Genomic DNA, 71,446 nt, shown 5'->3' on the forward strand with positions numbered 1-71,446 from the left:
TCGTGAAGGAGGACATAAGAGTCTAAATAGGGGCCAATTGGTCTGTTATGGGTCACACTATCATTGTCCATCTTTGGCCACTTGAAGCTCGTCTCGAGGATATGCCGCTTCATTTTCTTTCCATTTGGATCCAAGCTCATGGCCTCCCTCTCAGCCAAATGACAAGATCTAATGCACATCTTCTCGGTGCTACCACTGGCAATGTTCTAGAGGTGGAAAACCCTAATGCTATCAACTGCTGGTTTAGGATCAATCTCAATACCAACCTTCCCCTTGTACTTGGAGCTTGGATTCATTGTGGTCAAAGACCCTTGGTTTGGGTGAAGTTCAGGTATGAAAGAATTTCTCTGTTGTGTTATAATTGTGGTCGCTTGGGTCGCAGTGGACGTTTCTGTTCCCATGATTGTCATCCTGGTGCAGAGAGATTGGGGGTTTGGATGCTGTCTCCAATGGCTTGACGCCCAAATTCTGGCAACTTTGACGGAAACGCTGTTGGGACCGCTTGCAAAGGTAGTGCTCTCAGAGATGTCAGAATTGATAGCAGTATTCGGGACCTCTGTCGGTGAACAGAGGCGCCATTATTATTTCCGAACCTTCTGAAGAGGTATCACCCCACCGTCAGTCGGAATATCATGCAACTACCCAGTCCCAATCTTCTTCGAAACCTCCGTCGGTGAACAAGGACAAAGACAATGCAGTGATCACTGATGACGATGATCTTATCATACGAGGCTGTGTCTGACAATATAATATTCAACTTTCGTCTATATCTTTTTCACAATTTTCAACTTTCCATCTCATTATTTGGACCCAACCCATTTGCCTTTTACGTCATGGATGCCATTAGCATGAGTGGGTTTACTGTTCTGAAAGTTTGCCGTGGTTTTTGCATCTTTGAAATACAATCATAGTCTTTCAACAGTGTAAATGCCAGTCCCTTATTTCTACTTTCTATTTCCTATGCTTCCAGTAGAGAGTAGACACGTCTTGGCAAAAGTTAAAAGTCAAAGCTTTAACCACGGAGAATTTGGTTTTCTCTTTCTTCACTATCTCTAAAACATAGATAGTTATAGAGAATCTGTTGGAGCAAAAGAGGCGAATTTTTCCATAATTAGAGAAAAATCAAAATATAAGGAAGTTGTTGGAGTTACTCAGAATTCAACCAAATACTGGGCCAACCATATTTCAACCAAAAAGATTGGAAATTTATGGCTGTGGGATCGAAACCCAATTACATAAACTTAAATATCAATGCTTTGTTAGTACTTAGTAGTACTTGTAGATGGCACCATCATCCCTTTTCACTCAAATATTAAGTTTCTTGAGCTAATTTGGATGGAGCTTTTGCTCTAGTGTTTGGTTGTCTTATGTCCAAGTATAATTACTGAGAATGATAAGTTGGAATGGTGAATATTAAGTCTACTTACTAGCATTTTGTTTGATTGGATAAGTGAACTTGATTGCTCGTCTTTGCAGGCAGCAGCAGCAATGTGTGTAGGAATAGACAGCTTCTCTGACCCTCCAGAGGCACAGGGGCTTGCACACTCTCTAGGTCTGTGTTATACGTGCGCATATGCTTAACCAAAGCGTGGTTAAATTTTTGATGTGCGGACTTAACTTATACATTGCATGTTGTGGGTGCAGAACACATGCTCTTTATGGGCAGTACAGAATTTCCAGATGAAAATGAGGTATGTTTTGCAATCGAGTATCTTCTTCTTGTTGGTTAACTTGGTTTTGATTAGCAAATCTTTGGGAATGCACTTGCTCCTTTGTGTTCTTTATCATAAATTGAGATTTACTGAGAGCTCATGGCAGTGGTTCAGCAGCATCATTTTTCTTTCTAATAGAGGTTACTACATGGAAAATCAAGAATTATATCTACTTGTCATTTACCTACATCCTCAACTTGCCTTTCTATCCATAAAAGAGGGGGACACCTTACTTGTTCTTTTTAATGCAAACCTGCTCGCCTATATGTCAGGCTGCATTTAACAACTAAGTAAATGTTGTGATTTCTTTAACTAACTATTAGTGTTTAGGAGATTAAAAGATGGGTTTTTGTGTTATTAATTCTCACTTGATTAGGAAATAACTGCTGTTTCGTTCAGTTTGTCATGCCCTGAGAAGATTTAATGATACTTAGGGGGGGCACAGGGTATGGTACTGTGAATTAAGAATCATCTTAGCTGTTTGACTTATACCTTACTGGATTGGATACTAATAGTTTATCTTGGTTAATGGTAAATAATTTTTGAATAAATCATGTTTACTTGATAAAACTTTCAAAGCTTGCATGCAAATTAATATCGAAAATTATGTGCTACACTGCTATAGTGCTATGTTATGATTATCACTTGTTCTGACTCGTTTCTTTGCTAGTGTGACAGTTACTTATCCAAGCACGGCGGGTGTTCAAATGCATACACGGAAGTAGAACATACTTGCTACCACTTTGAAGTGAAATGAGAGTTTCTCAAGGGTGTCTTGACGAGGTCAATGACCTCTTCAAGTGCTCAATTTGAGTAAGTCATTTCCTTGGTATTGAATATATATGTGATTGGTAAACTGAGGTTGTAAATTTTGGTGATGCTTTCTGCATCGATATTTAGTATTAGCTTTGTCTCACTCATTCATATGAAAATTTGAAAGGATATATAGCTGCTAGTCATACTTATGTTCCAAAACAAATGTGAATTGACAACAGGATCTGTGGTGTAAAAGTCTATGCAACTTTTCTTGTACTTCTTTTCTCTTTTATATTTATATGTTCCATATATTAAGGATATTACTTGTTAGACTACCTTATCAGAAATTTTGGGATGGACATGAGATTTAGGTTGCAAATCTAAGAACCAATTGTGTTCTTTGTGGTCCCGAAAGGTGAGAATTCCTCTCTGATTTAGTACAATATACAGATACTCGGTAAAAGACCAGCGCGTATCTTCCCCCTGAAACTTAGAAAGACATCGTATTTCCATTGACGACGAGAAGAGGTTGACGCCATCGATCTCCTAATCGAAATTGAATCACACTCGCCTGTTGTTCATGGAAATACTCTGTTTCTACTCAATGGCCGGACTTGATTCCACTCTCTAGCTAGAAGGGTCCTCACATTCTCCATTGAATATAATATTCAACTTTAGTCTGTATCTTTTTGACAATCTTCAATTATCTATCTCATTTGGAGCCAACCCATTTGCCTTTTGGGAGCCTTTTTACGTCATGGTCTTATGAATGGGTCGGCCATTAAGCTGTAACATTATTGGGTTTACTGTTCTGGATGCTTGTCATGGTTTTTGCGTCTTAATTTGAAGGAAAAATTTCCAGTTTACTACTCTATGGTTTGCACCAACATCATGTTAGTCCCTCCCCTTTCAATTTAATCAGCAACACCCTTGTGCTTTCAATTTCAATCACCCGTGTCCAAATTTTACTGTGCCCTTCTAATTTAAACGTTTACTTTGACAGAGGGGCCCACTTAAATGGATAAATTTGTCATTTCACACAATTTTCCTTAAAAAAAAAAAATCTAATCGAAAACCCCACCAATACCCAATCCCAACCCATCTCTGATTCCACTCTCTCAGATCTCCAAACCTTCTTCGATGCCAATGACCCCGACCCCATGGACCCCAAACCTTCATCTTTGAGCTTAGAATCGTTGTCAACTACTCTCACCGCCGGCACGCACTATTTGGCCTCTCGCTGCAAACCCAGCACCTCACCTCCCCAATCGACTCCAGCCCGCTCCTCTTCTTGCCCGCCGGTCTCCTCTCCAACTGCCCAATGATCATCATCCTCTTCACCGTCGTCAATTAGCAGCCCAAGCATGTTTCACCGTCGGCCAAGACCCAGTAATCACCACCCATCAATTCACCATCGGTCAAAACCCAGCAGCTGCACACTGCCGGCCATTTAATTCACCGGCATCAATCTCTCATCACATGGTAAGAAGCCATCAATCTCACCGAATTCGACCTCTTCCGCTCCTTCTCCCTGGCCCAATCTTCCTCCGATCTCTCACTCTCTGATTCTGAAATTTAGGGCTTCTTATCCCCACGATGATTATCGATTCTCTTCTTTATAATCCTTCAATTTCAATTCGGATAGAGGATCAGTCACACCAGCTGTAAGCGATTCTGGTATTCTTTCTCATTCTTCAGGTAATTAAATTAATTTTCATCTTTTGTTCCTTTTTGGTTTGCTGGTTATGAGATTCACTGGTCGGAATAGAGAGATGAAGGCGGGGTGGGTCGATGAGGACGAGCTCATCGTCGAGGTCCTGGGTGAGGATGGTCTAAACGAGTCAGTTTCGATTAGTTTTTTTTTTTTTTTTAGGAAAATTGTGTGAAATGACAAATTTACCCCTTTAAGTGGGCCCCTCCGTCAAAGTAAATGTCCAAATTAGACTGCACAGTAAAATTTGGACACAGCTGATCGAAATTTTTCCTAATTTGAAATACAATCATATATGTCTTTCAACAATGTAAATGCCAGTCCCTTATTTTTACTTTCTATTTCCTATGCTTCCAGTAGAGAGTACAGACTCGTCTTGGCTACACTTCTTCAACATTGCATTTGGTTTCTCATCTCAGAATCTCCTTCTATACTTTCAATAATTTTTTTTTTTTTAAAGGAGGAAAAAAAAAGCTGAAAGAGAGTACAATCACGAAAAAAAGTAAGCAATATATATCTTCAGGTATTACACGCATATGCTCTAATTAAAAGATTACAAAATAATGGTCTCACCTTATTACAAAACAGAGAGTATATATTACACTAGAGAAACTTGGAATGCAAACGAAACGCTAAGGCGCCCAATCAACAACTAACATGGAGAGAGAGAGAAAGAGAGCAATTACTGACAACTTATATAAATAGCGAAGCTATTGAAAGATAATATATAAATTTTTAAATAATATATTTAAATTTTGACTTTTTTATCCCTAACAATTAAATGGGTATATAAAGTTATTTAGTATTTTGAGGGTATAAAAGTAAAAAATTTCAATTTTGGCTAACAAAGTCTCTTCTCTCAATAATAGTATAGATGAGAATACATTATCATGTATTTAATTTAATTATGGACCACAAGTTCATATATATATATATATATATTTATTATGTCTCCTAGATTTGGCTATAGTTATTAATTTATATTTCAAACATATAATTATAAAAGTTTATATGTTTTATTTGACTTCAATTCTCCGTCTAATAAATAAAAAAAAGTAACAAAAAGATGAATAGAGTGTGAATGAAAGAGAAATGGAGCTCTCTTCCTTTTGGCATGGAGTGATGGGAGAGAGTGAAGTGTGTGAGTAATTATTCTATGGTATGAGATTATCACATGATATTGTCATGTGGTGATCCAAATTAACAATATAATTCCTTCTAAAAAAAAATTAATAGTATAACTCGAATTTAATGAGGACCATTACATGGGTAAAAAAAATAATTAAATTAAAGAGAATCGATCAATAATAAGTACAAACCTAATCCGTGTGTAGCCCTAACTACAGGGGGTAAAAAAAAAAAATATATTAAATCAAGGGAATCAATCAACAACAAGTACATGTCATATGAACTAATAACATTAACTCGAACTATGTAGGTGCGATGAAAATACCCAGTGGCTTGGCTCTGCTAGGGTTGTGAATCAATCATCGATGGAGTACTGTTCCGGTACCGTCTTCGGTGTCGGTTCTGTCGCGCATAACTAAACTCGTGCCCTGTATCAGGTCATGGTTCGCACCTTGGCCTGTGGTAACCTCTTCCTTTCAGATCCTTTTTTATCGTGGCTCCTCTGTTCAATAGGGACAAGAAGATGTAGCGCTCCCCTCCTGGATAGGGACGGCTCCAAGAGTCGGGTGACTCCGCCCAATCAGAGCGCGACTGAAGCTGAGTTTGATGGAGACTTCTGGCAAAGTTTAGATTCTAGAACGGGAGTAGGAGCCGAGGTCTGATTATGGTTTCTTCTCCCTAGATCAGATTAGAGGGAGGATGCGACAGCTTCAACGGCCGACGGCAGTGCAGCATGTCGTAGATGATGGCGGCGCGACACTTCTACTCAAGCGCGTAATGGAGGTGAGGCAGTCCGGTGCCGGCGTGGGGCTCCATGGTTGGAATGTCCTCGGATGGGGCTGTAAGACTGGTGCTGTGGGTGGTTGTGCTTGGAGTAGAGTGGACGGAACCAGGATGGGTTATTTCAGACAAGGGAAGGCGGAGCATTGGCTGAGGTCATGTTTAGGGCAGTTGTGGGTGCCTAGAGAGTCTTTGGGTGCCCAACTGTGGACCTGGGCCTTTTTTTGGTTAGACTATTCAAGATGGGCCTTTGCTTGGGCTTTATCTTCTGTTTGGCTCCAATTTTGTTGCAGCTGGTCAACAGTCTCTTTTCTTGCTCGGGCGTGCCAGCACCGTCGGGTGCGGTCGTCGGGGGTGTCCCTTGACCTGACTTCTGTCGAGCGATTGTAGACGAGGAGAGCACCAACCTCGTCGAGCGATTCTTTGTGCCCCGTGGCGAGGACTTTTGTTGAGCTTCTTGAAAATCACAATCGATACTCGATGTTGTAGATCGAGCAGAGCGAGAACCACCGGGAAGTATTGAGAACTTGCTAAAGCGTGACTTTAGCTTGGCTGGGTTGCTAGGGCGTTACCCTTGCTTGACTGGTTCTGAACCGTTGTGGTCGCGGCACTACCGTCGGCTCCCGAGGAGACTAGGAACGAAGTACGTTGGCAGAGGGTTTGGTGGCACTAAAGTCGGCTTCTGAGAAGACTAGGACTAGGAGTGTGATCACCGGTAAGAGAAAGAGAAGGAGATGAGTTGCTCTTAGAGAGGTTGCTCTAGAGAGAACTTAGATCATCTTAGAGATGTTTTGATGTTGTGAATGTGTGTTTGAGAATGAGAGGAGAATGTGTTTATATAGGGAAGAAAAAGAAGAGTGAAATGATGAGTGGAAGAAAAATAATGAAAGTGGAGTATGGAAGTGATTTGTAAAATATGGAAAAGATAGAGTAATGATGAAATGAAAGCAAAGCATAAAGGTGCAGAAACATGGAAGTGATGATGATCTATTAAAGAGATTGTAGTAGAAAAATATATCCAAGGAAAAAGAGAAAAGCATCTAGCTTTCTTCATGTGGGTAGGAAACATGAACATGATGAATGTTGAGCTGGTTTTAAGTCAGTTTCTGCCCCTTTATTCCTTCAATTATTTCTCTACCAAGACTTCAGAATGGGCCTTCGACTTCTTCATAAAAAATGTTCTACTATGAGTGTAGATCATCCTGGTAAAATTTCAGAGATTTTGGTACAGTGGTTGGGCCGAAAACGTTGCTGGACCTCTTACAGGTCTAGTTTTCCAGTTTTGCTTCTGCAGAAAATCGGACTGATTGTTTGAAGGTCTTCTACTCAAAAATAGCTCTGGCACTCTTCATAAGAAATGATCCTTGGGCTTTCTAAAATTAATCTGGAAAGTTTTAGCTCATTTAGATTTCATTTGATTAGTCTGCCGCCCCTCCTTCCTTGTTTAGCTCGGTTTCTCCTAGTCGAAGTAGGAAAATGTGCTAAAGTTGACTTTTCATTTCCATGTTTCCATCATTTCCTTTTCTTGCAGCTTGCATAATCTTCCATATTGTTGCAGGTAGGCTTTATTTAGCCTCTAAATAATATATCTCAAACTTGTCAACAATATATAGCTTGGGCCACTGATATTGACTCAATTTCTCCGAGACACGTCTTGTCAGGCCAAAATGCTCATTTTGGGTTCAAACATTTTATATTTGGCATCTAGGGGAATTTTTGTGGGCTCATTTTCCGGCTGCACTTTGGATTTGGAATTTTTGCTACTTAGGTAGAAGATTGCTCTCTATTCGGTGTATTATTTTACGTGGAGTAGGTAAGGTCAGTCACACTACCTCCAGTTACCTGATAGAAGGTTACCCTCTATTCGACGTGTGCATTTACGTAGAAGTATGGTTGACCATACTATTACATAGCTCGGGGTCTGCCCAGTACTTCATCAAATGCTTTATTGCATCCCTTAATATCCTTGTCAGGTTTTACTTTCGATGCCTTGTGGCATGTACTATTGTTTTTATTATCTTTCATTTTGATGTAGTTTCTACATTTACAAGTTGTAATCTTTCTTATTATTATTAATAAAATGAATTTAGAATTTTAATCTTCAGTAAAAAAAAAAAAAAAAACTTTAATTCATAGGATTAAACTTAAACGGTGTAAATAAATAAATAAAAAAACAGAGAATTTTGGTGTTGGCAACTCCAACACTCCACATTTTCGTTGTCGGAATACGGCGGCACCATCAATGGGTAAGTTGTCGGCCAGTTGTTGCACGGCCGCTGCTTGAGCCTTCATTTTTCAATTTTCAGGGCCTAAAATAAAAGATTAAGAAAAAAGAAGGGAAAAAAAAAAGGCAAGGTTATAGTTTCACGTGGCATCATTTCATTGGTATCATATTCCTTCGTTTAAAGTTTGGCATTCACGGCTACGCTGCTCCACATCACTAGACGATAGTCACCTGCTCTCTCTCTCTCTCTCTCACACACACACACACACACACACTCAGAGCTGCCCTGCTGCTTGAGAGTTGGGACTATCTCTCAGTAAGTCCTTTTCTTTATTGTCTGTTTGAATTAATGGGTTTAATCTCAATTCATGAAAAAGAACCATTTTTGTTTCTGGGTGTTCATCAATATGGAAAATGAAAGATTTGAAAATTTGTATCTATCTTTTTCTAAATAAGAACCCTTGTTGATGTGTGGTGTGTTGGGGGGGTTGGATTATGCTGTTAAAGTTATTACCATAATTAGTTCCATTTGAGAGGAAAGTAAATACATAGAGGTTCAAAATTCACAGATTTCTCCACCACCGACAATATTGGAGGTTTTACCAGTTATGGTTTTCTTAATGTTGATGGATGATTCTTCGTTGAACTTGGTTGTGGAGTAAATTAACTATTGGTGGGTGGGAGTTAGAATTGTGACCCTTCTCTTGTCCTCTATTTTGCAGGAGTACTAATCTATCAAACATGGACATAGGCAGTACAAGTTTAGCTTTCTTCACATTTGTACATAATTCCAGTTTATTCCTCCATTTCTGCAAAAAGTGTTTTACTTTTACCAACTTTCATGGCATGAACTTATGAATTCTCCATCTTTATTTCTTAAACTGCAAATCTGCTTAGTTTAGCATTGCTGAACATAATAACATAATCTCGATTTCTAGTCTTTCCAATTTCACCAAATTACTGTTGTAGTTAAGCATTTGTGAATTTTATTTTTATTTCTTTGATTGTCCGGATAGGTGTTGCCTTGACAAACAAGTGTTGTGGTTGTCGAGCAACAATTCTAGAAAATTGGATTGGAAAAACATCCACCCACCTCCATATACTGTGAACACTTGGAAATTAAAGTTGGGCTTTCAGAGGTTGATAAATTCTCAAGTGGTCACCAGGGAGCATTCCCTGAATCATGTCTTGTGGAGAAGATATTCAATTCCCACTAGAGTTGGAGGAATCGTCGTCAGTACCAGCAGAAGCTCATGGTAGCAATGATGAACTTAAAGATTCAGGGCAGGAGCTTCTTGCTCAACCTTTAAGAAGTAATGAGGTATAATCATGCACTAATATGTTGTACACTGTCGTAAATCTATCTTTTTCAAATGGTTTGATGAAATCTAGAAATTGGAATAAACTATGGTAATGGATCTTGGAAATCGTCAGAACAATCCTTGACAAAATTCAAATGCATGGGGTTCCTTTTTCCCTTTGTGTCTCATTCCTGGCTACCCTTTGGCTTATTAAGCATTCTCATATGGTGCTATTATATCTAGACACAGAAATGTTTTAAAGTTTGGTCTGAACTCTGAGTTGTTCACAATGTGGACTCAGACTCATAACAATTTTGATTGGTCTTGAAGAAACTGATGTGGCAGTTTGCAGCTTAGCTTAGTTTTTAAAGTTTGACATAATTTAGTCCTAATTCATTCTTCACTTATCAGTGTATTATTTTTTCTTTTTTAGGCTTGTTTTCCAGTAGAACTTTGTATTACCTTGATTGCGAGGATAGAGCTTGCTTACGACACAAAATATGTCCCAGTTTTGGTCAGATGCTGTTTTCATGGTTCAAACCTTCTGTCAAAGTATATGAAAACAAAGACCTTTTTTACTAAAGCAAAAATGGCTTATCATTTCCTTTTGTGGGTGTCAAGCAAGAGTTCTTCCTTTTTTCTCTCTCCCTCAAAAGAATTTATGTGAACTATTGAATAAATGATAAGTTCTCACTCCAGATAAATTCTCACTTCTTTTTCTTCATATTTTGCAAATGTTGTCTTAAGTTGAATTGTTTCAGTAGATGTGAGTGACCAGATGAAGGAATATTATAACTCTTGTAGGATATTAATGACCACTTAGCTGCAGCTCCAATACTAATGACAATCCCTGACATCGATTTCATTGGTTCCTAATATAACTCTGAAGTAACATATTAGTTCCTAATTTTTTTATCTGCATCATCCGATGCTACTGCATGTATTATATTTTATGTTGTTTATTATGTGGCCTTTGACTCTTAGCCTGCATTCTGATACTGATGATTATTGGTAACATCGATTTGATTAGTTTTGAACTTTTGATACTACACAATCTTTTTGACTAACATATTAGTTTTTAAGATCTCTAGAACTAACTCATGTTACACTTGTATATCAGTTGAAGTCCCTACTCGCTGATTCTGAAAGAACAAAGCTCATTAAAAAACTAAGTGAAGCCAATCAACAAAACCGATTCCTGAAAAGACAGGTTTGTATATACTATATAACAAATATGCAAGTGGATTTCTAGAGTTCTAGGAGTGCTAAAGTTAGCATTTATTCATTTTCCAAATAAAGAGAATATGCTTCAATAGGCACCATTTGACGCGTGTTATTTTTTGATTTCTTGTCTGTGCAGTTGCATATAAAGGAGGATGCATTAATTAACTTCAAAAGCGAACTTGCTGTCATGGAACTTTATTCAGGTTAGACATTTTACAATTGACCGCTGTCTGAAATAATTGCATGATTATAATGTTATCAGATGTGACTAATTGAAGTCCCAAGAGATCAATGCTTCTATGACATGTGACTAATCTATGTCCCAAGAAATCAGGATTCTTGCTTCAATGTTTGGTAGTTTTAACATGATAACAAATCCTATTTTTTAGCAATAATGGATCTAGTTCAAGGGCCATTTTGGAATGAGCAAATAATTATCATCTTGATTTTGATCTTGCTTTACTCATATCCCGTTGTGAGCACATTTACTTAGATGTCTGTAATTGCTTGGACTCAGCACTGGTCTTGGCTAAAGAATTCTTAAACTAGTAATATTTTTTTATTTTAACCTATCTATATCAAAACATAGGTTGCATATGTCGTGATATTTAACCAGTTAACTAATAGCACTCCATCATAGACCCATAGGGCAACAAGCTCAGGTAACTTTCTCCCACAGCCACTCTGCTTTGAGATGCCAGATATTCTTCAAAGTTGTGTAAAAGTATCTTATTAGATATGTCAGAATTAGAAGGTCTGGAGGTTCTAGGATTTTGTGGTACAGAAAAAGTCTTTTGAGATTTAAACTGGTATGGGAGAGAAGTGTAAGCTGCTGCCTAACTTGTTGCAGCAACGAACAGTAGACCAGAGATGCATCAACATGAGATGGAAATAAATAGGATCAAGATTGGTGGCCTGGTAGACAAATAATTTGGGTCAATCAGACCTATGAGAAACAAGCTAATTATTTTAAGATAACAAACTAGTATTTGGTCGTCTCGAAAGTCATGGGAAGATATATTTCTTAAAAAAGTGAGTAGGAAAATAAAAGTGCAGAAGACTACTTGTCATGGTTGTGTTTGGAAAGCAGGAAAAGGAATCCTGAAATATCTAAGTTTTGTTGTTTGCTTAGCTAGAAGGTGCAGGGAAGTGATTCACTATTATGTTTACTTTCATTGTTCTTCTAAGTTAATGGTTCTGGTCCAGAATTTCTGTCAAATAAGGAGGATGGGATTTCTAAGGAAGTTTAAAGTCTCTTGCCCTGTGGGGCATAACTATTTTGCTATGCAAACTTGCAAAAGAAAAAGAAAAAAGAAGCGTAGTTACTTTCCTTAGTTTTAGTTCCATCTTTTATTTTTTTTTCCTTGGGCCAACCAAACAGACCCATATGGACCAACTTACACTCATAAAATAATTTCATTGCAAAACATTGTGGAGGGCGTTGAAAAGGTTAAAGGAAGTCATGCACTTGAAATACATTGTAGATCAAATGGCTGAAGTTAAAGGTTATGTTTCATGCATCATGTTATGATGGCAGGCTTTGGTGAAATTGGCAGAAGAAAACGCAAAATCTGTCCTTCCAGTTGTTTCAAGAAAGATTAATGGAAAATACATTCAATCTCATCTTCTTTCCCGTTTAGAAGGTAACTTGCTCAAGCATGAATTCTTTATTTTTCATCATTAGTCGTTAGTTTCTCCTGCTACATTTTTTTCCTTAAGTTCATAAGTTAAGAAGATTTTATGAAAAAACATCTTAGGATGGGTTGTCTTACAGACAAAGATAAAAATGTAAAAGAAAAAAGTATATAGACAATATAAAGTGTAAAGCTAGCCATCTACAACATTAATTTTCTCGGTTTTGACTCAAAAATAGAATAGTATTCCTTCTTTTTTAAAGCGGCACTTCTGATGTCCCTTAAAGTGTATGGGTTATTCCTTCAATCGCATGTAGACAGCTGATTGGATGAGTCGTCTTTTCAGTTGTCTTCTTTGTAACTTGCATGAAATTTCTTTGAATTGTAAGGCTTCCATATTGTTGTTTCCATGGTTAATCTTTCATATTCTCTGACAAAGATACTGTTGCATGTGTCTGTCTGTGTGAAGCTGTACATGAGAAGTTGAAGGAACAAATTAAAGATGTTGATGCTGCACAATCAAAGGAGGTTTCCCTATTTTGGTGTGGTATGGCTGAGGTAAACATATAATCCATACTGTTTTAATCCCTTTGTTCTCATATTGGAGTTTGGTAACAGGCATTGACTTACTGAAAATTGATGAGATGGGTCACTTCATTACAAAAGAAAAGGGTTGAAGGATGATCAGGATTTTAAGAAGGTTGTTTATCATAATAACTCAGAAGGACTTTAAGAAGAATTGATAAGGAGATTTTTAAGTTAAACATAAATGATGGAGTTCTCTCCAGTCCATGTATTTTGAGTTACCTCAGAATACAAGTTTGGACCTATTCTTTAAAGGATAAAGTTATCAAATGAAAGAACTTTCAAAGATGATGATGGCAGACTCAAGGATAAAGTTGTCAAGTGCTAAACCTTTCAAACGTATATACTGCTATTCTTGTCACACAGATCAATATGCCATACTGGTTTCAATGTATTTATTAATATTAGCTAGTTTATGGTAAAAGGTCAAGTTTGTAAGACTTTGTTTCCGTAATTTACCCAAAAGAGTGCGTTGATCATCAAACAATGACCAATTCACCAAAAGGTTGACCTTTTTATCAAAAGTTGGTTCAGTATGGCATACTGAACCATGACAGAAAGGCTTTGCTAATTGTCTGTACATCATGTTAAAATGTAAAGGCAATTAGCATCGTGTAAGAGCTGCACAGAAAGTGCTTAATCTTAGTGGATTGCTCTCAGTATTTCAGATGACTTCGTATTTGTTTATTTAATTTTCTGTTATGAAGCCAGCCAGTGACGGAGCCACTTTATAGCATGCGACACCAGTGGCCTTTGCTTGTGTCTACGTCAAATTATCTCTACTTTGTCTTCCTTGAACCACCATAGCTGTCTTTAACTAGAATGCACAATTTCTTCAACTTTCAACTATCAATCAGTCACAAATATAAATTCACATGATGAAGCAAGCAAAACATTAGAATTCTGCTCTTAGATTCTCAATTGAACTCAATAAAGCAAAAGGCAATGAATTTTCAATCCTCAAAATTCAAAAAAGTAGTTAGTCTTATATGCTAAATAGCCTAAATATTAAGTTATCGATATCATTTTCAATTATATATTTTCTGTATTCAGATAATCTCAACCCACAATTGTGCACCATTTCAACTTTCTAAGTCCTCATGTCCATGTAAATCACTCAATGAATTGCACCATTACTTGAAAATGGTTTTCAAAGCACATAATCGGACTGTTTCAATTAATGGTAAAGCATCAAAATCAGTTAATGGTAAAGCATCAAAATTAGTAGGCTCTCGCCTTTTCTTCTCGCTAACGATCGGCACTCTTTTATTCCCCCTTCCGGAAATGATCAAAGAAGGTATGGCTGACCGGCCTCCTTGAACCCCCAACCCCCCCCCTTTTTAGGCCAGCTTGACAAGCTACCCTTCCTCTTGATCTGAGGTGCGAAGAGAAATACCACTCTTTCATATGACTTCCACTTATGGATCCAAAAAGTGACCGACCAGGGCCCTAGTTAAAAGCATCCGATTTTGACACTACATTTCCACCTCAAAGAGTAACAATGCAATATGTCCAAAGAACAATAGAAAAAGTGTGACCTAGAACTTCAGATTGCATCAACAACCAACATCCATTAACTTGAGATTCAAACAACCATCTCAAATGAGGCTCAATCCTCATCTGTGAACAGACTGTACATCCATAAAAAATTGCGTTTTTTCATTAATGAAAAATAAAAAACTAAACAGAGTTTCAGAAAAGAAAAATGCAAAATATAATTCATGTGAGCAGAATTGGTATATAACCAAAAAATAAGAAGGAAAGTCAGGGTAATAAGATCTGAGATCTCAAAATTCCGACCAAAAGCAAAGCTGAGAGCAGGAACAAAACTTTCTCTAGCAAGGACATTACCATTTCAGGTACTACTTTTCATGATATGGGGATTTAGTTGTTGCAAGGTCAGTGTTAATCCTTTCGATCTTAATCTCATGTACTACCTGTCAACTGTGGAAGGACAAATAATTCACCATTGTACTTTTCGGAGGAACATGCTTCCAGAGTTTGTTTTTATATATCGTAGAGTTTTGATGCACTTCTGCAGAAATAATCCATTCCATATCTCATTCTCTGCCGTATTCTTCTCTACAGTTTCGATGTGTTTTTATATATCTACAATTACTCTTGGTATTAATCTAACCATCTGTTAAGAAGTTACATTGGATAGGGTTTTTGTTATGTGGTATATAATCACTTGGAAGTTGGGGGATTCTAATCCTTACTGTTAACGTACTTGTGCATATATGCCTGCAAAACTGGCACTTATATCATGTTCTCGTGTTCTCAAATTTTGTAATTATTTTTGGATCCCTTGTGCAAACATCACATGTATCTGCAAAACTGAAAGTTACAAGCAACTCTTTTTTTTTTTTTTTTTTCCCTTCATTTTTAAATTTTTTATGGTTTTTTTTATGTTCTGATTTTTAGCACTGGTTTCCAATGATTTCCAAGTTTGGGTTTAGTAGTGGCAGGGCATCGAATCTTGAAGTCTTGCTTGGGAAGATAATTCAAGACTTGTATCCTCCGCTGCCTCTTATTGTTCTCAATTTCTTGATATCGATCATGAAACTTTCTGTTTGTGGCCTGAAGCTTTGCCTCAAATGCCGCTTCATCCAAACACAAACACGGTTACGAGAAAAGAAGTAAAAAAATAAGGTTATAGTTTTACACGGCATCATTTAATTCGCCTCATATATCTGCATTCATACAGCTTCTCAAAGAATTGAAAATTGAAAAGTAAAGAAGAGAAGTTCTTCATTCATTCATTCACACAGTTCATGAATAAAATAATTTTTTTTTTTTTTATCATATGTAGCATATACTGCTATCTATGTAGCATATATATAAATATATATATATATATATATATATATATATATCGGAACCGTTCGTATTCATTGTTGTAAATTACAGTTTTGAATGTCTTAATGATCATCAATTTGACTGAAATTTTACAGAGATAATCTATATATTAGGACCTAAAAACTGAACGGTTAAGATCTAATTGTGTGATCGGAAAGGGAGGAAAAATGAAAATCCGTACCTAATCCTTAGGTACGGATGTCCGCAACCAAGAACCCCTATGTATGTATGTATGGGTAACCATAAGGAACTCCCTCTAGGCTAAAGAGGTATCATTTCAAGAATGTAAATTGCCAGTCTTACAGCCTTGCTTGAAACAGTTTATTGAATCTCTTAATCCATTTGTATTTGTCGTTTTCCTCTGTTTCTATTTCTCATGCTTCTAGCACAGAGTCTCTATCTAAGCTGAGCATTTCTTTTAACATCAGATTTATTTTGTTTTTCTTTTACAATCTCTCTCGAATGCTTCAATATTATGTAGAACATAATTGAAAAAAGAACAAAACAAAACCAAAACGAAAAGTACGTACATCTCTTCAAAATACTACATTACACCCAAGCAGAACTTCATGCAAACTGGTGAGGAAGATGTTAAGCAATACCCGAATCATGTCCAGCCAAAAGATGTCAAAACATATATGCACAGACAGGACCATGTCGCAGGTAACTTCTATAAACTTCTAGCAGTTAATTCCACCTTTAAGCCAACTGTAGTTAAAACCAACATCAAACTATTTCCCCCCTTCTTGATGAATTCAAGTTTCATTAGTGAAAGCGTAAAGAGGAAAGTAAGCTGATCAAGTCCACATGAATTTGCACTACTCGAGGAAAGTTCAAGTAACCTTTGTACACCTGTACTGCCTCGATCCTCGCTATCTATATCAAATGGAATACCTTTAACCTGCAAAGAGCATGAAGAAAAGACTTATACAATCAACCTGGCATGTTAAAGTCCTTATGCCAAAAAGATCACTACAACATAATCCAGATTTACAGACGAAAATTTTTTGTGAGGAAAAATATATGAACCGGCAAAGGGGTGTCCTTTAGAATTTCTCACAGCAGTATCTTCATCATATACACTGAACATCAATTTTGTACTTAGAGCAACAATGCACGAGAGTTAATTAAGAAAGCAAGTACAGAAAAATTCTTTCTATTTTCCCTGAGCCTGCTATTTTAGATCAACCAGAGATTTTATTCAGAAAAATCTAATGCCATTGGTTTTTCAGATCCACGCAACAGGCAGTCGTTGCAATCAATGCATTCTTATGGACTATAGAATCGATGGCTAATGGCAACATAAGATGGCAAAACCCTGTACCAGCAAATTGCAAAAAATGTGTCCAATGGTACAAGGATGGACTTCCAAAGAAAATTTAGTATCCATACATTTTGTTGGTTTACTGTAATAAAAAGGCGTGCTCATCATTTTCAAGGGGAGCCACATAGTTTCATACAAATTGCTAAGAATGCAATGCAAGGTTACTTAAATTTCTCTGTAACAGCACACCATTCTACATGAATACATGGTATAGAAGTTAATATTAATGGTGCAAGCCTACAAGCGTACTGATAGCTTATAGACTAACTAGAGAGAGACAATTCAGTTTATTGTAAAACTACTTCAATAATATCGGTTATGCAAGTAAGATTATAGTGTCATTTGGAAATAATTTGGGGAGTCCACTAATATTAGGCAAAATATCAAAACTAGAGTATTCGAGACTCACCTAACTGTAAAAGATGAAGGCATGAGAGCTCCAGAAAGTAATTTCTGCAGAAATTCAAATGAGAGAAGAGGAGGCATTCTCCATTCATGATCTGCAACTCATTCCAAGCCATGGGATCAGAAAATCCTTAATTGTGGTCTTTCAGAGTGGCCAGTGGTGGATCCCCTATATTTCTGCCAGTCCTACAATTCTTCAAGTGTGCAAGTTCTGCTACCAGTCCCACCGGTTTCCCCTGCAATCAATATATCCTCATAAGGAGACACCCTACTGCTTGATTGACTGGTTGTTTGGTTCAACTCTTGCACATCTTGCTTATATATGAGACGGACTCCACACTCCTTCACCTTCAGACCCGGCCCTCTGGTTTTAAATAAGAACTCAAGCTGACTGCAACTGTTATGCCAACACTCTGTATCAAAGTATTTATCACGAGATACATAGAACATCCACAGGTGATCTGACTTAACCTGGCAAAATTCTTCACTAAAGCGAAATGCAGGCTGTTTGCCATATACTTACAATTTTCTTCCATCAAGCTTCAAGCAACATACAAGATGATGTGTTGCATTAAAAGTCTTGAATTCATCTCTAGGAAGCTTATCCACCAGATGGTACTTATGGAGTACAAAAACAGCACACAAAGAAAATCCCATTAGCCGACCGTTATTCCCATATGCAGGAAGATATACACTTACAGAACACCCATAACTCTGATGGCGGAACCACTCAGGAATATTACTTCCAGGAATTACAATTTGACAAGTTTCACTCTTATTAGAGATTCCCTGTGTAAGAAGAGATAGGTAGTTAGTTGATTAATGTCTATATGTATATGAGCAGACACGCACACACACACACACACACACACACTTTGAGAGGGAGTACCTGATACATGAATGTCTTCAGCATTTCAAATGCTATATTATTGCATCCTTGGTTGCCATTTAGATTGAAGCAATTGATGAAATTGAAATATGATTTGTCTAGTCTGTTAAAATTTGATGCATCAAACAAGTATTTCAGTGAAGTACAACCATCTGCCCTTAAATCTAGTATACTATTTGATGGAAGGTCTGACAAATCTTGAAGTCTCTTGCAATTCTCCAAGTTAAAGTTCTCAAGCTTAGAAAGCAATCCAATGCCTGAAGGAAGACAAACAAAATTGTTCCCACTTAGATTCAAGGTTACCAAAGAGGGAAGGTAACCAAATTCATTGGCAAATACTCCTTCACCAAGATTGCAATTACTCAGGTTCAGATATGTTAAATTACACAGACCAGATATAGGCAAGTGGAAACTCTTTGGCTCTGCATTCACGTTTTGTGATATAGGCAAGTGGAAACTCTTTGGCTCTGCATTCACGTTTTGTGATATAGACAAGTGGAAGCTCTTTGGCTCTGTATTCACTTTTTGCACCAATCCAGAAGGCAAGAACTTTTTGAAAGAGCGCCAAACTACTTTGCATCCTTGAAAGATTGGACCTCTCCCTTTTTTCTTGCGATCATGGGTAGACGACATTTCTATTGCAGACCCACTATTCACATCAGTTTCTTTCTTGCGATCATGGGTAGATGGCATTTCTATTGCAGACCCACTATTCACATCAGTTTCCTCAAAACAGTCCATCACCCCCACATTTACCTGAGGTTTGCCGAGGTTCAAGCATCCAGAAAGATTAAGATCTTCAATAGACTTCAATTTATTGATGGTGCTTGGAAGACAAACAAGATTTCTGCAGTTGCGTAGATTCAATGACACAAGGCCACTCAGCCGTTCAACTGAATCAGGCAGTTCCTCAATGGCAGTCTCATCAAGATAAAGCACCAACAAACATTCCATATTTCCAACAAACTCAGGAATCTTCTTAACTTTTGAACAGTTAGAAAGAATTAATGATTCAAGAGACTCCATTTCAATTCTACTTGGCAGACTCTCGAGACTTTTGCAGTCTTTAAGATTCAGCACAATAAGCTTTTTGAGAAATGCAAGGGATTGATGGATTCTTACCAAACGAGAACATCCTTCAAGATCTAAAGTCTCAAGATTCTGAACACCTGCGAGGTCTGGGGTCTCCACAATGTTTTGAGAATGGCAGAGCTTGATGAACTTCAACTTGTCAAAATTCTGCTCATAAAATCGAAACAGTGAGCCACCACACAGAACAGACAATTTGCTTCATAGAGATAAACAAGTAGACTATTAACTAATAGCCATACCTTTGTTCCCTTCCAAAGTTGTTCAATGTTGCTGTGGCACAAGTTAAGTTCAACAAGTTCATCGGCTTCAAAGTTTTGTGGGAGAGATCTTAAGGGACACCCAGTCCATTCAAGAAGTCTCAAGGAATTAGAAAGACAGGTGAGGCCTTTGGGAAGGTCCACATTACGAATATGGAGAAGACTAAGTTGAGACAAATTTGAAAAGGCTTCTGGCTTCCAATGAGCCACTTGTAATGTAGTCAACTCCATTACCATGCCTTGGATTGAATCTGTTCCCTGATAAAGAAAAACCAGAATAATAACTTGAGTGCAGAACACAAAGAATACCAAGACCTAGGCAGATTACAATCAAATCTGCCTTTTTTTTTTCTACACAATAATCGAAGTGCAGAACACATAAAAATACGCTCATCTTTTTTTCATTATCAAACTCTTACCGTATTTCTATTCAGCACGTTGTTGATGTCTTCATGAGACCATAATCTACTACGTTTGCCTGGCTCTTTCGGAGACTGTTCATGAACAATTTCCCAGCCCATTGCTTGTAGTAAATCATGCATCAACAGTTCGTTGTTGGAGATAGTTATGAGAGATCTATCAGCAAGAACATCTAAACCAATGACAGGGTCTAGCTGGCAATAGTCTAGTATTTGTGTCACACGATCCTTATCCATCCCCTTGTAAAAGCAAGCAATATGCAGGAATATTTCTCTGTCTTTTTCATCCAGTCCATCAAAACTAATCCGAAGCACCCCAATAATGCGTTTGTCTGGTGTGTTCTTTAGCCTATCTATTGCACTTGCCCATTTATCAGCGCTTCTACCAAATAGAAAAGAACCTAAAACCACGAGAGCCAACGGAAGCCCCTGAGCATACCCTAGAATATGGTAGCACAGATCCAAATAATCTTCTGGTGGGGGACATTTCTTAAAAGCCCTCAAACTCAAAAGTTGAAGTGCTTCATCACAGTTTAACGGGTTAGCCTTGTATGTAGCATCAACGTCACGTGCCTTTAACAACTGAACATCTGTGGTGGTTATGATGACTCTACTCCCTGGACCAAACCAGTTGCGACTTCCAGCCAATTTCTCTAGTTGTGTCAACTGATCCACATCATCAATAACAACAAGCACCTTTATTCTACACAACCGCCTTTGTATCATAGCAGCTCCTGTGTATTCATCCTCTATATTTTCAACTTTTGCCATCAGGATTTTGGAAAGAAGTTTTTCTTGTAGAGAAACAAGGCCATTGGTTTTAGACATTTCTCTAACATTGGAAAGAAAGCAGGTTCAGTCAAAATCCTGACAAATTTCATCATGGATAGCTCGAGCAAGTGTTGTCTTACCTATGCCCCGCATGCCATGGATCCCTAATAAACGAACCCCACCAAGCTGCGGATATATGTAATTGCTTAATAAATCATCAACGCGGGAATCCATTCCTATGAAGCCCTTGTCAACACTTGAAGATGTATACACGGACTTCTTTAGTATATGATTAACAATTTTTGTTCTCCACTCCTGAGAAAATTTAGATAAAATAGTGAGTTAGAAACTTAGCAGTGTAACATAACGGGCAAAAACAATATTAGCATTTGGCAAGATTAAGTAAATGCCACATATTAAAAAGAAGAGATTATGTTGCTCTCGAAGGAGACTTACCGATAATTCCCGCCATCCCAGCCAGAAAGATTGGCGACTTGTGTCAAAGCAGCTCTCCAGGCATTTAGTCTGTCCCCGTTCTTCGTATAGACTTCTTCATGTTCCCTTACTTTCACTTCTACTTGGGTTTCTCTTTTGAGCTCAAAACTTCCCCTTTGGTGCCGCACTTCAGAAGGATCCACCCCGTAGAAGACGGGGAGGACTTGTTGGCCCCCCCTTTTCATGCATTGAATAATCTTGACGAGTTCATCCAAGCACCATGACGACTCAGCATATCTGGGTGAGAGAATGACAATCGCACATCTGGACTGCTCAATTGCAGCAAAAAGTTCAGGCCCAATGGATTTTCCTTTTTCAAGCTCTGGGTCATCCCGAAAGGTGAGAATTCCTCTCTGATTTAGTGTAGAATACAGATGATCGGTAAAATTATTGCGGGTATCTTCCCCCCTGAAACTTAGAAACACATCGTATTTCCATGGACGACGAGAAGAGGTTGACGCCATCGACCTCCTTCCCAATTGAATCAGAGTCGCCTATTGTTCACGGAAATACTCTCTCTAGTCAATAGCCCGACTTGATTCAACTCTCCAGCTAAAAGGGCCCCTCACATTCTACTTTGAATATAATATTCAACTTTAGTCTATCTCTTTATCACAATGTTCAACTTTAGTCCATCTCATCCTACTCGAACAAACAAAACTTTCTATCTCATTTCATTTGCATTATTACGTCGTGGCCAACCCATTAGCATGTTCTGACAGCTTGCCGTGGTTTTGGCATCTCTCAAATACACTACAAGTATAGCCCGCGGGTTTGCTTCATGCAGCACTTCTAATTTAACATTAACATTTCTAGGCCAATATTTGTTGTCAAAATAATCTCACTTTTGAAGCATTCATTCAATTTAAACAGCTCCAAATTAGAGACTCCTAGTAACTATTATCGCAAATTAATGCTCAGCACACACTACCTTCTTTGCGGCAGATAGGAGAGGTCAGAGCCGTCTCAAACTTTTTTGAAGCCCTGTACGAAAGTTTAAAATGCGGCCCTCCAAGCTTCAGTCTTATATGAAATTTATACTGGAATAAACTCAAAAAAATAAAATCAAATAACGAACATGTATCATCAATATCATTAGATGAGCCTACAAAAAAGGCTAAATATTCAATACAAACATAAAGTTTGCAGCAAAAGATAATTACAAAAATATGCTTGATCTGGTACCCTCAAAATAACACATTCTAACAGTGTTGATTGATATTCATTTCAAAATCCATCTCCTTGCCTTCTTACCTGCAAACTGATTAATTAGCTTATCACAATTGATTTTTCCAAGATATTCGTTCTCAATCGAAATCAAAGCAAGTCCATTTAGCCTTTCTTGTGATATAGTTGATCGCAAATAAAACTTCAATAACTTTAACTTGGAAAAACTCGTCTAAGCTGAAGCAATAGTAACAGGCACAGTTAACAATATTCGCTATGCAAGTCTAACAACTGGGCAAGTATTCCTTTCCTGTAAGAAATTCAATATATCACTAGTTGTCTCTTAGCAAATCAAGGTGAAGGAGAGAACTTGATTCCCTGAACTCAAAGTATAGTCTGAGACTCTGAGTTTGTTCACTGCTCGACTTCTCCAATTTTCTCAATTCCAGAATCCCACAAAATTGCTAGACGGCCTACTGGCCTAGACCTTTGCAATATGGAAATCAAATCAAACCATTAGAAATAACACATCAAATAATCATTAGTAAATAACACAGTAAATATTGGTTCAATCATACCTGAGTGGTTGAGTAGAGAGGTACTGAGGTCAATGAGAATTGAGGAGAGGAGTCAAGGAAAGACAGAACGCAGAAAAAAGAGGAGGATAAGGTTTGGTTATGTAGCTCCTAATTTCATATGATCTTCAGTTTTTAATATTTATTTATATAAATATAAAACCATTACAAGGAAAAATGGGCCCTCTAAATTAAAGGACCTCTCAAAGTCAAAGTTTGTGGAGTTGTGAACGCAACAAAGTGGATTCGGGGGCCCTTTTTTATATTTTTTTACACTTTTTAATATATACATAAAACTCAAAAAAAAAAAATTGAGGCCCTCTTAAATGAGGGGCCTGTGCTGTCGCACTCATTGCACATGTTGAGAGCCGGCCCTGGAGAGGTTCTCATTCAAAATGTACTAACAAAGAAACAGAGATAGGACAAATACAGAATCACATAAATCAACATTCCAAAGGTAGGCCATCCTAAATTGGCATTCAAAGTAAGGCGGGACTGCACACAACTGTGCAACCACAACTTTTGGGTCGAATAAACATAATTTTTTTTTTTTTTTTGCATTCTAAAACACTCACTCTAGCCAACAATATAACAAACATAGTTCTGTTCAAATAATCTTTTGCTTGATTCATCAAGTCTGGTGCAATGTTAAACCTGAAAAGAAAAGAACAAATGGATTTAAAAAGATAAGTAAATGAAGTTTATATTGAACTTATGTCGAAATGACTGTTTTACACAATCCAAAGGGTCAAGAGGATCTTCATCTTTCTTTCTTTTTTCGAAATGTAGTAAAGAGCTTCAATTGGCATGACAAAAACGTCTAAAAGTGCCAAGTAAAGCAACCCAAACCATTCTTCAAACTCTATTCTTCTCTAGTATAGTAACTATAGAATTCATTCAAACTTGCGACCCTAAAAATTTGCGCACAAATATAACAGAATAGCATAAGTGGAATAAGAAATAGCTGATCAATAAAGTTTTTTGTTATCTAATTCCTGATACAATACTGACCCATGCACTCTCCCAGGTAAATAGTGAACCAAACTATAATAGAGATTCAAAATAATGTGGTTTTGAAATGAAAGCTTTAACCAAATGATCTTTTCCATCTTTCAATAGGTAAATAGATTTTGTTTACCTTGTTACAGGATCAGGGTAATGGCAATTCTGCTTGCATACAGAATTTGCATTTTGTTTACCAGCCATGGAGTATGCAAGATTTGAAGAATGCTTGAAGCTGCAATGTGTGACCTGTGAAAATGAATTGAATTAATTTCAAGAAAACATTGGCCTGCAATAATCAATTGGATTTTGTGAGGAACTTGTTGAGTATATCTTGTGAAGCAAATATTGAGTATACCTTGTGAAGCAAATATCTACTTCCCTTCACTTGAATTATGAGATCACCTGAAACTTAAAAAGAAATCGGCAGCGGAAAAAAAAAAAAAATTTTAAAAGAAAAAAAGAGTCATTTAGTAACAACCTTCTATTCATAATTCATTAATGATGCAGCATATCTTAAAAATGCTTTCATATTTAATCAGGTGTGCTTTTACCTTATAGCGTGAGAAGTTATCAGTAGTATCAAGTTTCATAAACTTCATGATTGATTCCTTACTTTAGAAGTTATCAGTGCAACCAAGGGAAATTTAGAAAACCTCTTCACAAAAAACGTACAAAATCAATAATTAGACTATGTCAAAACCAAATGAAACAATACCAAATCTAATATACCTCAAACACACTATCCAAAAGCCAAATCAACCAATCGCAGAATGATAAACAAACACTTAGGTAATTTATTTTTATACATCAGTGAGGCATATAACATAGTTTAAGCAAATATTCTACTGAAATGGAATAGAAAAGATCTCACTATTTAGTCTTGATTACAAAGCTAGAAGTGAAAGGAAGAGAAGGTCCTCACCCAATTTCTCACAGCAGGAACACATATATCATGACATATATGAATTGACAGCCATCTAAAGTAATAGGTTTCCTACTGCCTGCATATTGTCCATGATTTCATCAAATTAACTCAGGAACCCAAAGAGCAATTTATAGGTTGTCCAAAATAAACGCACAGCAACACGAATCAAATTAATTCAGCAACCCAAAGAGCAGTTGAAAGTAAAAGAATCAGTAGCATTTTGAAGTTTTGAGGCATTTGCTTTCACCTTGTCAGACGATCCATCGTCTTTGGGGTCAATGGAAGTTTTGATGGTGGCAGTGTAGTCTTTTGCCACGAATGCAATTTCTACATGGAAACCCAACGGTGGTACTCAAGTCTGTCTGAGTCCAAAATGTCAAATTCAGGTCTAGTTGTATCAGTCATCTACATAAACAAGAGGGAAGATATAAATTACGCAGTTATAAAGACATCCACGTGAATTATTTTCCAAAAAATATGAATTAGATTTCAAGACCAAGATTCGTAATGGTCACATTTTTTTCGATGCTATGTGAAAATACTTTATCACAGTAAGTGTGTGTATAATGCGCATGAATTTTCATTATCATGGCAAAGCGGATTGTATATGTTGCATTCTAAAAATAAGCATAACACATTTAAACATAGCATATATAAGAAATAAACTGCATGGCATGCTCAAATTTCATAAATATACAACAAATTATATACTACACATAATAATAGCAAGAATATATCATGCATAAAATAAAATGTAAACAATAACATAATACAATACATGCGTAGACATACTTTATATAAGCGTAAATAAAAGAAAAACATGCTCAAAATTTCATAATAAAAACATCATCAATAAAATATAAAGCATGATTAAACATAATTATATAAATAACAAGGCATGCTTAAAATGATCAAAATTATCTTAACTAAACATGCTTAATAACAAAATAAAAGCATAAACAATAAAGTATAAAACATGCTTAAAAATAGAAAACATAAATAGAATTCAATGCTTGGTAAAAATCATAAAATAAAATAAAGAAAACATACTTGATTTCGAGAAAATAAAACAATCCTAGCATACGCGCGTGTTGATGCAGTTGTGTGGAGCGATGTTTTTAGACTTGAGAGCTAGGCCGCTTCCTCTTTTTTTTCAGCAGTGGGCAAGGTCTCTTCTTTTTCTTTTATTTTTTTTTCTTGGGTCGCAGGGCCTGTTTGTTGTTTTTTTCTTTTCTTTTCTTTACTTTTCTTTTTTGGGCCCAGTCTTTTCTTTGGGCCGAGTGAACCCCTCTTTTTTTTCTTGTCCCTTTTTCTTCTTCTTCTTCTTCTTCTTTTATGGTTCGTTGTTCCTCTGGGCAGAGATGGTGCTATCGATCTGGAAGGGCAGTCGGGTGCTGGAGGCCGGTGGGCTAGGCTGGTCTATTGCACGTCGCCGTTGGGCAGGCTGCAAGGCGCGGGTGAGCAGGGCAGAGGTTGCGCGAGGTGTGCGAGGGCAGAGGCTGCGTTGGGGCAGTGGGGTGCGGCGCTGTAGATATCACGGTGGGCAGGCTGCTACAACTGCTGGGAGGGCTGTTGCAGGGATCAGTGTTGGGATGGGCTGCAGGGATAGGACATGAAGGTGATTAAGGCCGATCTGGTCGGGATTTGGTGGCCGGAAGCGCTGTGGCGTGGGGCGCTAGGCCAGGTCGAAGGCGTTGGTGCTTGGCCAGAGAAGAAAATATATATATATATATATATATATGTTTTTTTTTTTTTTGGGTTGCGGCAGAAAGAAAAGGAAGAGAGATTTTTTTTTTCTCTTCTAGGGTTTTTGGGTTTCTAGGATTTTTTTCTCTTGGCTTATTTGCTCTGAGCGTGCTGATAACGTGTTAAAGTAAAATGACAATTGGAATTGATCTACTCATTTCATTTCATAGTCCCTTTATATAGGGATAGAATTACAACGGAAATATCGCTTACATTAATGATACTAAATGCTGATTAATCCGTAATTGCGCTAATTGATGGTAACCACTGATTCCTTGATTCCCTCTCCGTTAGTTGCTTTGACGAAGACACACAATATGTTTTTCCTTTAACAAAATTTTAATTAATAACTATTAATAACAAATAACATTAATACAATATCATGAATTTAATCGCTGATCACAATAATTCACATTTCGAACATATAATTATAAAAATTTATATATTTTATTTGACATCAATTCTCCGTCTAATAGAAAAAAAAATGTTGCAAAAAGATGGATAAAGTGTGAAACTGTGAATGAAAGAGAAATGGAGCTCTCTTCCCTTGGCATGGAGTGATGGGAGAGAGTGAAGTGTGTGAGTAATTACTCTATGGTCCCAGATCATCATATGGTATTGTCATGGGATGGTCAAAGTTAATAATATAATTTGAATTTAATGGGGACTATTACCGGGGTAAAAAAAAATATTTAAATTACGGGAATCAATCAACAAGAAGTATATGAATCAATAGTATTAACCTGGGTCCAAGGATTAAAATATCTGTATCTATATATCTATCGGAACTTTGAAAAATGGAGATATCGGAAATATCAGGGATATTCGGGAAAATGTGTATTTTTTGAAAGAGTCAATTTATTGGAATTACATATAAATACATTTAAATGTTAATTTCATCTACATCCAAAAGAGACTCTAGGTGGTTGAAAATTTGCTCCCTAGTTTACGAAAGTACAATCAGACCAAGACATATATAGTACGAATTGTAGTGATGAACATGATAGTTATAGATCTCTTTAGAGCTATCGACTTTTTACACTTTTATCCGGATTATAACCCAACAGTCTGTTCTCTTTGTCTGAAACTTTAATATAATTGAGGCCAGTCCCATATAATTCAGAAAGATGAAGTGAATGAGTTATTTTTTGAAACATGGCTCCATCAAGTTTATTTTCTTTTTTTGAAATTGCTTCGTCATGAATTCTCCTCGCCCTGATTCGTCTTCAAGAAATTTCTTCTCACCTGGATTCCACTCCTCACTCTGATTTCCCTCGAAGGGTATTTCTCACCCAAATCAGCTTTGAGGAGATTTCTCCTCACCCATATTCGCCTTGAGGAGATCTTTCCTGGCACAGATTTGCATTTAGAGAAATTACTTCTCACCCATAATTGCCTTGAGGGTATTTCTCTTCGCCTAGAATGCCTTAAGGGTACGTATTTCTCCTCACCCAGATCCACCTTGAGAAGATCTCTCCACACACAGAACTGTATTTAGAAAATTACTTCTCAACCAGAATCGCCTTGAGGGGATTTCTCCTACCCAGACTCGCCTAGTGGGGATTTTGCTTCATCTAAATCTGCCTTCAGATGTTTCACTTTGAGTTATTTATCCCAAAAACGTTAATTTGCCTCTTTATTAGGCCATATCTTGACTAGAAACCGTTATTAAAATTTTACACCCTGATATAACCTCCATATTCCATAAGGTATGATTCTCTGTGAATGACTAAGTTTTTTTCTATTATTTATTTTTTTCTATCAGATTTTCTAGATATTTCTTCATTTTATCAGGAATATATCTCAAATGTCTAATATATCGGGGATATTTGACAATATCGGAGAAATTTAGCATAAATGGTAAAAGATAAAATATTTCCCCCCATTATATATCGGTTCCTACAAAAAGGGAGGTATCGGAAATACCGCAGATATTTCAATCCTTACCCGGACCACCACGAGTACCATAGTCTGAAATCATAAAATAATTTTTTGAAGTGTGAAAGTGGCTTCCTAAACCAAAGAAAAGAGGTTAAACTTTTATTTGAATGATAATACACAGATAAATTAAGATATTTAATCTTCAGCCAAAAAAATTAGAGCTTTAATCGGTGGGGTTAAAGGGTGTAAATAAAAAAAAAGAGTTGGGAATTTGGGTGTTCGCAACTCCAACACTCCACATTTTTGTTTCTCTAGGCTGAATATGATGGCACCACCATGGGTAAGTGGTCGGCCAACGGTTGCTTGTGGCTTTATTTTACATGGCTTAAAATAAAAGGTTACGAAAAAATAGTAAACAAATAAGGTTATAGTTTTACTCGACATCATTTAATTCGCCTCATATATCTTCATTCATTCATTCATTCATACAGTTCTCAAAGAATTGAAAATTGAAAAGTAAAGAAGAGAAGACGCAGCTCATATTTCTTCATTCATTCATTCACAGTTCATGAATAAAATAATTTTTTTTTTATAATTTTTTTTTTATCATATGTAGCATGTACTGCTATACATATATAGCCGGTAACCATAAGGAACTCCCTCTAGGCTAAAGAGGTATCATTTCAAGAATGTACATTGCCAGAATGCCAGTCTTACAGCCTTGCTTGAAACAATTGATGGAATTTCTTAATCCATTTGTATTTGTCATTTTCCTCTGTTTCTATTTCCCATGCTTCTATCACACTAGTAGGGCTGGGCATTTTAGCCCGAAAGCCTGAAAGCTCGATCGCGCCCGTACGGTCGGGGCCCAAATTTTTTTTGTGCGAAACGGTTCGGGCCCGGGCCGAGATATATAAAAAAGGTTCGGGCCCGGGCCTAGTAATTTCAGAAAACAAAAGCCCGTCAGGCCCGAATATATCACAAATGACATGTGTCTCTATTTAATTGGTTTAAAAATCAAGTCCATTATTATTCAGTGCACTCCACTGCATCCAATAATCCATTCCACAGCACCCAAGACTTCTACTCCTCCTCAGATTTCTATTCTTCTTCTAAAAAGAAAAACTTCCATTCTTCTTAATGGTTCTGACGGACCCAGACCATTTTTTTTCCCTTTCTTTCTTCCTCTTCCTCCTCTCTTTCTTCTGCAACCTATTTTTTCTCTTCTCTCTCTCCTTCAATCCTATCTTCAGACCCAATTTTGTTTTCCCTTTTCCTTCCTTTCTTCTGCAAACCTCATTCTCACCCAAACCTAGAAGAAAACCCATCCTTTGAATCCGCCTCTTATTGATCGTCTGGAACTACAAAGACTTCGACCTCTCCATCTCCTCCTAACCCAATTTCCCGCTAGCCCAGTTCGTTAGCCTTTCGGCTTTCGCAGCGAAGATGACATTTTTTCTCTAACCTGAGATTTATGTTGATTCAAAGACAAGGGCTTCTTCTCTAACCTTGAGAAATCTAGCCCCATATCATAGATCTGTGGATTTAAAATTTGGAATATGCTTTTGTTGACAGAGGGTTGTTCTCTTCGGGGAAGGGTATGAACAAGTTCAGGCGGCTGTGATTTCTCAGCAGTGTTTTTTTTTTTTTTTTTTTTTTAAGTCTGTTTGGGCCCGACAGACCGGAAACCCAACCCGAAAAATTTCGTTCCGGGCCCAGCCTAAGAATAACACGTTTTGGGCCCCGCTCGAAAGTTCCGGGTACGGGCCTGGGCCTAGCAAACTGATATATGGGCCCGGCCCTAATCACAGAGACTCCATCTAAGCTGAGCATTTCTTTTAACATCAGATTTATTTTTTTTTTCTTTTACAATCTCTCTCGAATACTTCAATATTATGTAGAACATAATTGAGAAAAGAACAAAACAAAACCAAAACGAAAAGTACGTACATCTCTTCAAAATACTACATTACACCCAAGCAGAACTTCATGCAAACTGGTGAGGAAGATGTTAAGCAATACCCGAATTATGTCCAGCCAAAAGATGTCAAAACATATATGCACAGACAGGACCATGTCGCAGGTAACTTCTATAAACTTCTAGCAGTTAATTCCACCTTTAAGCCAACTGTAGTTAAAACCAACATCAAACTATTTCCCCCCTTCTTGATGAATTCAAGTTTCATTAGTGAAAGCGTAAAGAGGAAAGTAAGCTGATCAAGTCCACATGAATTTGCACTACTCGAGGAAAGTTCAAGTAACCTTTGTACACCTGTACTGCCTCGATCCTCGCTATCTATATCAAATGGAATACCTTTAACCTGTAAAGAGCATGAAGAAAAGACTTATACAATCAACCTAGCATGTTAAAGTCCTTATGCCAGAAAGATCACTACAACATAATCCAGATTTACAGACGAAAATTTTTTGTGAGGAAAATATATGAACCGGCAAAGGGGTGTCCTTTAGAATTTCTCACAGCAGTATCTTCATCATATACACTGAACATCAATTTTGTACTTAGAGCAACAATGCACGAGAGTTAATTAAGAAAGCAAGTACAGGAAAATTCTTTCTTTTTTCCCTGAGCCTACTATTTTAGATCGACCAGTGATTTTATTCAGAAAAATCCAATGCCATTGGTTTTTCAGATCCACGCAACAGGCAGTCGTTGCAATCAATGCATTCTTATGGACTATAGAATCGATGGCTAATGGCAACATAAGATGGCAAAACTCTGTACCAGCAAGAACTTATTTAAAGATCGCCAAACTACTTTGCATCCATGAAAGATTGAAAATCTCACGTATTTTCTGTGATCATGCGTAGATGATATTTCTATTGCAGACCCACTATTCACATCAGTTTCCTCAAAACAGTCCATCTCCCCCACATTTACCTGATGTTTGCCGAGTTTCAAGCATCCAGAAAGATTAAGATTTTCAACAGACTTCAATTTATTGATGGTGCTTGGAAGACAAACAAGATTTCTGCAGTTGCATAGATTCAATGTCACAAGGCCAGGGAATGATGGATTCTTACCAAATGAGAACATCCTTCAAGATCTAAAGTCTCAAGATTCTGAACACCTGCAAGGTCTGGGGTCTCCACAATGTTTTGAGAATGGCAGAGTTTGATGAACTTCAGCTTGTCAAAATTCTGCTCATAAAATCGAACCAGTGAGCCACCACACAGAACAGACAATTTGCTTCATATAGATAAACAAGTAGTCTATTAACTAATAGCCATACCTTTGTTCCCTTCCAAAGTTGTTTAATGTTGCTGTAGCACAAGTTAAGTTCAATAAGTTCATCTGCTTTAAATTTTTTTGGGAGAGATCTTAAGGGACACCCAGTCCATTCGAGGAGTCTCAAGGAATTAGAAAGACAAGTGAGGCCTTTGGGAAGGTACACATTATGAATATGGAGAAGACTAAGTTGAGAAAACTTTGAAAAGGCTTCTGGCTTCCAATGAGATACTTTTAATTTTGTCAACTCCATTACCATGCCTTGGATTAAATCTGTTCCTTGATAATGAAAAACAAGAATAATAACATAAGTGCAGAACTGAAAGAATACCAAGACCTAAGCAGATTACAAGTAAATCTGCCTTAGTTCTCTTTTTACACAATAATTGAAGTGCAGAACACAAATAATAATACGCTTAGCTTCTTTTTTCATTATCAAACTCTGACCTTATTTCTCTCCAGCACCTTGTTGATGTCTTTATGAGACCATAATCTACTACGTTTGCCTGGCTCATCAGGAGACTCTTCACGAACAATTTCCCAGCCCATTTCTTGTAGCAAATCATGCATCGACAAATCATTGTTGGAGATAGTTATGAGAGATCTATCAGCAAGAACATCTAAACCAATGACAGGTTGTAGCTGGCAATAGTCTAGTATTTGTGTCACACGATCCTTATCCTTCCCCTTGTAAAAGCAAGCAATATGTAGGAATATTTCTTTCTCTTTTTTATGCAGGTCATCAAAACTAATCCGAAGCATGTCAATAATGCGTTTATCTGGTGTGCTCCTCAGCCTATCTATTGCACTTGCCCATTTATCAGCCCCTCTACCAGACAGAAAAGAACCTAAAACCACGAGAGCCAACGGAAGCCCCTGAGCATACTCTAAAATATCGTAGCACAGATGCAAATAATCTTCTGGAGGGGGACATTTCTTGAAAGCCTTCAAACTCAAAAGTTGAAGTGCTTCATCACAGTTTAACCCGTTAGCCTTGTATGTAGCATCAACATCATGTGCCTTTAACAACTGAACATCTGTGGTGGTTATGATAATTCTACTCCCTAGACCGAACCAGCTGTGACTTCCAGCCAATTTCTCTAATTGTGTCAACTGATCCACATCATCAATAACAACAAGCACCTTTTTTCTACACAACCGCCTTTGTATCATAGCAGCTCTTGTGTATTCATCCTCTATATTTTCAATATTTGCCAGCAGGATTCTGGAAAGAAGGTTTTCTTGTAGAGAAACCAGGCCATTGTTTTTAGACATTTCTCTAACATTGGAAAGAAAGCAGCTTTGGTCAAAATCCTGACAAATTTGATCATGGATAGCTCAAGCAAGTGTTGTCTTACCTATGCCCCGCATGCCATGGATCCCTATAAAACGCACCCCACAAAGCTGCGGACATATGTAATTGCTTAATAAATCATCAATGCGGGAATTCATTCCTATGAAGCCTTTGTCAACACTTGAAGATGTATACACGGACTTCTTTAGTATATGATTAACAATGTCCTCAATTATTCTTGTTTCAGAGCTGAGAAAATTTAGATAAAATTGTGAGTTAGAAACTTAGCAATGTAACATAAGCGGCAAAAACAATATTAGCGTTTGACAAGATTAAGTAAATGCAAAATGCTAATCCACAGAGTCTCAAATTTACTAGATGTTTATTACTCCCCATTCGTATCCATCCCTCAATCAGAAAAATCAAAACCAATTTAAATCATAAAGAATAGTTCATTTTAAAAAGAAGAGATTATCCTGCTCTCAAAAGGATGGGATTGAATATCCATATCTACTTTAGCAAGGAAACATATTAACGTATTAGTAGTATGGAGGAAGGAGACTTACGAATCACTCTTGAAATGCCTGTGTCAAAGCAGCTCTCCAAGCATTTAGTCTGTCCTCATGCTTCCCATAAACTTCTTCATGTTCCCTTACTTCCACATCTACCTGGTGTTCCTATTTGAGCTCAAACCTTCCCCTTTGGTGCTGCACCTCAGAAGGATTCACGCCGTTTAAGAAGACGGGGAGGACTTGTTGGCCCAATTCTTTCATGCATTGAATAATCTTGACGAGTTCATCCAAGCACCATGACGAAGAAGCATAGTTCTTTGAGAGAATGACAATCGCAGATCTAGAGTCCTCAATTGCAGCTAAAAGTTCAGGCCTAATGGATTTTCCTTTCTCAAGCTCTGCGTCATCCATAAAGGTGAGAATTCCTCTCTGAGTTAGTGAAGAATACAGAAGATCGGTACTAAAGTCGCCTGTTGTTTACTGAAATCTATTTCTAGTCAATGGCCCGACTTGGGCTATGTTTGGTAGGGCTGGGCTTTTCAGAAAAGCTGGCTTCTGCTTATTTCTGAGAATAAGTGGCTGAAAAGCAAAGCTGCTGAGTGTTTGGTAAACTGGCTTTTTATAAGAGTTGTCAGTGATAGAAGCAGTGGCAAAGTGTTTGGTAAATCAAACTGGCTTGTGCTTTTTGTTTGTGGAATGACCAAATTGGACATGAGACATTGTTTTGCCTTAATTGTATACAAAATAATGTTGTTTAAATGCTCTTATTATTATTTTTAATATTTATTATGTCCTTATTAATTTTTGTTAACTTTCAATTTTTATAAATCATGCAAACATCTATATGATTAATATTGGACAATTTTAAAAATAATTTATACAAATATATTAGTAACACTAATAACAATTGGTTTCTGGTTCGCATTAAGTAACCACAAAAAATATCATAACATATTCAAATGTTCATGTTATTACGCGCCTACGTATTCTTCAGCTATAATAGCAAATTTCTGAAGTTGTGGGATTTTAGAAAATCATTTAGCGGAAAAGAAATTACTATGGTGCAATCCTAGCCATCCATAATTCCACATATTCATCACAACTGTAAGATATTAAGTAGAAGAGGCCTATATAACTGCTGGACCACGTTAGAACGATCAGGAGACGCGAGAGAGAACCAGAGTTCTCTGACTCGAACTGCAACCCGCGACCCGATCACATGACCCGACCGAAAATCGCTACTCTGGCCACCTCTCCTCGGCGGACCACCGGAAATGGCCTCGTATCGCCGTCGCCTACGTCCCTGCTGTCTCGGATCGTACATGCATCAATGGTGAACGGAGAATCGACGACTGGAAGCTCCGAGACTTCTTCGGTGATTTCCGCGAGTTCCGGCCACTCCGGCCACCTTCTGGGCTACATTTGGTATGAAATCTCATCTCCTCGTCATACTCTGCAAGCCTGTACAATTAGATTTTGAATTTGATCGAGTTTTGACAATTTTGTTTCTGGGTTCCTCTCGGCTTCGATGCCGTCACCGACACCGGCGACTTCCTCGGCCTTTTTGGGCTTCGTTTCTTGCTCGGCTGCACCTATAGGCCAACAACCAAGAAGCTGGTTGAGTTGCTAGCGTGAAGATCATCCATTCGTCACCATTCCAGTCTCGGCAGTGAGTTCTTGGAACTGCAATTGGCTAGCTTTTGATCTCAAATTGGGGGAGGATGTGGGTTCAGGTCATGATGTGATGGTGTTTGGCTCGATTGCTCTGTGATGAGAGCCCGACGACGTCAGAGGGAGAGTGGAGATGGGATAGAGATGAAAATGCCGTGCGGCCTCTGATGGCAATCCATAATTGCCTCTCCCAAGGGAGGATAGAATCTGTCATTTTGAAACATTCATTTAGCTACAGTAAGTACCGCTACAGCAGCTGCTGGCTTCTTGCTTCTTGCTTCTGAAAGCTGGGGTCAGGCAGCTTTTCCTTTTCGTGAGAAGCTGCAATGGCTTTTCGAATAAGTTGAGCATAAGTCAGCTAACCAAACGCATAGTTCTCTTGTGCTTATAAGCAGGGGAGCTAAAAAGCCCCCCCAAACATAGCCTTGATTCCACTTTCCAGCTAAAATGGCCACATGTTCTTTTTGACTACTTTCAATTTTGCATCTCATTTGAACATAATATTCAACTTGTCCATATCTTTTTTATTTCTACTTTTTTATTCCACTTTGAACATAATATTCAACTTGTCCATATCTTTTAAACAACTAAGATAGAGTATAATTTGGTAAACAATCAAAAAACGCTCCCGAAAACTCGGATCTTAGTATACTGAAACCTAGGGTTTCGTGTAACAGGGCGGCGGCGACCGGAGGGTTTTCTGCACTCTATAGGGTGCTTCTGGCGCCGTTCTCTTTCGGTGAATGTAGCAGGCTTGTTGGTGGAGGCGTCGGACCCCTGATAGGATCAGGCTATTTGGTGCTGGGGTTGGAGTTTGCAGATCTGGTTCCATCATCCTAGTGTGGCACAGCAGTCACCTCTGAGGCGTGCTGTTGGGTTAAAGACCGACGGCGTCGGTTCGGATTGTTTTGTCAAGGTGAGTAACGACCGGCGTCGTTCAGTTGAAGGCGGCTCGGATCCTTGCGGACCTTCTTCAGACGGCTCGGGGAGGAGGAGACGTCCACTAAGGCTTTGGTTCGTGTTTGCAGGGCCAGATAGTTGCAGGGAGCAATTTTGGTAGGCGGTGCGATGGTTGCTATTGCCCCCTGCTTGGGGAGGCCACCAGACTGACGAGGGGGTGGTGGACGGCTTCTTGGAGGTTCCAGATCCGGTCGGCAAGGGTTTGGGAACGTAGGGTTTGGGCAGCGGGTCTTGACCCTTTGCCTTCATGGGCTGCCGAGTTGCAGTCCAGTGAATTGGGTCTGATTAGCCCATTTGGGCCTAATTAGTCCAATTCCCCTATTTTCTCACTCTCGGTCGGGTTTGGGCTTCTTGGGGGTGGTCTGTCCTGCTCTTTATCCTGCACTTGTTCCTAGCATGCTGCCGTGGGTGTGTTGAATGTTGCGACGTACACCAGAAGGGTCTTAGGCGTCAAGATGTTCAGGACATTGGTTCCATTTTAAGGCAGTGTAGGATTGTGCATTGTTTTTTTTCAGCACTTCCTTTAGGTTTTTAGTCTTTTGGACTTTAGTTTTCTGGATTTCTTTTAGATTTAGTTCTCTTCATGAGCATGCGTTGTAATATGAGGGGTGTTCTGTACCCTTCATGCTTAACCGAGTGAGGTCGTATGATTTACCATCAAAGGATTAGTCTTGCCCTCAAAAAAAAAAAAAAACTTGTCCATATCTTTTTGACTACTTTCAATTTTGCATCTCATTTGGAACCAACCAAATGACAATTTTGACAGAACAGTCGCATCAACGGGTCCCCAACCAAATTGAGAATTGTTGCAGCAGAACTAGCATCTCTCATTGTGATAAGTATGATGAAGGGATGTGTACAGCATCGCAAATGATATGTTATAGCTGCCTTGATCATCTTTTAATTTAAAGCAGTTGATGAAATTGAAATATGATTTCTCCAAACTGCTGAAATTACATTCATCAAGTTTCCAGTGAAGAACAACCATCCGCCCTTACACGGATAACTTTTCAAGTCTCCTGCAACTCTCCAACTTAATATTTTCAAGCTTCACAAGTGATCTAATGGTTGCAGGAAGACTGATAAAAAAATTTCCACTCAAATTTAATGCCACCAAAGAGACTAAGAAGCTAACGTCATTGAGAAATGATCTTTCAACAAGATTTCAGTTGCTTAGGTCAGAGAGATTAAATTACAGAGAGCAGATGAAGGCAAGCAGAACTCTTGGCACTAATATTCCAGAAGGCAACCATGAGAAATTGAATCTTTCATATCTTTGTAAAGGTCATTGGAGGATGGCAGTTCTGCTACAGCAGTTGTTAGTTTGTTACTTGCACCGTTACCTCCAACTAATACTTTTGATGACATTTGTTTCATCCCTGAAAACCAGACTGGCAAAAATAAAATACTCATCGTTTCCCTCCCAACAATACTTTTGCATGTGTACATCAGCAAAACCACTGAATTTCATTTTGGTTTTACTCATTCACTCCACTCAATACTCTGTTTTGGTTTTTGTCAACAGTAAATAACAGCATACAAAGTAAACAATCTATGCTTTGGATTTAAGTTTGTTAAAATATCGATTATTTGAATTTTTGAAAGGTGAGTGTTAACAGAAATGGGTTAATCTCCTTGGTCATAGTTTATGCCAGCAGGTAGGGATTTGAGGGAATATCCCTTTTGGTTGCGGCGTCACTACCTGTTCTAGTTTCCTTTTCACACCTGAATATTAATAGTGAGGGAGGGAGGCAGAGAGAGGGGTACCATTTCATCAAGGTATTATATTCAATTAAGAGATTCTCTCAAACTTTTGCACAGACAAGACCATGTTGCATGCAACTAATGACTAAATCAAAACTTGGAGAGATTGATAAAAAATAAGGAACTGGTTGCAAATCTTTAGGTAGTAGTTTCCACAAGTTGTGCCGTAATATGAACCAAGATATTACAATTTTTTTTTTTTTTTGAGAAAAAGGGCGGTGCGGCAGCCCTCAAGCCTTGATAGCCTTAAATAAAGAAATTGTCGAATACAAGGTGGGACAGTGAGCCTACACCCCTGATTACAATAGGTAGCTAGAGAACATCCTGAAATACTATCCTACGTCTCTACTAAACGCTTGTACTCAACAAAGCACCAACTAACAAAGAGCGCTCTACTGGCGACTCTATTTGCTTTAACTGCTTTAACGCAGCGGTGATACAACGGAAAGATAACTTGATATGCAACTCAATTGCAGCAAAGCATAACTACCGTACGCACAGCTTTCCTATCATGATATATGCCACTGGAAACAACATCCAGTGACACTTAGTTTCACTCTGCTACTAGGAGGCAGTGACCGTTTGCAAGTGCAAGGAACTTGCCGCCTACCTAAAGCAAAACTAGCACACAAGGTGCAAAGACTGGCACACAGGCCACTGGCTCCAACCAGAGCGCTCTTCCCCGTCCGAGATGCAATTGCTATCCTCCATCTCTGATCCAGGCCTCCACCATATATAGCACCCAGAAACCCGAGCAGATCTTGATCGATCTGCCCCCATCGAGCTCAAACACCTGCACACCAAAACCAGGACCGCAGCACCGCCATGGGACCACACCGCAGGGCAGATCCACCATCCCCTCCCGGACAGGAACGCAGCGGCAGGAGAGCCGGCAGCGTTAGGCCGGGAGAGGGCTCTCTTGAGTTTCCCTTTTTTTCTTTTCTCCGCGCGTGGGGCACGTTTTAATATTGACCTACGAGTGGTTTACAAAAAAATTATTCTTTACTTTGAAAGAATTTGAAAATTGAGCTATGCTTATTAGATCCAAGTTTGACAACAGGCTTTTTCTTTTTCCTATTACCTTCTTAATTAATGGAGTGTCTAAACACTATCAATCCCATGAAAACAAAAAAGGCACACCCTATTCTAACCAAATATGCATCCCGCGAATTTAAGTTTTTTCCCCAGCTCCATATGATCAAACATAAAACAGTACAAATTTCTAATCGCATGGCTCTGAAACAAATTTGGAACAAAATCCAAGAGTCATGACCTAGATATAAGGAAACAATTAAGGGAAAATGCTCATTTACCCAATTTTAGCTTAAATTTTGCCCACTTGCTCCACTAACTGTTTTTTAACCCCGTTTACCCAAAACACTCTAAGGGATTATTTCCCCTTTACCCAATTAATTCTTTTTTCTTCTTTTTATTTATTTTTGGGACTTTTTTGCCCTCTCCCCCTCACCGATTTCTCTCTCCTCCCCCTCACCGATCTCTCTCTCTCTCTCTCTCCAGATGACTTCGGATTTCTCTCTCCCTCCCTCCATCCCTCCAGCAGGTCGCCCACGACGCCTGCTCTCGCCATCGTGGCGCCGAAACTCATTGTCGTGCTCTCCGCGGCCAGGCTCGACGCCAAGCCAACGGTCCTCGTCGCTTAGAAGCTAGGCGAGGCCGAGGTTGACCTTCTGAAGGAATCGACGACGGACTGAAAACTGCTATCTGGGACTGAAAACTGCTATCTACTATTGTGCAGTCATAACCATAAAAGTTGTTACATTAGTGCCCCCCAGTAGACTTTGTATTGGGGGCCAATGATGACTGCTTTATTTATTGACAGACTGAAAACTGCTATTCCAAAGTAAACGTAGTGTTAAATTGCAGTAGTCGATAAATGAAAAAAATTGTGTGGTTTGTGTTAGTCTAGTGGGGGGCAGTAGATAGAATATTGACCCTCAAAATGTGGGTTTTTAGACATTATCTGTTGTTTTGAGTGTGAATAACTTCTATAATCTGTGAAACATAGGAAGCGGTGTAATGTTTGATGGTCTATTGGGGGGTAGTAGACACATTAGTGCCACCCAATAATATCTTTCTTAGGAGACAGTAACCATCTCTTGTTGATTTGTTTGTGATAAAGTGCAATACACTGTGAATCCTTGAAACTGGTGCAAGTTTTAATGGTTTAGTGGGGGGCAATAGACACATTACTGCCCCCAAATAATGTCTTCATACGAAGTCAGAACCCTTCACTTAACTGGTGCAAGTTTTAATGGTTTAGTGGGGGGCAGTAGACACATTACTGCCCCCAAATAATGTCTTCGTTTTAAGTCAGTCGCCTTCACTTAACTATCATTGACATATTATTGTACTTTAATAAACTCATTAAAACTTGCACCAGTTTCAAGGATTCACAGTGTATTGCACTTTATCACAACATAAGACTTATCAAAACTCTAATTTAAGTGATTAATTAACCACAGTTAAGAAATTAGTGGGGGGCAATAATTTGTCTATTACCCCCTAATAGACCACAGTTTTGACGTCGTCCGAGACCTGCAAGGGAAGCCCAGACCCGATTCCGGCGTGGAGAGCTTCCCGGACATCTGACGAACAAAACCGGGGAAGCCTAGAGGTGTTGGGATCGTGGAGTTAGATGGCGTCATCTTCTGGTGGTCCGACGGTGGGACGGAGCGGTGACGGTGGAGGCCGACATCGACGGTGGAGTGGTGGGCGTGGTGGCTCAGAGAGAGAGAGAAAGAGAGATTGAGACGAGGTTAGAGAAAGAGAGAGAAAGAGAGAGAGAGAGAGAGAGAGAGAGAAATCGATGAGGGGGAGGAGAGAGAGATATGAGTTTAATTTGTTAATTAAAATGAGGGCAATACTGTTAAACACTGTTAGATTGGGTAAATGGGGTTAAAAAACTCTTGGTGGAGTAAGTGGGCAATTTTTGGCCAAAAATTGGGTAAGTGGTCACAGCCCCAACAATTAATCTGAAATCAACTATGGAGCAGTTTAAGCTAACAGATTTCCAATGATGACCTAATATGATATGAGAGATAGAGATGAAGGAAACAAGTAACAGGCTTCCCTACATCACCTAACAGGAAAATTGCTTGTTGACGTCCAAAGCTTTACTAATGTAATACTATGACCAGTGATTGAACCATTGAAGTTAAAGGAAGTGTCCTTCTACCATTTTATCCCTACTCCAATTGCATAGATTTACATAATAATATGCATATAGCATCACTTAAACACTAGCTTTTGATCAGATATATTTATATGCCATAAAATTCAGCCTATATGATCTCAAACCAAACAATAGAGCAGTTTAAGCTAACAGATTTCCATGACGACCTAATATGATATGAGATATAGAGATCAAGAAAACGACTAACAGGCTTCCCTATATCACTTAACAGGAAAATTGTTCATTGTCGACGTCCAAAGCTTTACTATTGTAATAATAAGACCAGTGACTGAACCATTACACTTTGAAGAAGTATCCTTCTACCGTTTCATCCCTACTCCAATTGCATAGATTTACATAATAATATACGTATAGCATAACTCAACAACTAGCTGTGATCAGATATACGTACATGCCATAAAATTCAGCCCATGTGATCTCAAACCTCCCATATGCCATAAATTAAGTAAAAGATAGGAACAAAAGCAGTTCACTTGCAAAAGAAATTGCACATAGTGGATAGTAAATAAGCACTAAATGTATATGTATATGTAAATAAGAATAGGATATCACTTAAATTTTATCCAATATCCAATTATAATTAAACCAATTACAAAACTAACCATATTTGTGTTGGAGTGTCACTCTTGTATTCTTCAATCCTCAAAGAGAACAGGTGCTGAGGTGCATAAAATGCTTGATGGTACTACTTTTTGATTCAACACGATCTTCTAAGATGGCAGAACAGTTGAGTCAGCTATGTACAAAGTAATACAAACCTAGAGAGTTCGTCCAGCGCTTCCAATATGACCAAATTTTCATGGCTTACATTATATATGAAAATTTCAGGCAGGCTCCACAGGTCGATGCGTCTATATGGGCCTTCAAGAACAGAACGGTCTAGAAAACAGGTAGCTATGACAACCCTGCACGACATCAAGCAAAGGAACAGTTTGGCATGCTTCCTCGGTTGGGAATGAGAACTTTGCAACACACTCAATCTCACCAAACTGGATTGAATACTTCTTGTTTTATTCAACTACAACTCTGGCTATTATATAGCCTTAGACTCTAACAAACTGAACTGAAAACATGCCCACGTATCGGCTACACACAGCCACGTGTTTTAACAGAAAACATACACTAAATCAAGGCATGATCTAATCCTAAAGACTCGCCTTCCAAAATACTATTTCACAATTATACGAAGATCCAACAGTCAGATCTTCGCCCGTGACCACACAAAGTCATCGGGACAGTCATACGATCAACATAATAAAACTACAAGTCCATCAAACGGTCTGATCTTCACAGATCACAAATCGAACGATCGCAATGTAAAAACTCATAACTTAATCATACGATCTCCAAAATTCACATAGAACATAAAAATGGGCAGAAACTGCCCTTGGGACCCCCGGAGGTGGCCGGAAAAGGTCACCGGAATTAGAGGCAGAGCCGCCGCCGACCACCGCCAACAGCGTCGGGGCCAGGCTACTCCTCTTCGTTTCATCGATCTAAGAAACTTTCATAACTAGAAAGAAGTCAAAAAATGAGTGGAAGTGGTCAAAATTACCTAAAACAGTCTGGTTTGGCCGGAATTTTTGCAGAAACCGGTGAGAGCTCCGACGAGCGTGAAAACTTTCACCTCCGGCCGGGTCTTTTGTAATCTTGATCAGAAACTAAAGGGGAGTTCAACAAGCTAAGAATCTCGAAGATTGGTGACCTAGAACTCGGGATATTCCCTTCGCACCCCAAGTCGGCCGGAAAGGAAAAACGTGCTGCCGCCGCCTCCACAAGCCACAAGGCGGCGCAAGGTTGCTACAGGAAGCTTCGTAAGAAAGATACGAAGCTAAGTGAAGAAGTCTGGTGTGATTTGGTTGCCGGGGGAGGAAGAAATCAGCCGGCGAAGGGAGGAACAGCTCCGGCGATTTCAGCTCCAGCTGTGTAGTTTCTCGGCCTTGTAGCGCTCTCCACAGTTCGTTTTTCACCTCGATGTATCCTGGGAAATTGTAGACAATGTCAAGGTGAGGAAAATTGGTTTCGGAATCAAGTCGTTTGGTGGCCGGACGAGGGAGATATCGGCCGGAGAAGTTATGCTCTGTTTTCAGCTTGGGTTCGAGGGAGAGAGAGAGATGAACAGTACTGCCGACAGAAATGGAAAACCCTAAATTTGGAAACTTTCCATTTATATATATACCCAATTTGGTAACTTTTCCAAATGCTATAACTTCTTCATACGAATTTCGATTTTTGCGTTCCGCATATGCACGAACTCGTATCGACGAGCTCTACAACTTTCGTGAAGGAAGTTTCCCCAAATTCCTTACGTAACAAAAAAGTCGATTTTAGGGACCCCCTAAATAACGTTCGTTTCGAAAATAAAATCATTCGAAACCAAATTTCTCTCGCAACGACATACGAATCACACCGACAATTCATAATTCATATAACTGAACAAATATTGAATTACAAAATATTTAACTGAAATTTCGGGTCTTCAAATGTCTTTCAGAGTGGCAAGCGGTAGATCCCCTATATTTCTGCCAGTTCTACAATTCTTCAAGCGTGCAAGTTATGCTACCAGTGCCACTGGTTTCCCCAGCAACTGGAATGTCAAACCTACTGCTTGATTGAGTGGTTGTTTGGTTTAACTCTTGCACATCTTGCTCATATATCAGACGGACTCCACACTCCTTCACCATCAGACCCGGCCCTCTGGTTTCAAATAAGAACTCAACCTGACTACAACTGTTATGCCACCACTCTGTACCAAAGTATTTATCACGAGATACATAGAATAGCCACAGGTGATCTGATTCAACCTTGCAAAATTCTTCACTAAAGCGAAATGCTGGCTGTCTGCCATATACTTGCAATTCTCTTCCATTGAGCTTCAGGCAACATACAAGATGATGTGTTGCATTAAAAGTCTTGAATTCATTTATATAACGCTTATCCACCCGAAGCTCATGGATTACAAAAACAGCACACAGAGCAAATCCCAAAACCCGACTGTTATTCCAATGTGCAGGCACAGATACACTTAAGGAACACCCAACTCTCCGATCGGTGAACCACTCAGAAATATTACTTCCAGGAATTACAATTTGAAAAGTTTCCCTGTTATTAGAGATTCCCTGTGCAAGAAAAGATAGGTTGTTAGTTGATTAAAGTCTATAAGTATATGAGCAGAAACGCGCACACACAAACTTAGAGAGGCAATACCTGATACATGAATGTCTTCAGTATTTCGAATGCTATGTTATTTCTTCCTTGATTGCCATTTAGATTGAAGCAATTGATGAAATTGAAATATGATTTGTTTAATCTGTTCAAATTTGATGCATCGAACAAGTATCTCAATGAAGTACAACCATCTGCCCTTAAATCTAGTATACTATTTGATGGAAGGTCTGACAACTCTTGAAGTCTCTTGCAATTCTCCAAGTTAAAGTTCTCAAGCTTAGAAAGCAATCGAATGCCTGAAGGAATGCGAACAAAATTGTTTCCACTTAGATTCAAGGTCACCAAAGAGGGAAAGTAACCGAATTCGTTGGCAAATGCTCCTTCACCAAGATTGCAATTACTCAAGTTCAGATACGTTAAATTACACAGACCAGATATAGGCAGGTGGAAACTCATTGGCTCTGTATTCACTTTTGGCACCAATCCAGAAGGCAAGAACTTATTTAAAGATCGCCAAATTACTTTGCATCCATGAAAGATTGAACCTCTCACATATTTTCTGCGATCATGGGTAGATGACATTTCTATTGCAGACCCACTATTCACATCAGTTTCCTCAAAACAGTCCATCTCCCCCATATTTACCTGATGTTTGTCCAGTTTCAAGCATCCAGAAAGATTAAGATTTTCAACAGACTTCAATTTATTGATGGTGCTTGGAAGACAAACAAGTTTTCTGCAGTTGCTTAGATTCAATGACGCAAGGCCAGTCAGCCGTTCAATTGAAACAGGCAGTTCCTCAATGGCAGTCTCATCAAGACAAAGCATCAACAAACGTTCCATATTTCCAACAAACTAGGGAATCTTCTTAACTTTTGAGCAGTTAGAAAGAATTAATGTTTCAAGAGATTCCATTTCAATTCTACTTGGCAGACTCTCGAGACTTTTGCAGGCTTTAAGATTCAGGACAATAAGCTTTTTGAGAAATCCAAGGGATTCATGGATTCTTACCAAATGAGAACATCCTTCAAGATCTAAAGTCTCAAGATTCTGAACACCTGCGAGGTCTGGGGTCTCCACAATTTTTTGAGAATGGCAGAGTTTGATGAACTTCAACTTGTCAAAATTCTGCTCATAAAATTGAAACAGTGAGCCACCACACAGAACAGACAAATTGCTTCATAGAGATAAACAAGTAATCTATTAACTGTTTATCTATTAACTAATAGCCATACCTTTGTTCCCTTCCAAAGCTGTTTAATGGTGCTGTGGCACAAGTTGAGTTCAATAAGTTCATCTGCTTCAAAGTTTTGTGGGAGAGATCTTAAGGGACACCCAGTCCATTCGAGGAGTCTCAAGGAATTAGAAAGACAAGTGAGGCCTTTGGGAAGGTCCACATGACAAATATGGAGAAGACTAAGTTGGGACAAATTTGAAAAGGCTTCTGGCTTCCAATGAGCCGCTTGTAATTTAGTCAACTCAATTACCATGCCTTGGATTGAATCTGTTCCCTGATGATGAAAAAAAAGAATAATAGCTTAAGTGCAGAACACAAAGAAGACCAAGACCAAAGCAGATTACAAGTAAATCTGCCTTTTTTTTTTCCTACACAATAACTGAAGTGCAGAACACAAATAATAATTTGCTCATCATTTTTTCATTATCAAACTCTTACCTTATTTTTCTTCAGCACATTGTTGATGTCTTCATGAGACCATAATCTCCTAGGTTTGCCTGGCTCTTTGGGAGACTGTTCACAAACAATTTCCCAGCCCAATTCTTGTAGCAAATCATGCATCGACAGTTCGTTGTTGGAGATAATTATGAGAGATCTACCAGCAAGTACATCTAAACCAATGACAGGGTCTAGCTGGCAATAGTCTAGTATTTGTGTCACACGATCCTTATCCTTCCCCTTGTAAAAGCAAGCAATATGTTGGAATATTTCTTGGTCTTTTTCATCCAGTCCATCAAAACTAATCCGAAGCACCTCAATAATGCGTTTCTCTGGTGTGTTCTTTAGCCTATCTATTGCACTTGCCCATTTATCAGCGCTTCTACCAAATAGAAAAGAACCTAAAACCACGAGAGCCAATGGAAGCCCCTGAGCATACCCTATAATATCGTAGCATAGATGCAAATAATCTTCTGGTGGGGGACATTTCTTAAAAGCCTTCAAACTCAAAAGTTGAAGTGCTTCATCAAAGTTTAAGCCATTAGCCTTGTACGTAGCACCAACATCATGTGCCTTTAACAACTGAAAATCTGTGGTGGTTATGATAATTCTACTCCCTCGACCAAACCAGTTGCGACTTCCAACCAATTTCTCTAATTGTGTCAACCGATCCACATCATCAATAACAACAAGCACCTTTATTCTACACAACCGCCTTTCTATCATAGCAGCTCGTGTGTATTCATTGTCTATATTTTCAATTTTAGCCATCAGGATTCTGGAAAGTAGTTTTTCTTGTAGAGAAACTAGGCCATTGTTTTGAGACATTTCTCTAACATTGGAAAGAAAGCAGGTTCGGTCAAAATCCTGGCAAATTTGATCATGGATAGCTCGGGCAAGTGTTGTCTTACCTATGCCCTGCATGCCATGGATCCCTATAAAACGCACCCCACAAAGCTGTGGACATATGTAATTGCCTATTAAATCATCAACACGGGAATCCATTCCTATGAAGCCCTTGTCAACACTTGAAGATTTATACACAGACTTCTTCAGTATATGATTAACAATTTCCTCAATTAGCTTTGTTGAATTTCTGAGAAAATTTAGATAAAATTGTGAGTTAGAAACTTAGCAATGTAACATAAGCTGCAAAAGCAATGTTAGCATTTGGCAAGATTAAGTAAATGCAAAATGGTAATCCAGTCTCTCAAATTTACTGGATGTTCATCACTCTCCATTCTTATCCATCCCTCAATCAGAAAAATCAAAACCAATTTAAATCATAAAGAATAGTTGATCTTAAAAAGAAGATATTATCCTGCTCTCAAATAGTTGATCAATATCTACTTTAGCAAGGAAAGAGACTTACGAATAATTCTTGGAATCCCAGCCAGAAAGACTGGCGACCTCAGTCAAAGCATCTCTCCACGCAGTCAGTCTGTCCTCATTTTGCCCATAAACTTCTTCATGTTCCCTTACTTCCACATCTACTTGGGGTTTCCATTTGAGCTCAAACCATCCCCTTTGGTGCCGCACATCAGAAGGATCCGCGTGGTAGAAGACGGGGAGGACTTGTTGGCCCATGTCTTTCATGCATTGAATAATCTTGACGAGTTCATCCAAGCACCATGACGAAGAAGCATAGTTGACTGAGAAAATGACAATCGCATATCTAGAGTCCTCAATTGCAGCTAAAAGTTCAGGCCTAATGGATCTTCCTTTCTCAAGCTCTCGATCATCCATAAAAGTGAGAATTCCTCTCTGATTTAGTGCAGAATACAGGCGACCAGTAAAACCCTTGCGGGTAAAACCCTTCCGTTGACCACGAGAAGAGGTTGACGCCATCGATCTCCTAATCGGAATTGAATCAGAGTCGCCCCGACTTGATTCCACTTTCCTGCTAAAAGTATGGCGGGTATCTTCCCCCTGAAACTTAGAAAGACATCGTATTTCCGTTGACGACGAGAAGAGGTTGACGCCATCGATCTCCTAATCGGAATTGAATCAGAGTCTCATGTTGTGTTGTTAACGGAAATACAAAATACTATCTTTCTAGTCAATGCACGAACTTGATTCCACTCTCCAGCTATTATTATTGTTGGAAGTATAGGATCTGCTGTCAACATTGGCTGCTGTCAATGTTGGTTGGCTGGCTGCTGCATTTTGTACATGCATTTACACATGTTGTATTTGTTTGCTGTCAACATTGGCTGCTGTTAATGTTGGTGGCTGCTGCACTTAATGCATTCACACATGCATTAATTGTTTGTAGGATGCCTATATAAAGCTAGGATGTTGTACCATCTCATCATCAAAAATAAAGATCAAGAGGAATGATATTCTTCCTCTCATATTTCAATATGGTATCAGAGCAGAAATCCTCATAGGACCTGCATCTGTATTGTTCCTACAAGACTCTTGTATTCCTCTATCATCCTCATTAAGATGACAAAAGGAGAAGGTTCCCTCGTTGCAAAGATAGAAAGCCCAGAAGGAAATCCAAATCAGCGTCTGTGCTCAGTGCTTCTAAATGAGTTCAACTACCTTCCTTGGTCAAGAGCAATCACTCTAGCCCTTGGTGGAAGATCAAAGCTCAGCTTCATCAACAACAAAAGCAAAATCCCAGATGCCTCATCATCTGAATATGAAAGTTGGTTATCCAACGATCAACTTGTCATGTCATGGCTCCTTAATTCAATGGAGCCAAAACTTGCAGAAATCTTTAGCTATTCAGAGTCATCTCGACATCTTTGGGATGCTGTCAAAGACATGTATGGCAACCTAAACAATGCAGCAAGAGTGTTTCAACTCAAAAAGGATCTTGCAGGGATTCAACAAGGTAATCTCTCATTTGTTCAACATCTTGGCAACCTAAAGGCCAAGTGGAATGAGCTTGATATGTATAGGCCTCACACCACTGATGCCACCATATTGTTGAAACGAGCTGAAGAAGATAAAATATTCCAATTGCTTGCAAGTCTGGGATCTGAATATGAGGATCTCAAAAGCCATCTTTTGATGACCCCGGAGCTTCCTTCATTCGCAACGGTATGCAACTCCATTCAACGTGAAGAAGTGCGCAAAATGGTGATGAATGTGAACACCAGTATTAGAGGGTCAGAAGCTAGAGCATTTGCTGCAAACAAAAGTGTCACAAGCGACAGAACATACAAGGGCAAGAGGCCAGATCTAAAGTGCACACATTGTGAAGGCATTGGACGAGCTGGTATAGGCCACATAAGAGAGAGATGTTGGATATTGCATCCAGAACTGAAACCTAAGTTCAATGAGGAGCAAAAAAATCAAAGAGGCACCACTCAGAGAAGCCCTTACATCTCTAATCCAAAGGGAAACCTCAGCAACACTTCTGAAGGTATGATGAACTTCACATCCAATCCAATAAGTCTTATAAATGAGTTTGCTACATATCTTGAAAAGAAGCAAGGCAGTTTAGAGAGAAATGAAAATGGAAGCACAACTGCTATGCTTGGAAAGTTTGCTGGTTTTTTGGCGAAATCAAACATGGCTTCTTCAGAGGATATACCAGGTATTATTTGTGCCATTTCTACTGCTTTAGATGTCAGTAAAAATCATGATTTTTGGATAGTGGATTCAGGTGCCTCAGATCACATGACAAACAATTCTTCCATATTACATGAGTTTGAAATCTTGTCAAAACCTTCACATGTCTCAATTGCAAATGGCAACAATGTTCCCATCTTAGGAAAAGGAAAATTAAAGCTTTTTTCTGATAGCATCAAGTCATTTGTATTATTTGTACCCTCATTCCCATTCCAACTCTTGTCTGTAGGAAGGTTAACAAACTTATTGGATTGCCTAGCTATTTTCTCTCCTCATAATGTTGTTTTTCAGGATCGAGTGTCCAAGGAGAAGATTGGTGAAGGGTTCTTTCTAAATGGCTTGTACTACATATCAACTTCATCAAGCTTTTCAAAGTGTTTTCTAACAGAGTCCAAATCTGGAATACAGCAACAATTGTGGCATAAACGCCTAGCCCATCCTTCCTTTAATGTTTTGTCAATGTTATTCCCTAGTTTTTGTAAAGTCTCCCATAAGTGTGAGACATGTCATATGTCAAAATTTACTAGATTGCCTTTTCAAATCTCCCAATCCAGAGCAACTCAGCCTTTTGAAATTATACATTCTGATGTTTGGGGACCAGCATCCCTAGAATCATTTGATGGCTATAGGTTTTATGTCACCTTTATTGATGATTTTACTCGAACCACTTTTGTGTATCTTTTGAAATTCAAGAGTGAAGTCTTCAAGTGTTTCCAAGATTTTCATAACCTTGTCACAAATCATTTTTCATCAAAAATTTGCATTTTAAGGTCAGACAATGGCACTGAATACACATCCAAAATCATGACTGATTATCTTAGTGCTCAAGGGATTATTCATCAAACCAGCTGTGTGGGAACACCACAACAAAATGGTATTGCAGAACGTAAAAATAGAGATTTACTTGAGAAGGCTAGGGCCTTAATGCTTCAAACAAATGTTCCAAAAAAAATTCTGGTCTCAAGGAATTCAAACTGCAGCTTACATCATCAACAGATTGCCTAGCAGTGTGTTAAATTTCAAATCTCCTTTTGAAGTTCTAAAAGGTCGAAAAGTTGACATAACACACCTTCGAGTATTTGGCTGTACGTGTTTTGTACATGTTCAGTCAAATCACCGAGATAAGTTTGATCCTAGAGCTGTCAAATGTGTGTTCCTCGGGTACTCATCTACCCAAAAGGGATACAAGTGTTACAATTCACAGACCAGAAAATTGTTTGTTTCAAGGGATGTTCATTTTGATGAGTCTAACTCTTTCTTTCAGTTATCTGACAATGAACCTCAGGGGGAGCATATTTGTGACTTGTTTCCCACTCCAATTCCTGTTGAAGCTGCAATAGGCACTCCTAGTTCACCACAACTAGTTCAACAATTTTCAAACACTGAAGAGGTGCCGACAGAGTCCAACACTCAAGATGATCAACAAGCAGTTGTACCAAATACATCTCAATCTCGAAGAAACCCACCAAGGATGAGACATCCACCACCAAGACTTCAGGACTATGAGACTTACACAACACGTTATCCTCTTGCACAAGTTGCTCATTCCATCAATACCTCCTCTTCTCATAGTGCTTTCCTCATCAAGATTTCCAAAGAAACTGAACCAAGGAATTTTGAAGAAGCAAATCAGTCACCCGTTTGGAAGAAAGCTATGCACGATGAACTCAAAGCCCTTGATGACAACAGAACTTGGAGTATAGTCAAACTTCCCAAAGGCCAGAAAATTGTAGGGGCAAAATGGATTTACAAAATCAAGTTCAACTCCGATGGTTCAATTGAGCGGCACAAGGCAAGGTTAGTTGCTCGTGGCTTCACTCAAACCTTTGGTGTTGATTATAAAGAGACTTTTGCTCCAGTTGCTAAAATGAACTCAGTTCGAGTTTTGTTATCTGTTGCTATAAATTGTGGCTGGTCTCTATACCAAATGGACGTCAAGAATGCATTCTTGCATGGAGATCTAGAAGAAGATGTGTATATGAGATTACCTCCTGGTCACCCACGTGAAGGCGAAGCTGGAATGGTGTGTAAACTTCACAAGGCCTTATATGGTTTGAAACAATCCCCACGTGCTTGGTATTCCAAACTGAGTTCGGTCCTTCTTGCTTCAAGCTTTAAGCGAAGTCATGCAGACTCCTCCTTATTTGTTAGACATGGCAAGGCTGGCACGTTGGTTGTTCTAGTATATGTGGATGACTTGATCATCACTGGAGATAATGTGGATGAGATTAAGTCTCTCAAGTTAGCCTTGCACAACACCTTTGCCATCAAGGATCTTGGACCATTGAAGTACTTTCTGGGAATTGAAATGGATAACTCCTCGAATGGTATGTTCTTAAATCAACGTAAATATGTTGTTGATCTTCTTGATGAGGCAGGAATGAAGGAGAGTAAGCCTGCACGCACTCCTCTTAGTAGCAGACTTAAAATAGATGTTGAAGGAGAGCCTCTCTCGGATATTTGTGTTTATCAACGTCTTGTGGGTAAGCTCATCTATCTCACCATTACAAGACCAGATATCACTTACGCTGTGAGTTTGGTTAGTCAATTCATGCACTCTCCTACAACTCATCATCTACAAATTGTCAAAAGGATTCTTCGCTACTTAAAGGGCACAGTTGATCGAGGAATCATTATGAAGAACAATGGTCACTTCAACCTTGTGGGATACTCAGACTCTGACTGGGCAGGCAATTCCATTGATCGAAAGTCTACAACTGGATACTGTACCTTCATTGGAGGCAATCTAGTTACCTGGAAAAGTACGAAACAAACGGTGGTTGCTCGTTCTAGTGCAGAAGCTGAGTATCGTGCAATGGCATCCATAGCTTGTGAACTCATATGGTTAAAGACACTGTTGGGTGACTTAGGCATTATATGCCCTACACCCATAACTCTACATTGTGACAACCAGGCTGCCATGCATATTGCAGCCAATCCTGTCTTCCATGAACGCACCAAACATATTGAAGTAGATTGTCACTTTGTTCGAGATCAAGTTCAGTCTAAGCTTATTGAAACAGTATACACACGATCATGCGATCAACTAGCAGATATTTTTACGAAGATTCTCGCTTCCGCTCAGTTTGAACGTATGCTTTCCAAGCTTGGCTCAAGGGACTTCCCTGATCCAGCTTGAGGGGGAGTGTTGGAAGTATAGGATCTGCTGTCAACATTGGCTGCTGTCAATGTTGGTTGGCTGGCTGCTGCATTTTGTACATGCATTTACACATGTTGTATTTGTTTGCTGTCAACATTGGCTGCTGTTAATGTTGGTGGCTGCTGCACTTAATGCATTCACACATGCATTAATTGTTTGTAGGATGCCTATATAAAGCTAGGATGTTGTACCATCTCATCATCAAAAATAAAGATCAAGAGGAATGATATTCTTCCTCTCATATTTCAATAATTATACATATACTAAAGCCCCTGGAGCTCGCACTGTTCATAACACTGTTTGAGTGAAAGGAACATTTTGCCCTCTTTTTTTTTTTTTTTTTCAGTGATTTACGACTGGGCTTATCAGTTGGGCTTTTGAAACTACAATTGCTACTGAATAACATACACTCAAGTTTCTTTCAGTTGTGAAACCAATACTATGCCAATACGAATTTATTGATCATGATAATCTATCCAGAATGTGTCTTTGAGAACAACAAGTGTGGGAGTGGTCAAATTCTGCTAGGCATGCAATTAAGGCGATTAACTCCGCAGTTAGTATGGCGTTAAATTTCAGTCATGAATGCGGCGATTATTACGACAATAACTACGCACAATGATTATGATTATAAGTGCGTAATAAGTGCGCAATGAATGACTATCATAAATATGTAATGAATGACGGTCGTAAGTACGCAATGATTAACTGTTATTAGTGCAGCAATAATTATCATTATAAGTGTGTAAATAAATGCAGCCATCAAAGCAGAAATAATGGCGGCTTGTTCCCGAAGTAAGTCATTACCTATATAAAGGAGGCTCGACGTCCAGGTAATCCATCTGATTCCGACTATCTTTACTGCACGATTAAGAAACGTACTGACTTAGGCATCGGAGAGTTTTCTACAGGTACCCCCCCTTCTCCTCTAGCTGACGGTCAAACTCCAGGTCAACGCTCGAGGGAAGCTTCTCGATTGTTCCTGGTCAGCTCCCGCTCCAGTCCGCATTAATTGTTGGGTCAAACTCCTCTACGGAATTTTTCACCTCCAACAACAAGGTTCTACGGTCCATTTATAAGTGATAGATTATAATATTTAGGTACAGTGTATTTCTAATGTACGTTTGAATACTGCATCCTTCTTACTATTAAATTAGTGCTGATGCAACTTTATTTCGCATCTTTTACATTCACTCATTGCTCTTTTTTCATATTTATTATGTTTTTTCTTTAAATAATTTCTTCTTATCATGTGTTTCCTCCAGTTATATAGTGAAAAGGATTAGATCTACATACTTCTACTTGGTTGTTGTTAAAGACTGATTCGAAATTTGATTGATGATCATGAATTTTAATCTTGCCTAGAATCTCTATTTGTATTTCTGCGTCTCTCTACTAACTTCTTTTTCTCCAATATGTTCTCCCTTAATACATACATATCACACGAATGAATGGTCTACTGCAAAGCTTCGATCTGCAGATTTGCAACACATGATGGTTGGTGGTATATATGAAACATGCCCACATTGTTACCGACAACTGTAAGAAAACAGCGATCTAAGAATCTGTCTTGAACACGGCATGCAAATACCTCTTTCATGTTTATCACTTCACTCAATCATGGTATTGAAATTTTACATCCTATCATGTAAATTACTTTTACAAAAACCTTGCTGAACCAAAAAATTAACTACTAAACTTTGACAAACTTTAACATAATCATGTTAAAGAAATACAATTCCTTTGATCATCTTTGGAACTTGCTTAATCATGTTCTTTAGCTTTCTGTGAGGTTTTAATTTGGCTATTTGCAGACTTCCTAAACACCACAGACATATAGAGATGAACTTTGAGTCCTCAAAATTTTCTCCTTGAGTTCACCAAGATTGTTATAATGTTTTCCTGTGAATTTTTGGTTTGGCTATTTGCAGTCTTCTTGAATTCTAGAAAGTTCCATAGCAAATTGGACATTTATTAACTAATTTATCTTTACACAGAGATGAATTGATATCAACCATACTTATCTATGCAGTTATAGAGTCCATATTGTTGTTGAGGTTCCAAACAATGAAGCTACACTATAACTGCTGGAAAAACAAGCCAACCAACTCTTTGGAACAAGCTGCAAAGACCTGATAAACAAGAACCCATATCTAACACGAGACAGTTCCACAAGAGATAGAGCAGACAAAAGGCCAGATATATATATTCCAGATCAAAATCAATGAAGCAAATGGCTTCATAGTCAAAGGCATCTATCCAGTCATGGAAACCCTTACACCACAAACAGGAAATGAACCAAGCACTTGCACACTAGCCTACCTCTTCCTGTCAAAAAAGAGTCCCTAATAAAGGCAGAAGATAGTTGTTCAGCACCGACTCAGACAAAAAAGCTCGCAGGTGTTCTCTACAAAAATTTTCTTCATCTAGCTTCATTTTTCTTGACAGCTTAAGTGTATGAAAACAGTAACTACGTTTTCTTTTTTCACAATGACAGGGAAGCTAACGTTGAACCAGCAATGTCATCAACTAACGCTGCACAACCCAACAAGCAAAAAACTGACTGAAGCAGCATATAATTGCAACTGTTGCACCAGATTCTATATAGATAGAACTGGAGCAAGCAATTTTTGGATAGGCTAACACCTTTATGTATATACACCTGGGACAACTAGACCAACTATTTTTGCATAAAAAAAATAGACCAACTATTTTTTGAAAAATGTTCCAAGAGCAACTGTAACTAAGTAAAACCTCAAACTTAGATAGATAGCCTATTTTTTGAACACTAAGATCATCTTTTGTTTTAGATGATGTACAGTAATGAAAACAGTTGTATCATTTATATCCTCTCTTTTTAAGTTTAGAGAGTAGTAAAAAATATTATGTTTATGATTCACCCGCAGCAAAGCGCGGGCACTGTTGCTAGTACATATACTAAAGCTCCTAGAGCTAGCACTGTTCATAGCACTGTTTTCTTGAAAGGATGGTTTTGCCTTTTTTTTCCCGTGATTTACGACCTGCCATTGCAGATCTGTCTTTTTTCCGTGACAGAATTTGGGCTTATGAGTAGTACAATTGCTGCTGAATTCACCGAGTCACCGACAATGATTTATTTTTTGTTGGTTATGTGTGTGGATAACTTTAGAATGATCGAGAGAAAGCCAGAGAGAAAAAAGAGAGAGCGAGACAGAGAGCAGAGAAATAGCGCGAGAGAAAGAGAGAGAGAGAGCGAGAGAGAGATAGAGAGAGAGAGTTTGAGACTGAAGAAGAGGGATACGGGAAGAAGTTTATGGTCGATTCGAACAGAAATTGAGTGAACTGATCATCCCAGGTATTCTACAATGGGTTCGAATTTGTTTGATTTACTTTTTTGTCGGTCTCTCGGCTTTTCCATCATCATACATCACCGTTTTGGGTTTTTCCTGTTCAAGAACCAATCTAAGTAGTTTTCAATTAACCTGGGATTGGATTTTGTGGTTTTCTTTTCTTGGTAGGATTTGGATGTTCTTCGGTTATATCATATTGTGGTTTTCATTGTGTTATTTGTGTCTGAATTTTATCTGATATTAAACGGTGACTTCCTTGATTTCATGAATTTATTTTGTGATTTTTGATTAGATTAGTGTATGCGATTTGGGGAAAAGGATTGGGTTGAAAAGAAATAGAAGAGGTTTGTTTTTAATCTTTCTCATCTTTGTTATCGTTTAGTGAATTGTGAGCAGTTTCTGTGTGTCAATGATAGTGATAGGTTGATGGGATTTCGGTTTGGTACAAACACACTTTAAACTGATTGTTAAATTTCATCCAAAAAGCTATGATAAGTTGTAATGTAACTGGTTGATGAGATTGGTATAACCTTATTAGCATACATTACTGTAAATAAAGGAAGAAATAAGTGAGGTTCAAGCTTTGACCAACTCACTAAGTGGTAATGATATATATTCAATGCATAAAAAGATTTCAAAGGAGTCAGTGTCGACTGATCAGGAGCTCTTGGAAATGTTGTAGGAGGAAACCATATTCTAAATAGTGATCCCTTATTTAACATAAATAAGCATATATTGTTGTTCATTCAGAATATATGGATCTTTATCAATCAGAACATCATCATCAGTCAATATTAATAGCATAATAAGCCTTAAGCATAAATTTATCAAGTTTACATAAACAATTGATCTATATGAGTGATGCAAATGCAGGATAGAACAAATACGAGTGATGCTATGGGAGAGTAGCTAACACGAGGCAGGGTAAATCGTATTCCATAAATCGGAGCTTCCCCTTCTTATAAAAAGGTATACAAATTTAAGGACAGTCAGGTAAACCTTCTTAGCATTCTTTATGATTGATTTACGTTTCTGTAATTTACTTCTAGAAGATCAGTCCTACACAGTCGTTATCAGGCGTTGAGGCAGAAATACACAATGAAATCCGGCACGTATATGCGGGAATTCTAGCTGGGTTTTGTCAGCAGGTGATGATCATCTCCATCTTTTGATCTCAGTACTGCAAAGTTTTGCTAAATAGTTCTTACAAATAAATATATGGCAGTTTTTGATTAATTATGTGTTTTCTGTTTCACATCAATTTAGGGACCAAAGAGAACAAAGATCTTACTGCTGGTACGCAAGCCATGGAGGCCTGTTAATGAACTCTGTCCATTAGTATTGTTTTTGCTAAATATGGCTAATTTGTTTTTGTTGTGATATGTTCTGCCTCTTTTACTTTGTTTGTTTATTTCTGTTGTGATATATATATTTATTTTGAGAAAGTTGCAATCCCAGTTTCAGCTCTCTACTCCTTCTCTTTAACCAAAATTGTTCAAGTTCTTTATCTAATTTTTGTGTGCAGTAAAATTACTTTTAGTAAGAATTTCAAGCTTTTTACTTTGTATACTAAAGCATTGTTTTCATTATTACTTACCTTAAAACTTATGATCTTAAAGTTATCCAATGTTCTTTCTCAACTATTGAGCTTGGCCAATTGCTAAGACATTTGTTCAAATTGGTTATGCATTGTTTGCTTTGCTTATACTCCAATTTTATATTTGCTTGAATTGATTAAGTATACAGGTTTTTAACTTGCTTTCTTTGCTATCATATTTCTTTTGATGAGTCGATCATTTATCACAAGGTCACTCTCAGTAAATTTTATTAAGAACTATATTTAAAATGTGAAATGACTTATTGCTTCACCCATTATAGTTCTATTTTAGTAGTCTCTCTAACATTGTGTAGATTTGTCCTTGCAGCAGATTTTAATAGTCTCTAACGTTGTGTAAATTGACTGCAGGTTAACTCTTTTCTAAGGCGTCAGATTGTTGAAATATCAAATGATGAAGAGGTTGCCTTACTCTCAGAGATGTTTAGATCAAAAGCAAAAAGCAAGCACTAATGAATTGTTTTGGCGTTAGCATGAATAGGATTTTCTCCTTTTGCTTAACACTTTTTGTGCATATATAACAACTATTTTTTAGAGAAGATGCTCTAGCAGCTACTGTAACCAAGTTAAACTAAGATAGACAATTTGTTGGCAGCTGCCATATATATTGAAAAGTGATCATATTGTACTGTTTTGTCATTTATATTAAGTTTTTTTATGTTTAGTTTTATACTAACTATTGAAGATGATGAACAAGAGGGAGTGACAAAGGCACAATGGATTAAAGGGAAGCCTTCAGTTTAGAAACAAAGTTGCATCAACTTAGTACATTTCATGGTCGCAATTCACATCCCGCAGCAAAGTGCGGGCACTATTTCTAGTATATCTCTAGTCCCTATCTTTTTCACAATTTTCAACTTTCCATCTCGTTTGGACCCAACCCATTCGCCTTTTTATGTCATGGATGGGTTGGCCATTAAGCAGTAACATGAGTGGGTTTACTGTTCTGAAATAGGGGTCATCATTTGGCCCGCAGGCCTAAAAGCCCATGGGCGCCCGCCCGGCCCGGCCCGCAGAAAAGCCCATCTCGGCCCTGCCCATTGGGCACGAGGTAGGGCTAGGGCAGAGGGTTCAAAGCCCAGGCCCGACCCGCGGCCCGGCCCGTTATATGCCCATTAAAGCCCGCCCGGCCTGTCCTTATAAGCCCGCCCGAAAGCCCATTCAATTTTTGTATTAATATATTTTTATGTAGTTATATTGAACTAATTATTGCATTAGGCCATATGTTTTTTAAATTTTGTATTTTATTTTGTTCAATAATTAACATATCATCATTTTTTCATAGGTTTTTGTATTTTTTTAACAAAATAATATGACATATAAATATAATGGGCTTGGCCCTGCCCACCTAAAAAAGCCCGGCCCGGCCCGGCCGTAAAAAGCCCGTAAGGCCCTGGGCCTTGATTTTTAAGAGAAGCCCAGCCCTGCCCGGCCCTAAAAATAAAAAAAATATGTTTTGGCCCGGCCCTGCCCATTGACGACCCCTATTCTGAAACCTTGTCACGTTTTTTTTTTATTTTTTTTATGACAAAAGCTTGTTATGGTTTGTGCATCGATCTTTGAAATACGATCATATGTGTCTTTCAATTTGAAAATGCCAGTGTCATCGAAAAAAAAAAAACAATGTAAATGCCGGTCCCTTATTTTTGCTTTCTATTTCCTATGCTTTCAGTAGAGTAGAATCAGTAGACACTCGTCTTAGCTACACTTTTTTGCATTTGGTTTCACCAAGAGGTAAATCCAAGGAAAGCCTTCAACTGATGCTGTCTCTCTCTATTTTGGACCCTTGACTTTTGAATCTATTTTAAATTAATTTCATCTTCCCACCGATCAAAAATCAATTCATATGTAAAATAAGAATAGAAATGAGTAAAATCATATGTCTATTCACTTAGAATCCAACCAATTACCGGGGCAACCATATTTCATATTTTGTATTGGCAGTATCACCCTTGTATTCAGTAACCCTAAATGAGAACACATCCATAAGATGCATGAATGAGCAAGTTTTTAGGACTTAATGAAATGTAAAAGTTCAGGGAGACTCCACCAGTAGATGCATTTATTTGCACCTTTAAGAACACAACAGTCTACAAAACCGGTAGCTATGACAAGTTGACAATCTTGTAGAAAATTATTTATAAGTGTCATTTTAAAATTTTAATTAGTTAGAAAGCCACCTAATTTTTCTTGTACGCATAAAGTCCACTTATTTTTTTGACCATTTTCAAATTATTTTTTCTCTGACCATTTTGCCCATCATGATGGGAGAAAACCAACTGCATCCTTCATTCTCTGTCTGTCTCTCTCTCTCTCTCTCTCTCTCTCTCTCTCTCTCTCTCTCTCTCTCTCTCTCTCTCTCTCTCTCTCTATTGCCGGAAAAAAAATCATTCTCTCTCACTTTCTCTCTCTGTCTCTCACCCCGGCGAGAAAACCCTTCCTCACCATCTCGCTCGGCTCCGGCAAGCGGCAGCACAGGATCGTCAACAACTGGAACTGGATCGCGTTGGTTAACTGGAACTGGATCGCCGACGCGCACGACGCAGTTTCCCGACTGGATCCGCACGAACTGGATCTCCGACTCTCTCCTCTTCCTCTCTACTTCACTAGCCACATCTACATCTCAAGCTCTAGTCGATTCGCTACTTACAGATCCTCCAGTAATTTCACTATCGTGCTCTCACCCTCTGGTCCCTCAAAACTCATTTCTAGGGTTTTGCCCAACACCACCATCAATGAGGGAAGCGATCATCTCCTTCTCATGGAGATTTGCCTCTCGGATCTCCAATACGGCTTGCCGTTTCTGGTTCCAGATACCTCTGGCCTCCAATTCAATCGATGAGTGATGCCGATTGGGAACTCATAGCTGAGGAGCATGAATAATGTGGTAAACTTCTCTCTTTGGCTTTGGGTTCTGATTTTGAATTAGTTTTTAGGAATCATTTAGTGTTTAATTCAATTGTGATTGATGATTGCAGGTTAAGGTTTCGTATAATTGCATTGCAAGTTGATAATCATTGTTTCTGATGTTTAATGTTTCCATTTTGTTATTTTTTCAAACTGAAATTCTAGAAGGTAAATCTCAGGTAGAGATTTGGTAGATGCAACTACTTTGCTTGAGCAAGTATATTGGTCTTATTCATTTAGGAATAAGGCAGCAGAAATTTGGGAATGATGTGTTTGGATGATTGGCATTTTATTTGTTTATTCATTTAGGACTAATTGGAGTTGTGTTTGGCTGAAATGCGTTTTGATGTTGATGTATTTATAATTGCTTTTCCTATGGTCAGAATATATCTCCTGAGATGAAGGTTTGGGGAGTTGTTACCGAAGTCAATGAAAAGGGCCTTGTAATTAGTCTTCCAGGGGGATTGCGTAGACTAGTTTGAGCTTCGGATGCTTTTGATCCTATTTTGGATGATGAAACTGAGGTGATAATCAACCCATTGTTGTTAATATAAGGAAAGGGTTTTTTGCACCAACAGTGTCTGGACACTCAGATGACTGACAATATGATACCCGAACTTACAAAGTTATCAAAATGATACCCAGACTCAATTTTTCGTATCAACGTCGTACCTGCTGTCAATTTCCGTCACATTTCCGTCAATCTAATCACGTAGCACGTGACTCGTTAAATGAGGCTAAAAAGTCTGATTTGCCCTCAATTTCTTTTTCTTTATTTTATTATTATTATTATTATTATTATTATTATTATTATTATTATTTATTTATTTATTTTTTATTTTTATTTTTTAAGAATACTCAATTCCTTTAATTATCTCTCTCTTTAAGGTAACCAGTTTTGAATTCGAGGAGGATCCATCTCTTCGAAGGGCACTTCTCTCAACTCTAGTGATTTGTCTTCTACCTACTCACTTCTTCAATTTCGGTTAATTATGCTAGTAGAAGTGATCAAAGCAATGGGAAATGACCAAAATAGACTAAATCACCGACGTGCACAGTAGCCACACATGGTGGCCGAACCTGCAAAAAAACCCAATTTCTCCAAATCTCAACCAAACTGAAATTCAAGTGTAGAAGCATGTAGAACTCGACAAGTAGTCCAATTTTGATATCTCAATTGAAATCGAAGGTCGCCGGAAAAGGAAGAAAACTCACCGTGAAATCCCTACACCATCTTTCCTTCGATTCTCACTCATGCTTCGTTGTTGGGACTATCCGACACCATAAGGACGTCCACGACGTCAAGAGGAAGCTACGGCCACCAGTTGAAGGTCTCGAATTAAACGGCCGAAATCTAGAAAGCTCGCCGGAAATCTATGAAGCTTCTCCCCTTCGATTCTCCTTCCTCACTTCGCGACTTGACAAACGAACACCACCAGGTCGGTAGCCGCCTCACCATTCCCTAAAAGACCCGAAGCCGGCGTCATGGGTTCAAAAAAGATAACTTCTTTCCCCTCCTCACCGCAGTTCAACCTCGACTTGCCGGAACTCATGTTCGTCCCTGGCCCAGTTCTGGTCTTCTCAGCCCCAGTTTTGGGCGTCCGAGACTAACCCGACCACTGCTGCGGCAACCCGATCCACCGCTGCGGCAACCCAACCCGATCCATACTCGCAGTCAGAGAGTCGACAAAGAAAACGCAAAAAACCTCTCCCCTCCGATTGGGATCTTTTTTTCTTTTTTTTTTAGAATCACCGATTGGGATCTTTGGTTAATAAACAAAGTAAAAAAAAATTCAGTTTTATTTTTAAGGAAAAATTTCAGTTTAGTACCCTGAGGTTTGGGGGTAACATTATGTCAGTCCTTGCTGTTTCAATTTGATCAGCGACACCCCTGTACTTTCAATTTCAATCAGCCGTGTCCAAATTTTACTATTCCGTCCAAATAGAATGTTAAACGATGACCTGGCAACGACCAACTGATTCGGTGGGCCCACTTAAAGGGCTAAATTTGACATTTCACACAATTTTCCTAACAAAAAAAAAAAAAAATTGGATCGAATGATCCTAAATTTTGGAAGAACCAACGCGCAGGTCGTCGAAGATGGAAGAGAGTACATCACTCTTCTTCAGTACGTTTCGCTTTTTCTTCAATACAAGACTACCTTCTGCCACTCACAAAGCAAAACTCCGCCACTCTTCACACCCTGCTTTCACTTCTCTCCCCGCCGCTCTGTAGCCCAACCAGGCAGGGCCCACGACCCATCACCCACCTCCTTCCCTTCTTCCGTCAGGTCGTTCTGATCGGAGCCAGAAGGCAGCGCACCGTCCACTCCTCTAGCGGCAGTCCTCTGCAGCCCAACCAGACAGGGCCCACGACTCATCACCCACCTCCTTCCTTTCTTCCGTCAGGTCTTTTTGATCGGAGCCAGAAGGCAGTGCACTGTCCATTCCTCCGGCGGCCGTCCTCTGCAGCCTAACTAGACAGGGCCCACGACGCATCACCCACCTCCTTCCCTTTTTCTGTCAGGTTGTTTTGATTGGAGCCAGAAGGTAGCGCACCGTCCACTCCTTCGGCGGCCGTCCTCGACTCTCCCCCATCGTCGCGGTTTGGGAAGAAACCCTCGACCTGACCCGAACTCAACTCAAGTCCCCGCTGTCCTATTCGAATCGACTGTCGAACCCCGCTGCTGCTACTGCCACTACGAAACTCGACGTCACTAAACCTGGCACAAACGCATCGCGCTTAGAGTCCACACCCTCTATCGCCTCCTCCAAAAGTCGCAGCTAATCGGAGCCTTACCGCCTCAAAATGGGTCGTTGAAACAATCCCCATAACAACCACCGACGTCTCCAACCAAGGAAACTGCACCGCTCGGAGGCCTCCCAGCTGTAAGGATTTGGAATTCTTAGAAGGATAATGTGGATTTTGATTTCCAACCGAATGACTATACTTTCGGTAGCTTAGTACCTTCCTGTTGTTCTTCCAAAATTTAGGATCATTCGATCCAATTTTTTTTTTTTTTTTGGTTAGGAAAATTGTGTGAAATGTCAAATTTAGCCCTTTAAGTGGGCCCACCAAAGCTGTTGGTCGTTGCCAGGTCATCGTTTAACGTTCGATTTGGACGGAACAGTAAAATTTGGACACGGCTGATTGAAATTGAAAGTACAGGGGTGTTGCTGATCAAATTGAAACAGCAGGGACTGACATGATGTTACCCCCAAACCTCAGGGTACTAAACTGAAATTTTTCCTATTTTTAATTTTGAATTTATTCATTTAGGATTTAATAGAGGGGAAAAGACTTTTTTGCCCTCATTATAGGACTCACGTGTCTCCCATGTGGTCAAAATTGATGGAAACGTGACGGAAATTGACAGCAGGTATGACGTTGATACGAAAAATTGAGTCTGGGTATCATTTTGTTAACTTTGTAAGTTCGGGTATCAAATTCTCAATCACGTGAGTATCCAGATACTTTTGGTGCAAAAAACCCTTAATATAAATGTATTCATTTTTAATTAAGCAGGTATCAATTACAACAATTTCAGTGCTGTGAGCAAATCCAATCTTAATCTTTAATAGGCCTTAGCAGATAGTGTCCTCCCTAGCATATTCCGGATAGGACAGCTGGTATCTTGCATTGTGTTGCAGTTGGATGAGGATAAGAAAGAGAAAGGGAAACGGAAGATCTGGCTTTCTTTGCGCCTCTCTTTGTTGCATAAAGGCTTCACTTTGGATTATGTTCAAGAAGGCATGGTATGTAGCTAACAGAAAAATGAGATGATCTGATCACTTTGGTTTTAACTTTTTAAAATGGAATCTTTGCTTTCTTGGTGAGTTATGGGAATCTTCTAGATTATAAATGAACTACGTACCTGATAAGATGGAACATCTCTAGTAGCCTAGTAGGAGGAAAGACATGATTGGGTTATTTTATTAGTCTTATTCAACAATAAATATCCTCCAACAACTGTGGAACAATTGTTTATGAACCCAGCAAGGTACTATAATTATTTGTCCCATTTGTTTAATTACACTTAGAGGAAATTCAGTACAGTTCTTATCCCCTATGGTTTACTTTAGAGAAAAATTCAGCTACCCTCCCCAAACTATTATGCCAAAGCCAATTTGATACCCAAACTCTCAAACGTACCGATATGATACCCAAATTCTTATATTTATATCAACGAGGTACCTCCGTACAATTTCCATGATGGCCCCGTCAACTTGATGACGTGGCAATTACGTGGAGATAAAAAAAAAGAGGTAAAAGACCAAAATAACCTCTTCTCTTTTTTTTTTTTTCTTTTTTTTCTTTTTAAATTGAATTTCTCAACCAATCTCTCTCTCCCTGGCTCTGGCTCTACCGCACTTTGCTTCTTTGGCCCGAATTCGTTGCTTCTTTCCCTGTACAGATCATTGAAGTAACATTTTCAGATTGATTTCTTCACATAATAAACACCCAATGGAAACTAAAGCCACCCAGAGTTCATCAGTTGCTTTTTCTACGACTTCGTTTGGGAGCTCGAAGAAGACGGTGTGGGTTTGGATGGAGAGCAAGAGACGGCGGCCATAGAGAGAGGCTAGATCACCTTCGTGTTTCGAAGTCAAAAACTTGCTGATGACTGGTCTTCAATTGCATTGATAGATCCTCTTTTGATCAAAGAGGGAGGAATTTAAAAACCGGCGGTATACGATAAATCACCAAATTTCATATGGTACGTTTACAATCATCAGGCCACGATTTCAAGCCTTCGTCCTCTCTGAGTCCAAACCAGGTATGGAGCTTTCCAAATTCCCTAATTTCAGCCTCCAATTATGTTCATTCTGTATTGCTTCGAATTTTTGAGATAAAGATTAAAGCTTTAGAACAAAACAGTGGTGAAATTCTAGTTTGTGAGTAATGTAGTTTGCTTTTAGCTTCACAGTGGTGATTTTCTGCTCCTCCCAAGGAAAAGGAGGATACTACAGAGGATATAGCAGTTTATGGTTCAGATGGTGCTCGAAAAACCGAAAATAGTGGGCAGGATGATTCTTTTCATTCTGTGGAATCTGGACAAGTCCAGGAAACAATTGATAATGGAGGAACTGTACCCGAAAAGATGGATATTGAGATGACAGCAGCTGATGAAGATAATGTAGTAGAATCAGGAAAAGGGGGTGGCTGAGAATGTTGTTGTTGATTTGCTGGACTGGCAGGTGATACCGGCGCACAAATTGTCTGAATCGATTCGATAATGAGAGAGTTGGGTGCTTATTTTACTTGGGCATTAAGGAGTCATGGAATTGCTTGTTTGGGTTGATTCCCTCTGCTAATTGCTCTGGCTGTTCCATTTATGGTACAATCATTCCAATTCCAAGTTCTTTATTCAATTTCTCATTGAGATTTGGAGGATTGCTAATGCTTGGATGAGTTTCAAACAAAGATACCAATCTCTAATAAATGGTTCTTTGTGAGTTTGGGTTTGCCTGATCTGGGTTGGATCCCATCAATTATGTTTTTGATAATGACCAAACTCTGCCGAGTCAACCTTCCCAATCGTTCACAACTGCGGTGGACTCATTCCCAAAATGTTCTCTTTCACTAAATTGCTACTCAACCCTTTTCATCGTCGTTAATCCACATGAGTGCGAGGGACATGGATTTGTAGTAGGAAGTGGAGAGGATCTCGGTGGCGTTAGTGATGGTTTGGGCGGAGGAGAAGGAGAGGAGAGAGAGGAGGAGGAGAGAGAAGAAGAAGAAGAGTGAGGTTGAAGAAGAAAAAGCTATTTTACTTTGATTTCTTGGGAGAGAGTCACCATCGTCGGACTGGGGCTAGAAGAAAATCCCAGAAGAAGAAGAATAAGAGAAGATGAAAAAGAAATGAAAAGAAAAAAAAAAGAATTAACAAAAAAAGAGAGGGTAAAAAGTCTATTTTGCCCTTTTTTTTTGGGCTCATATGCTTGCCACATCAGCAAACAGACGGACCCGTTAGAGATTTTGGACGGAAGTATCACGTTGATGCCAATTTAGATCTTCGGGTATCACATTGATACTTTTGAGAGTTCGGATATCAAATTGACCTTGGCAGCATAGTTTGGAGACGGTGACTGAATTTTTCTCTTTACTTTATTAGTATCTGACTGTCTGGTAGTAGTTATTTCAACCTTTGGGAGTAGCTTTGTTCTACTTGGTAATAGCTTTCTCAGTCGTTTGGAGTAGCTTTGTTAGTCTTTGAGAATAACTTTTTCAATATCAATGAGTATTTTTTGTTACGCTTGGTATTAGATTTCTCAGTCGTTGGGAGTTGCTTTTGTTTTGCTTGGTAGTATCTTTCTGAGTCTTTGAGAGTAGCTTTTATATTTCGACAAAATTTTTGACACTAGCTTTTGAGATCTGGGCAATTCTTTTTTATTGTCTAAAGCTTCTCTCATTCTTTCTTGCAATTTTGAAATACTCCAAAGTCTCATATGTGATGCAGGAAGTAAAAGTGAGAAGAAGAAAGCAAATTGAGACAAAAGAAAATGCTAGATAATGAATGCAGTATGAAGTAGGTTTTAGTGTTGGTGAGAATAACATTTATTGTTGGTGATAGTAGGTTTTGCTATTGGTGACAGATTGAAGATAGTTTTCAATTGTTGGATGTTGTTTATATTTGCAATGCATGGTTTATGTAATTTGAATCCAATTTACATTTGACATAATTAATGTAATTTTTTATTGTTAGTGAATAACTATAGTTCTAAAGAACAATGAGTGAATTTAAAAATGAAGTTGTTGTTCAAGTAAAACCCTAATTTGTGTTTGGCCCAAACTCTAGGTTACTTGACCTAGTGGTAATAGGGTTTAATTAGAAGAATCTAGATATTATCTTTCCTTGTATGATTCAGAGTCTATGTATTGTAAACCTCTATATAAAGAGGCCCCTATTATCAATGAGAACACACAGCAAATTCCTCTCAATTTCAGTTTCTCTATAATACGTTATCAGCACGAAGCCCTAATCTTGAAACCCTAAATTCGTAGCCTTCAAATTCCAGATACCATCGCCGCCCACCTTGAAGATCCAAATTCCAGGAAGCCAGAACTAGTGGTGCCACCTTCAGAACGGGTCGGCAAATACTCAAACTGGCCCTCGGAAATACCGAAATCCTCTCTGCCCGGTTCGAAGACGTCCTCACCACTTCCTGCAGCCATACTCCACCACCTGCAGTGTCTCTATTCCAGACACCCAGAACCAGAAATTTAACCACCGGAATCAGCCAAAAAGTCCCTGAACTGCTCACCAGAAGTCCACCTGCCCTGAACCGCCGCCTCACCTTCAGCCTGCAGATTCTCTCTCTGCCCTGTCCCTGTAAGCCCAACCTAGAAGCCCAGCAACGCGGCCCACTGACGTCAACGTCCACGCAGGCATCAGTAAGTACACAGTCATCTTCCAGTCAGCCTGCCACGTCAGCAACCAGTGCCACGTCAACAGGTCTGTCAACACCACCGGTCAACCTTTTTTCGGCGACTTCAGGCCACTTTTCCGGCGACATTTTTTCGGCCAGCTTTTCAGTCAAGATTTCCTGCAATTTTTCAAGGTAAACTTTTCTAAAAGTTCCCGTTTTTGAAGTTTTTATTACTTTTCTTTTTTTTCTTGGGGACTTCCAACATCCCTTCTTCTACCCCCATTTCTTCTTCATAGGGGAGACTAATAGCCGAATTGTGAGGGTTCGTGCTCACTCCAAGCTCGGAGCTTGTAGAGTCCTCCAAACTTAGAGTTTGTTGAGAAGAAAAATGATCGACCACATACATCATTGTTTCGATCTAATCCAAAACCCCTCTTGGAATCGGATTTTCTTGGAAGCGACTACGCTCAGAAAATCCCTAATTTCTTGGAAGCGACTATGCTCAGAAATTTTATAGTTTTTGGTGGTAGCCTTCTTCGCTCCGAAACTAACCCTATTTTCTTATTGTTTTTTAGGATGAGTAACCTGAACAAGTTGAGCTTCGCTCCACTAGAGACAACAAGCGCAGGATACCACAAGTGGGTCCGTGATGTGCACCAGCATCTTAAGGCTGATGGGATCCTGAGTACGATCCAAGAGTCAAGTCAGGACGTGCTTACTCCTCAACAAGCTGCTGCTTTTGAAGCAAATAGAGCTAAGAGATAGGCGAATGAAGCTAAAGCCATCATTCTCATGACAAGGCACATGAATGACGCGCTCTAGAATGAGTACCTCAATAAGGAAGATCCAAGAAAACTATGGGTAGAACTAGAGTAGCGTTTTGGCAACGTCCGTGATTCCCTGCTTCCAGACTTAGAAGTGAGATGGCATAGCCTCCGCTTCTATGATTTCAAGTCTGTACTTGACTACAATTCATAAGCACTTCGTATCAAGTCTATGATGGAATTAGAAGTGAGATGGCATAGCCTCCGCTTCTATGATTTCAAGTCTGTACTTGACTACAATTCAGAAGCACTTCGTATCAAGTCTATGATGGAATTCTGTGGACAGAAAATCACTGATACGATGTTGATCGAGAAGACCCTCTCCACCTTCCCCGTCCCTGCATTGATGATAGCCAAAAACTATCGGATTGATGTCAATGCTAGACGCATCACAAGATTTCATGAGCTAATTGGTGCCATGAACGTAGCTGAAAAACACGACAACATACTTGTGAAGAACTATAACTCTAGACCCGTGGGAACCAAGTCAATTCCGGAGTCTAATTATAGTCACGCTTCCAAGGGAGGACGCAAGGAGAAAAACCCTAAGAATAGGGATAACTCTAGACGTTCTGGTCCATATTCTAGCCCCAAAGAGGAAGGAAACCACCAAGATAGGCGTACACAAAACCGTGGAGGGAAACGTGTGAAGAGAGAGAGAGAGAGAGGCCAAGCCTCCGGTTATGGTGGTGACGCCACCAAAGGAAATAACCTTCCTCAAAGCGCTCCTAGAGTGCCTCGATCAAGGGAACCTGACCATAATGATGCTTGTCTCAGGTGTAGACTACCAGGACATTGGGCAAGGGCGTGTAAAGCATCCTAGAATGTTGCAAACGCATACAAGATGTATCATGAAGCAAAAGAGACAAATTACATGGAACAAGAAGATCAAGATGGCGATCTCGATCTAAGGGTGGAAGACTTCAAGGCTCAAGACCCAAAAACTGGCGATTTTGATTAAGTCTTTTTATTTTCCAAGAGATGTAGGCAATTGCCATATTATTTTTTAGTAGATGTCAATGGTTTAATCTTTCTTCAAAGTAGGCGTACTCAATGTAAATGTGATGTCTAGGAAGGTTTTGAGATAAGTGGTACTTAAGCGAGCTTTGCTCCACCGACATCTCTCTACTCACCTGGTCATATTTACATTGGAATTACTGAAAGGAGTTAGATGACCGCCATTGTTTTGCATTAGCTAGTCTATTGGATTAGATTTTCTTTGGTTAAAGAAACGATGATGTAATTCAATTTGGTTTATTAATAAAAGTTGAGTTCTTTTCTTTGCGACTACGCACACCATTGTACGACATAGGTAATTATTCTTAGAGATGTTGCCTACATATTCCTCTGTGACTACGATGGTTGGGCCATCAGGTTTAGTTCTAGGACATGGAATGACCCAATTCCTATTGCGAAAAGGCACCTTGATTAAAGTCACTGAAGCTCTCTACGCTCCTAAGGCAAATCGAACCTTATTGAGTTTTAAAGATATAAGAGCCAACGGATTCCATGCAGAAACGTATAATGAGAACAGAAAGAGTTCATTTGCATTACCTCTAATGATTACAGACGAAAACGCGTCTTAGAGAAGCTTATGTGTCAATCTAGTGGACTTTCTGTCACTACAATTCGACCTATTGAATCCAATAATGTCATAAGAGAAGAACTCTTGGATTCTGACACATATTGGCTTTGGCATGACCGACTAGGGCACCTTGGTTGTGATATGATGCTCTGTATACTAAAGACTTCACACGGACATCCATTCTTCAGAGTGAGAAGAAGCAAGAATCGAAAATTGATTCCTGGACTTAGCAAGACAGCAACAATTACAGCATCTGGCGCTGCAGCTGTCTTGGGGAGCCATAGGGCCGTCCAAGTCCCATGTGATGACACCATCAATGGCGCCAACCATGAGCATGACGCCATGGTTGTTCCTCCTAATGGCCATGACGCCATAAACAACAATTCCCATGGCTCCATCGCCATGATGGGAGATGTAGTCACACATTTTTCTTTTAATAGCGCTACAGATGCTCAGGCCCAACCAAAATCCTCATTGGTTGCTTCTAAGGCCCCTCGCTCTTTTTGCAAAGCCTATTCCTTAGGGAAATTAGGACCAAAACTGTCCTACGCAAAGAATCCCAAAATACTCATTCCGTTCTTACAGAGAATCCAAGGGGATATCTGTGGACCAATTCAACCATCATGCGGACCTTTTAAATACTTTATGGTATTGGTTGATGCGTCGACACGTTGGTCACATGTCGCGCTGTTGTCCACTC

The 71,446-nt window shown here is 38.9% G+C and overlaps 5 protein-coding genes, 1 long non-coding RNA gene and 1 pseudogene across 7 annotated transcripts; 1 reads left to right on the forward strand and 6 right to left on the reverse strand.

Annotated features, from left to right (window-relative positions):
* Positions 1 to 8,496: 8,496 nt before the first annotated feature.
* Positions 8,497 to 13,737, forward strand: LOC112182273 (protein PTST, chloroplastic). 2 transcript variants are annotated; one of them, XM_040513250.1, is made up of 6 exons: positions 8,497 to 8,627; positions 9,034 to 9,632; positions 10,733 to 10,822; positions 10,973 to 11,039; positions 12,374 to 12,479; positions 12,940 to 13,737. In XM_040513250.1, exons 2-5 carry the CDS (start codon positions 9,495 to 9,497, stop codon positions 12,436 to 12,438), a joined length of 360 nt encoding a protein of 119 aa, XP_040369184.1. In that variant the 5' UTR covers positions 8,497 to 8,627; positions 9,034 to 9,494; the 3' UTR covers positions 12,439 to 12,479; positions 12,940 to 13,737. The 2 variants fall into 2 exon arrangements, with proteins under 2 accessions (XP_040369184.1, XP_024176487.1); XM_024320719.2 differs by having other exon boundaries at positions 8,498 to 8,627; positions 9,328 to 9,632.
* A 2,272-nt stretch (positions 13,738 to 16,009) lies between these two features.
* LOC121048935 lies at positions 16,010 to 21,669 on the reverse strand (annotated as a pseudogene).
* On the reverse strand, positions 21,524 to 22,030 carry LOC112200410 (TMV resistance protein N-like). Its single transcript, XM_040518925.1, has one exon. It carries the CDS (start codon positions 22,028 to 22,030, stop codon positions 21,524 to 21,526), a length of 507 nt encoding a protein of 168 aa, XP_040374859.1.
* A 2,477-nt stretch (positions 22,031 to 24,507) lies between these two features.
* Positions 24,508 to 25,274, reverse strand: LOC121051171. Its single transcript, XR_005805320.1, has 3 exons — positions 25,236 to 25,274; positions 24,669 to 24,968; positions 24,508 to 24,559 (listed from the first exon to the last, which is right to left on the reverse strand). It is a non-coding gene; the product is annotated as an uncharacterized LOC121051171 (long non-coding RNA).
* Positions 25,275 to 30,955: 5,681 nt separating this feature from the next.
* Positions 30,956 to 34,329, reverse strand: LOC112200421 (disease resistance protein RPV1-like). The gene is made up of 6 exons (XM_024341456.2): positions 34,100 to 34,329; positions 33,508 to 33,655; positions 32,560 to 33,426; positions 31,908 to 32,024; positions 31,672 to 31,764; positions 30,956 to 31,186 (listed from the first exon to the last, which is right to left on the reverse strand). The coding sequence occupies exons 1-6, from the start codon at positions 34,327 to 34,329 to the stop codon at positions 30,956 to 30,958; spliced, it is 1,686 nt and encodes a 561-aa protein (XP_024197224.2).
* A 9,729-nt stretch (positions 34,330 to 44,058) lies between these two features.
* LOC112200433 (disease resistance protein RPP2B-like) lies at positions 44,059 to 45,334 on the reverse strand. Its single transcript, XM_024341466.2, has 2 exons — positions 44,735 to 45,334; positions 44,059 to 44,646 (listed from the first exon to the last, which is right to left on the reverse strand). The coding sequence occupies exons 1-2, from the start codon at positions 45,332 to 45,334 to the stop codon at positions 44,059 to 44,061; spliced, it is 1,188 nt and encodes a 395-aa protein (XP_024197234.2).
* A 1,024-nt stretch (positions 45,335 to 46,358) lies between these two features.
* On the reverse strand, positions 46,359 to 48,218 carry LOC112200441 (disease resistance protein RPV1-like). Its single transcript, XM_024341479.2, has 2 exons — positions 47,743 to 48,218; positions 46,359 to 47,466 (listed from the first exon to the last, which is right to left on the reverse strand). Exons 1-2 carry the CDS (start codon positions 48,216 to 48,218, stop codon positions 46,359 to 46,361), a joined length of 1,584 nt encoding a protein of 527 aa, XP_024197247.2.
* Between the last annotated feature and the right edge of the window lie 23,228 nt (positions 48,219 to 71,446).

This window comes from Rosa chinensis, chromosome 1 (assembly GCF_002994745.2).
Source record: "Rosa chinensis cultivar Old Blush chromosome 1, RchiOBHm-V2, whole genome shotgun sequence".
NCBI lineage: Eukaryota > Viridiplantae > Streptophyta > Magnoliopsida > Rosales > Rosaceae > Rosa > Rosa chinensis.

What these genes read in the sequence shown, in the direction of transcription:
- LOC112182273 (XM_040513250.1), top strand. Translation starts at nt 9,495, where the DNA reads ATGTCTTGTGGAGAAGATATTCAATTCCCACTAGAGTTGGAGGAATCG. An exon ending in AACCTTTAAGAAGTAATGAG is followed by an intron (nt 9,633 to 10,732) that starts GTATAATCATGC and finishes CTTGTATATCAG; the next exon opens with TTGAAGTCCCTACTCGCTGA. An exon ending in ACCGATTCCTGAAAAGACAG is followed by an intron (nt 10,823 to 10,972) that starts GTTTGTATATAC and finishes TTGTCTGTGCAG; the next exon opens with TTGCATATAAAGGAGGATGC.
- LOC112200410 (XM_040518925.1), bottom strand. Translation starts at nt 22,030, where the DNA reads ATGGCGTCAACCTCTTCTCGTCGTCCATGGAAATACGATGTGTTTCTA.
- LOC112200421 (XM_024341456.2), bottom strand. Translation starts at nt 34,329, where the DNA reads ATGGATGACGCAGAGCTTGAGAAAGGAAAATCCATTAGGCCTGAACTT. An exon ending in TATGTCCGCAGCTTTGTGGG is followed by an intron (nt 33,427 to 33,507) that starts GTGCGTTTTATA and finishes CAAATTTGTCAG; the next exon opens with GATTTTGACCAAAGCTGCTT. An exon ending in AGGTGCTGGAGAGAAATAAG is followed by an intron (nt 32,025 to 32,559) that starts GTCAGAGTTTGA and finishes TTTTATGAGCAG; the next exon opens with AATTTTGACAAGCTGAAGTT.
- LOC112200433 (XM_024341466.2), bottom strand. Translation starts at nt 45,334, where the DNA reads ATGGGGGAGATGGACTGTTTTGAGGAAACTGATGTGAATAGTGGGTCT. An exon ending in TGAAGACATTCATGTATCAG is followed by an intron (nt 44,647 to 44,734) that starts GTATTGCCTCTC and finishes TTTCTTGCACAG; the next exon opens with GGAATCTCTAATAACAGGGA.
- LOC112200441 (XM_024341479.2), bottom strand. Translation starts at nt 48,218, where the DNA reads ATGGCGTCAACCTCTTCTCGTGGTCAACGGAAGGGTTTTACCCGCAAG. An exon ending in TGGGATTCCAAGAATTATTC is followed by an intron (nt 47,467 to 47,742) that starts GTAAGTCTCTTT and finishes AAATTTTCTCAG; the next exon opens with AAATTCAACAAAGCTAATTG.